The sequence below is a fragment of the Hyperolius riggenbachi genome, chromosome 9 (genome assembly GCF_040937935.1).
Source record: "Hyperolius riggenbachi isolate aHypRig1 chromosome 9, aHypRig1.pri, whole genome shotgun sequence".
Lineage (NCBI taxonomy): Eukaryota > Metazoa > Chordata > Amphibia > Anura > Hyperoliidae > Hyperolius > Hyperolius riggenbachi.
Window position 1 is genome coordinate 257,176,936 of NC_090654.1, and position 72,089 is coordinate 257,249,024.

Genomic DNA, 72,089 nt, shown 5'->3' on the forward strand with positions numbered 1-72,089 from the left:
TTGGGTTAAAAAGTTAATGGGGAATTTAAAAAAAAAATTTACTTTTTATTTTACTGGGACTGTCACTTTAAATTAGTTTTTACTTTTACAATTTTTTTTCTAACTTTATTGAATGATTGTTGCTAGCTAACAGCAACAATCATTCACTTTACCATTCATGTGACTGTGCATGAGCTTGCGCGCGCGCGCACACACGTGAACGAGCGGCGACAGCAGGCATTAATGCAGGACATAGATTCTATGTCCTAGAACACACAGGGGGGGGCTAATTAGGACGTATACTCTACATCCTGAAACTGATCAGTTAAAGGGGCATTACAGCGAAAAATTGTAAAATGTAAAATATGTGCAAACATACAAATAAGAAGTACGTTTTGTCCAGCGTAAAATGAGCCATAAATTACTTTTCTCCTATGTTGCTGTCACTTACAGTATGTAGTAGAGATCTGACAGAATTGATAGGTTTTGGACCAGTCCATCTCTTCATAGGGGATTCTCAGGGATTTATTTATTTTTCAAAAACACTTAGTGAATGGCAGTTGCTCTGTCCAACTGCCAAAAAAACTGTAGCGAGCAGAGAAGCTGGCCAGCATCATTATTTAAATCTTTTTAGGGAATATCTTTACCAAGAATAAAAGCCTTGCTGAGAATCCCCTATGAAGAGATGGACTAGCCCAAAACCTGTCACTTCTGTCAGATTTCTACCACCTACTGTAAGTGACAGCAACATAGGAGAAAAGTAATTTATGGCTCATTTTACTCTGGACAAAACGTACTTATTTGTATATGTTTGCACATATTTTAAATTTTTCGCTGTAGTGCCCCTTTAACCAGTTCGCATTCAGTCGTTTTTCGCTTCATGCATCCGAACAATGTTCACCTCCCATTCATTAGCCTATAACTTTATTACTACTTATCACAATGAACTGATCTATATCTTGTTTTTTCCGCCACCAATTAGGCTTTCTTTGGGGGGTACATTTTACTAAGAGCCACTTTACTGTAAATGCATTTTAACAGAAAGAATAAGAAGAAAACGGAAACAAATCATTATTTCTCACTTTTCGGCAATTATAGTTTTAAAATAATACATGCCTCCATAATTAAAACCCACGTATTGTATATGCCCATTTGTCCCGTTTATTACACCATTTAAATTATGTCCCTATCACAATGTATGGCGACAATATTTTATTTGGAAATAAAAGTGCATTTTTTCCGTTTTGCATTCATCACTATTTACAAGCTTATAATAAAAAAAAAAAAGAAATATTTCATCTTTACATAGATATTTAAAAAGTTTAGACCCTTAGGTAAATATTTGTGTTTTTTTTTTTTTTTTAATTGTAATGTTTTTTTTTTTTTTAATTAAACATTTTATGTGGGTATTTTTGGGAGGGTGGGATTGAAATTGTATTTTTTTTGTAAATATATGTGTATTTTTATTTTTATTTAACATTTAGATGTAGTTTACTTTTTGGCCACAAGATGGCAGCCATGAGTTGTTTACAGTGACGTCACTCTAAGCGTACCACGTACGCTTAGAGCGACATAGGAGGCAGAAGAAGCGTAGCTTCCGAGAGAAGCTGTCGCTTTTTCTGCGGGGGAGAGGAATCAGTGATCGGGCACCGTTGCCCGATTCACTGATTCACTGGCTAACAAACCGCCGGCCGATCGCGCGCGTGCACGCGCGCGATCGGCCGCGTGGACGCGCAGGAGCGCACATGGCTTCCTGGACGTGAGTTTCACGTCCAGGAATGTGAAATAGTTAAAGGGAACCTGTAACGAGTAAAATGATTTAAAGGGGTTCTGTTAGGGGTTTCTGAGGAGAAAAACAGACACTTACCTTGGGCTTCTATCAGCCCCGTGCAGCGGTAATGTCCCACGACGTCCTCCTCCCATCTGCCGTTCTCCGCCGCCGGCCCCGGTCTAAGCAGCATGAGATCCAACTGCGGCTGCGCTACAGTGGCCGCGCACCCACTCGCTTCCGCCTGCGTCATCGGAAGCTTACTGCGCAAGCGCAGTACAAGGCTCCGTTGTACTGCGCCTGCGCAGTAAGCCTCAGATGACGCGAGCGGAGGCACGGCAACGCGCATTATTCGTCTGTGTGACAGACGAATAATAGCCCGGTGCCGGTTGTGGGAAACGGCAGATGGGAGCAGGACGGCGTGGGACATTACCGCTGCACGGGGCTGATAGAAGCCCCAGGTAAGTGGCAGTTTTTCTCCTCAGGAACCCCCACAGAACCCCTTTAAAGTAAACACATGATGTACCTGCAAATGAATATTACATACTAACCTCAATGTCAGTTCCTCTCAAAAACTCACCATTTTCTGCTTACAGTGATCCCTTCCAGTTCTGACAATATTTTGTCAGAACTGAAATATACCAGTTGCTGTCAGTTATATATCAGCAGCTGTCAGTTACAACTGAATGTGCAAGGTAATGTCCATGTTTCCCTTTGGCTCAAGTGGGTGATATTACAGTTTAACAGTGTGCTGACCAGGAAGCTGTTATGGGGTAATGGCCATTTTTAAAATGGAGGACGGAGAATTCCATTGATCACAGTGGACAAACGGGACGCGGGAGAGGAGAAAGAGATTGAGTAGTAGACTACACAGGAGGTAAGCATGACCTGTGTATGGTTATTTTGACTTTTTATTTTCAGTTCAGGTTCTCTTTAAGCAGTAACAGTTGAAACAGTGAAACACTGCAGTTCATCGATTCTTAAACTTAGTGGTGAATCAAAGGAGCCAGCTTTACTCCAGAGCCTGACTCGGGGTAGCTGCTGCAAGGTATGCAGATACAGAGCAGCGTGACGGCATTCCATCTCTCCTCCCCAGGGATCCAGACGCTGCCAGCCATTCTTCTTCCATTCCTTTGAGGCTCTGGATCCCTGAGGCGAGATTGCCTTTTGTCACCATGATGACAAACTGTGAACTCAATACAGGGGCACAGCACCACCCAGAGGACAGAGGGAGAATTGCAGTGCTGGATCCCAGGGATAGGAGAGTATGTGCAGGGCTGCCACAGATCTCACTGCGGTATGATTTTTTTCCCTGCTTATGAAATAAAATTGCACCACTTTTAGACCCTAAAATCTGGAAAATCATCATACTGCCAGGAAGGTTAATAGATTCCCATGCTGGAATCTATAGCAAACTGGTGCACAGTGTGTATGATAGGAATAAATTCCTTCTGAATAGATTTTGGAAAAAGGTGGCCTTACATCAGGCGACTTGGCGGCTGACCGACCATCCGATTCAATCAAAAGTGGATGAAAATTGGCAAGTGCATGCTTGATTGACTATGTGACCAATTTCAGGCCAATATGGATTGCATTAATCGGTCGGACATGCTGCAAGATGTAGGCCTGACTTATACCCGCATACACATCGACAACCACGTGGAGCGCGTGTATGGAGCAAGGAGTGCGCCCAGAGCCAGTGGAGGATAAGCAGCGGCCATGGACAGGTAATGCATAGTGCACTCGGGGGGCACATTATGGGGCAAGCGTCTGCGTCACAAGGCCGATTTCAGCATGAAAATGATTGGGAATCAGCCTGCGGTGTACAGGCGGCCATTAGATCTTTAATCAGATTAAATCAGCAAAATATTTGTCTCTTGGTCGAATCTGCCCATCATCGCTCAATGTATGGCTACCTTAAGTGCAGGCCCCGCATTGCTCTAAACTTCATGCGATCCAAGATTTGTATTTCTCAACCATCAGTGATACTTCCCGCAAGGGGTGTAGAGATTGTTTTTCCATGGTTTATTTAAGACACTAACGTACAGTACAAACTCAGTTGGAGACAAGTCAACCAAAGTGGGACACACGACAAGCTTAAAACAAAACTCATTTCTTCTCTCAATCTCGAATGGTAGTTGCCAAATAAACCCTGGAGGCCCCTCTTATTTAAAAACCGATTGCAGCAAATCAAGAAAAATCAAGAAAAATCCCCCCCCCCAAAAAAAAAAAACAACCTTGAGGGGAAAAAATAAAAAAAGTTTCAAATACTCCATTTTTTCTCAATTGTGAATTTGACAGCGCTGGTTTTTCCCTCTCTGAACCAAAAAAGAAAGCCCATTGAAAGCTCAGCAGATCATTATTTGTCAATAATCAAACCACCCCCTTCCCCCCTCAAAAAAAAAAAATGGATGGAAAAGTCCTGTTTACGGAGAATTCAATCACACACAAAAATATAACAAACTTGTACTGGGAAATGGTCTTCACATTTCAGAATATATATGTATAAAAAAAAATTATATAAGATACTGTTATACAGCAGCTAGGCCAATGTAACAAGCTGGAGGGAATTCCATACTGTTTTATTATTTGCCACAGAGGATGTCCATAGGTAATTTTTTTCTAAAAAAAAAGAGAAAACAAAAACAATTCTTCAAAACTGTCTTAAAGGATAACTGCAGCCACATAAACAAAAAAAGTTACACCCAAACCTCAGAAGTAGGAAGGCTCTGGATCCTATAGAGCCTTCTCAGTCCTCTCTCTGTCTCCTTGTTCCACCACCAAGCCCCCATTCAAATCTCCTGCTAGCCGCGTCTTTGGGTTTCCTGAGAAGGCTGAGGAAGCACTCGGGTCTCGTCTTCGAAAGCAGACCCAAATACTTGCACATGCTTCTGACGAGGCCCCAAAACTTAGAAAGTCTGAATGTTGCTAAGGGGAACCAGCAGTAGAACGAGGGTATGCAGAGAGGACTGGAAGGCTCCAAGGAATCAAGAGCCTTCCCCTCTTAGGTGAGTATATATTTTATTTTTGTGGTGGCGAATATTTTGTCAAAAATTAATGCAAAAGAGTAGAGACCCACCATCTGTAAATAATTTTCTGTGTGAAATTAAATATTAATGAGCTGAATTAATACATTGCATCTATTCCTTTTTTTTGCTAGATCAAGTCCCGCTGAGGAGGATTTAAATTCAAGCAGAAAAAATAAAAATTGAGAGAGCAAATGAAACAAGAAAAAAAAAAAAAAGAACACGGTAAAGAGATTTCTTTAGAACTTTTAACTAACATCTGTTTTAAATAAAATCATACCAATTTACAATAATTTCTTTAAAATTCCTCGATTCTTAAGAAAAAAAAAAAAAAGTGCACTGGAACCAGCATAGATATAATGTTTCCTTTAGCAGCTAAATGATCTGATGATAGCTTACATTTTTTTCAATGCAAAAAGAAGAATGAGGAAGTGAAAATAGACGAGGGGAAATGGCAAAATATAAAAATTTGAAATAATTTACTTCCATGATTTTAAATAAAAAAGCAAAGATGGATTTTTTTTCTTCCCCAAGAGACCATTAATGATATCAAGGTAAGCATGCATTTCACTTCAGTGGGAAGTCAAACCAATACTCCTTTTAACAGGCACTAAAATAGCAGATTGTTAAATTTAACACACACCCAATAACATTGGGATTTTTTCACCCCCATTTGCCAAGGTACCAATAATTAATAATAGAAACCTCAGAGGAAGAATAGAAAAAAAAATATCCAAAATTACTTCCTCATAACTATGGCAAAGTTTGGTATGCAACATTAGCACAATTTTAAATTATCCCTTACATTGGCTGCTGCAATTTTCTCCCCTTCCCAAACCCCCCTCAATGAGAACTCAAGATTACAGTTCTCAAATAGGTTCTTTGATAAAATGTTTTTTGTTTTTTTAATATAACACAGTCAGTAGATTTGCAAATGAATGAATATGCCTTGGCTAGCCACTGGCACCAAATTAAAGTCTTCTTTGATGGTAACGAAAAGGATCCATTTGAATTCAGGACACGCGCCATGCCATAGTGCAACGAATGTGTGCGACACGCAAAATGGGATACTGACGGACAGCTGCGTGGAAGTCCTGAACGAGTGTAGACGTAGGGATTTTGTTCCTCGATGCGTCCGTCCTAGCGCAGCCACAGTTTGAGACGCAGTGCATCAACTCCATTTAAATAGTATCTGAACAGGCGTTTATCTCGCACAAAGCCAAGGTTCTCATAAAGTTTCAAAGCTGACTTATTTGTGATTTCTGTTTCCAGAACAACCTGTTTACAAAAATAGAGGGGAAAAAAAAAAAAAAAAAAAAAAACTTTAGAAAAGGCAGTGTTAAAGAGAACCCTAGGTGGGTACACACGTCAGATAAAAGTCTTTGGAAAATGAAAGATCACAGACCAATTTTACCCCCCTTTCATGTAGTATGAGAGCCATACTCTACACAGTCTATTCTATGGAGCTGAACTCCCCATCAGATAAAATCTTTGCAAGATGCTGCACACACAGATGCTGTACAGACACAAAGGATCAGTATCTGCAAAAGATCTGTTCCTGCAAAAGGCCTTCTCACAGTTTAGGCTCCCTTTAAAGGACACCTGAAGTGAGAGGAATATGGAAGCGGATACATGTATTTCCTTTTAACAATGCAAATTACCTGGATATCATGCTGATCCTCTGCATCTCGAGGTGCCCATACATCAGATGATGTATGGGCAGTTCGAGCAAGAGACAGATCTTTCTCTGATCAAATCTGATAGATTTGTTGGCTGCCCATACACCGCAGGCCAATTTCCGATCCATTACATAGCATGAAATCTCTCGGGAATTGGCCTTGTGACGCTGCATCCAGCACCCTAATGTAAAAGGTAACCCTGGTGCAGTATACTTCACCTGTCCATTGCAGGCTCCGTCCGCATACACGCAGCCCATGTGGTTGCTGGGAGTATGCGTGGGTGCATGTGACGTCAACCACGTGGGACGCATGTATGCAGAGGGACCCCAGAGCCAGCAACGGACAGGTGAAGTACACTGCACCCAGGGTGGGGGTAACAAGTTTACATTAGGGGGACAGCGCTGGGGGTTCTGTCAATTCCGTTCCAATATTTCACGCCTGGTTTCCAGAGCTTGCGGAAATTTGCATACCAACATCCATTTTAATGAAGAAAAAAAAACCCTCGTGAAAAAAAATGGAACCCTGCCTTAGGGTCAGGCTCATCTATATGCCAGGGAGGTAAAAAAACAAAAAACATACATTTGAAACAAGCTTATTGATTTTTGTTTAACAAATGAACAGTAAAAAGATGTACATTTCATATTTCACAAATTCATTTTTTCCACCTAGATACAGAATTGTTTTTGGGGTGCAAATCTAGTTTCCCAGTTCCTGCAGATATGCAGCTGTCAAATGATCCCACGTGGTTTCTCAAGCTGGGTTGACCTATGAAACCTAAATGTGGCATTACTGGGATTGATCCCATTGCAGAACTTTGTCTACCGGTAAATTGCAAGTGATGTGGAATGAATTTTAAGGATACCAGAGCCGAAATAACCCAGAGAAATGGACTGGGTGGGGAGTGGTCAAGCAGGCATATACTGTGACCTGTCCCAGTGTTCTCCCCAGAAATTTTTTTCAGCCGGGTGGCATGAAAAAGTAGCCGGGTGGGGTAAAATGGGCGTGGCCATGACGTGTACTGGAAAATGGGTGGAACCATTACATGGGCGTAGCCAACTGTAATGTAGTGGGTAAGTAGGTCAAGCTGTGGCTAGTGAGGTGGGTGGGTAAGTAGGTCAGGCTAGTGAGGTGTAGGTCAGGCTGGTGGCTAGTGGGGTGGGTGGCTAAGTCGGTCAGGTTGGTGGCTAGTGGGGTGGGAGGGTTACTAGGTCAGGCTAGTGGGGTGGGAGGGTTACTAGGTCAGGCTGGAGGCTAGTGGGGTGGGTAGGTAGGTCAGGCTAGTAGTGGGATGGGTGGGTAAGTAGGTCAGGCTGGTGGCTAGTGGGGTGAGTGGGTGGGTAAGTAGTTCAGGCTAGTGGCGTGGGTGGGTAAGTAGTTCAGGCTGGTGGCTAGTGGGGTGGGTAAGTAGTTTAGGCTGGTGGCTAGTGGGGTGGGTGGGTAAGTAGTTCAGGCTAGTGGGGTGGGTGGGTAATAGTTCAGGCTAGTGGGGTGGGTAAGTAAGTCAGGCTAGTGGGGTGAGTGGGAGGGTAAGTCGGTCAGGCTGGTGGCTAGTGTGGTGGGTGAGTGGTTAGGTAGGCCAGACTAGTGGCTAGTGGGGTGGGTAGGTAGGTCAGGCTAGTGGGGTGGGTAGGTAGGTCAGGCTAGTGGGGTGGGTAGGTAGGTAGGTCAGACTAGTGGTTAGTGGGGTGGGTAGGTAGGTCAGACTAGTGGGGTGGGTAGGTAGGTCAGACTAGTGGCTAGTGGGGTGGGTAGGTAGGTCAGACTAGTGGCTAGTGGGGTGGGTAGGTAGGTCAGACTAGTGGGGTGGGTAGGTAGGTAGGTCAGACTAGTGGTTAGTGGGGTGGGTAGGTAGGTCAGACTAGTGGCTAGTGGGGTGGGTAGGTAGGTCAGACTAGTGGCTAGTGGGGTGGGTAGGTAGGTCAGTCTAGTGGCTAGTGGGGTGGGTAGGTAGGTCAGACTAGTGGGGTGGGTAGGTAGGTCAGACTAGTGGCTAGTGGGGTGGGTAGGTAGGTCAGACTAGTGGCTAGTGGGGTGGGTAGGTAGGTCAGACTAGTGGGGGTGGGTAGGTAGGTCAGACTAGTGGGGGTGGGTAGGTAGGTCAGACTAGTGGGGTGGGTAGGTAGGTCAGTCTAGTGGGGTGGGTAGGTAGGTAGGTCAGACTAGTGGCTAGTGGGGTGGGTAGGTAGGCCCCCCCTCCCTCCCTCTCAGATAGCATGGCAGCAGATCGCTCCTCACATTGATCCTCAGCTGTTCCCCAAAGGTCTCCCCGAGCTCAGTACCTGCTCCGTGCTGTGAGACAGGGCACAGCCCTGCTGATCCCCCGGAGCACACCATCCACCTCTGCCAGCCAGCGCCGCGCTATATCTCATAGCCTGCATATGGAGCAAGACGGATTCATCCGTCAGTGAGCTGCGCACATGCCTCTCTCCACACACGTCCCTGCACAGCTCTCACAGACGTACACGCGGCACACGGCTCTGCAGAAGGCGGCTATCGCTAATGTCACGCCTCTCGTTTGCTAAGCTTATCAAAGCACGAGCTCGCCGGGAAGCGCGAGATCTCAAGTGTAGTGTAGAGGGGAAGCAGCGCATCTGACAGCCGGACGGACACTTGCGGCTCGCGATGACAGGGACACGCAGATCAGCCGGGCAGTAACTTATTTTCTTGGGCTCGGAAACAACGGGGCATGAAGTTTCATCAGCCGGGCGGTAATTAAACTTACCCGGGCGCTCCGCCCGGCTGATTGATCCTGGGGAGAACACTGCCTGTCCTGATGCCTCCTGCTCCCCTCGTTCTCCTTTCTGCCCCCCAGGTAGCCTCTTCTGGGTAGTCTGAATCTGGCAGTACTGCGCAGGCGCTGGCCGGGCTGCGCGCGTCCTACAGCACGTGCCTGTGTGGCAGGGAGCGTTCTGCGCATGACTAACACCTCTGCGCTGGGCAGTCAATGCAAAAAAAATTGGTATATGATAGGATTTGAAAAGCTCTTGCTCATGTAATGCTAATGCCAGCTATGGGCTGGTTTAATGCCAAGTTCTCTTCTCAAGGAATCAACTTAAACCGAACCCGAGGTGAGGGTTATATGAGGGCTGCCATATGCATTTCCTTTTAAGCAATAACCAGTTGCCTGGCTATCCTGATGATTCCAATACTTTTAGCCATAGGCCCTAAACAAGCATGCTGCAGATCAGGCGTTTGACATTGTCAGATCTGACAAGATTAGCTGCATGCTTGTTTCTGGTGTGATTTAGACATTACTGTGGCCAAATAGACCAGCAGGGCAACCAGGCTACTAGTATTGTTAAAAAGGAAATAAATATGCCAGTAGCCATATTCTCCTCAATTCAGTTATCATGACCAGAGCCTTTTTTTCATTATTCCTGATCACCGATTGGCTCACAGTGATCAGGGGGGTCAGGAGCCAATGAAAATGGACTCTTTTGTGCTAGTGTCCCGTGCACAAGGATGGGTGGTGGTAAAATTACACCTCATTAGGCTTAGGTAGCCACACATGCGGCATAGTTTTAACTACACAAAATGTCCCAAACCAGTTAAAAGGTGCCCATTAATGATACGATCTTGATTGTACAATCTTACAACTTCTAATTAAAGACCACCTCCAGCCAGAAAAAGGTCTGAATGGCAATACATATATGTAGTCTATGCACTGTGTAGAGTTACAGTAGATACATATAAAGTTTACATCTGGTACATCATATTGGGTAGAACAGACTCATTTATATCTGTAGCAGCACTTCCTTATTTATCCTAATGCTGAAGATTTGTGTCCTCCCCTCCCTCCCCTGCTTTCTGCCTGCCTGGATCAAATTACTTCTCTTTTCACAGTGTGTAACAGAGAGGAGACAGGAGAACTGCAGCAGCTCGTCTTATGACGGTTTGCTATAATTCTTATTTCAGATGTCTGTCTGCCTGCCTAGATTAGATCACATGGACATGAGGGGTGGAGTTATGACATCAATCCCCCAGCATCCTTTGCACTTATGGTCTGTAAAGTAAAAAAAAAATTCACCCTGGCCCAATGTCACACTGGGGGCAGGGATTTAAAGACCATATGTGCGATTTTATATATCTTGGCTAAATAAAGAAAATAAAACTTAGGTGTAAAGCAAACTGTAATTTATTATTTAGGCACTCTTTAATAAGAGGGACTACCTAAAGTATCCATTCAATGCAAAATGCATAGATTAGGTAAAACTGTACCATGAAGATAGTATCACTAGTAGGCACTAGAGATGATCACAGATATGCAAATGTTTCCAAGTTGATGCAAACTTATGCAAATTTTTATGCACATGTATGCAGTTTGAAAATGGACCAATCAATTTAAATCCAGGTTTAAATTGATTGGTACATTTTTAAGCGGCATATACCATCTTTCCCCGAAAATAAGAGTGTCTTATATTAATTTTTGCACCAAAATATGTGCTAGGGCTTATTTTCAGGGGCTGTCTTATTTCTATGAACACACAAGTTCCTGAGCTGTGTGTCCTCCTGACCTCCCCACTGACACCTTTTCCTCTGCTGGATCCACCTCTTGTGTGTCACTTTTTCCCCCTTTGTACCTTTAGTGTCCCCTGGTGTCCCTCTCTGTACCTGTGTCCTCCTCTATTCCCTGTCCTCCTGTGTCCCATGTCTACTTGCTCACAAGACTATGGGCTCCAGTAATAACACAAGTTTCCTTATTTTTCCCCATTACTGCTGCTAGGGCTTCTTTTCAGGGTAGGGCTTATATTTTGAGTATGCTCAAAATTCCTACTAGGGCTTACTTTCAGGGGATGTCTTAATTTCGGGGAAAGAGGGTATTTGCATAAAAATAAGCATAATTTCAGAAAAATTTGCATCTCATTGATCATCCCTAGAGGGCACTTTAAAGCGGACCTGAACTCAGAACGTCCGCTCTGCTCTAAAAAGGTAAACAGCATAATAACCTTTAAAGAAAAACATTTTTGTTACAGCTGATACAAATCCTGCATTACATCTGCACTGTTTCTACTTAGTGCTTTCATGGAAGCAAACATAGGATTAACATCCTGTGTTTACAAATTAGCTGCTCTGCTATGGCAGAGGAGATTCCTGATCCGACAGATCAAATTAAAACTTGATTAGTCACAAATGAGAAAATAAAGGACTTTGGATGTACACTACATGCATCAAGCACTTTGTTTTTTCCACCAGTTGTTTTGTACAAGGAAATGTAAACCACATAAATGTACTACACACATACTGCCAAGCAAGAGAACCTCCCTGATGTTATTTGTTCTTGATTAACCGACCAGTGGCTAGAGGTTCTGATTGGCTCAACTGAATACCCACTTGGCATCAGGAAAAAGCTGTTAAAGATCTGACAATGTCAGAAACAGCTGATCTGTTGCATGCTTGTTCAGGGTTTATGGCTAAAAGTATTAGAGGTAGAGGATTATCAGGATAGTCAGGCAACTGGTATTGCTTAAAAGGAAATAAATATGGCAGCCTCCATATCCCTCTTGCTTCAGTTGCCCTTTAAGGGAACCCAAGGTGAGAGGCATATGGAGGCTGACATGTTTATTTCCTTGTATACAATGCACATTGCGCAAAAGGTGGATCAGCGCAACACCAGGCCGCCTCCGAATGGCCTCCAATCAGAGATGCGCTGAGCCCCCCCAGGAACTACAAACGCACCTTGAACCCAAACAGAAGCTCTGCATATACACCAAAAGCAAGGCTGTTAAGTGGGAGCAGCTGACCAAAAAACAAATTAAAATAGTACATAGCAAGGAAATGAGCAGCGCTACTTAAAAACAGACAAGTGCCTACCTGCAAAAGAGTGCAAGCCCCACTTGTGGGGTCGAATACACACCGAGCATACACATGACCTGTCTACCAGGATGTTGGTTTCCTGTAACAGCTTGCATGTACTATTTTAATTCGTTTTTGGTCAGCTGCTCCCACTTAACAGCCATGCTTTTGGTGCATATGCAGAGCTTCTGTTTGGGTTCAAGGTGCGTTTGTGGTTCCTGGAGGAAGGGGGGGGCTCAGCGCATCTCTGATTGGAGGCCATTCGGAGGCGGCCTGGTGTTGCGCTGATCCACCTTTTGCGCAATTTTCGATTTTTCAATTTTATTTGGTAGCTCACCAAGGCTATGCATATACATAGGTTAGGATTTAGTTAGTGTTAGGCCCCTCCCATGGAGGATTGACTTCTTCGCAGTGGGAGGGACGAGTGCTTAATAGGTTGCATGCAAGCTGTTACAGGAAACCAACATCCTCCTCCAGTGGTAGACAGGTCATGTGTATGCTCGGTGTGTATTCGACCCCACAAGTGGGGCTTGCACTCTTTTGCAGGTAGGCACTAGTCTGTTTTTAAGTAGCGCTGCTCATTTCCTTGCTATATACAATGCACATTGCCTGGCTGTCCTGCCGATCCTCACACTGCAACAATTTCACGTCGAAATACAGCAGATCTGCTGTGAAATTAACGCAAATGATGACCGATCGATTTCCACCTGAAATCGATCAATTCATTCGATCTGTCCAGGCGGATAATTGAACAGGATCGCCGGCGGGTTGGGAGCGGGTCGTTAGTGGCGTTCAATACAGCAACGACCGACCCAGCAATGCATCACCTGTCAGGCCGGCACGAGTCCCTGGGTCCCTGCAGTCTCTCACTTCTTCCAGCATCTCTCATCGCAGGCTCTGTTTGAATCTTTCGCCGTGGGACACTTTGGCGATCTTCGGAAGCAGTCAGGCTTCTGAAGACTGGCAACTCTGTACTGCCCACGCGTGAGAGACTGTGCTCGCATGTGCGCAGTATGGAGTGGCCCATCTTCAGAAGTCTAAGTGCTTCCATAGACTGCTGAAGTGGGGTGGGGCAGGAGGGGGGGCCTCAACGACGACGCGGAACCCAGGAGGAGAACGGGAAGGCTCTATAGGACCAAGAGCCTTCTCTCTTCTTAGGTGTGTATAGGTTTTAAACTTTAACTACACTTCAGACTCCCTTTAAAAAGGACAGCTAAGTGAGAAGAATATGACTGCCCTATTTATTTCCTTTTAAACAATACTAGTTGCCTGGCAGTCCTGCTAGTCTATTTGGCTGCAGCAGTGTCTGAATCACACCAGAAACAAGCATGCAGCTAATCTTGTTAAGTCTGACAATGTCAGAAACGCCTGATCTGCTGCAGGCTTGTTCAGGGTCTATGGCTAAAATTAGAGGATCAGGACAGGCATTAAAAAAAAGGACCACTCCAGCGAAAAAAGTAGGCAGTTAACCACCCTGGCGTTCTATTGAGATCGCCAGGGCGGCTGCGGGAGGTTTTTTTTTTTAATTAAAAAAAAAAATATTTCATGCAGCCAACTGAAAGTTGGCTGCATGAAAGCCCACTAGAGGGCGCTCCGGAGGCGTTCTTCCGATCGCCTCCGGCAAGCAGAACTAACAAGGAAGGCTGCAATGAGCAGCCTTCCTTGTTTGGCTTTCCTCGTCGCCATGGCGACGAGCGGAGTGACATCATGGACGTCAGCCGCCTCCGATCCAGCCCTTAGCGCTGGCCGGAACTATTTGTTCCGGCTGCGCAGGGCTCGGGCGGCTGGGGGGACCCTCTTTCACCGCTGCTCGCGGCGGATCGCCGCAAAGCGTCGGTGATCAGGCAGCACACGCGGCTGGCATAGTGCCGGCTGCGTGTGCTGCTTTTTATTTCATCAAAATCGGCCCAGCAGGGCCTGAGCGGCACCCTCTGGCGGTAATGGACGAGCTGAGCTCATCCATACCGCTAAGGTGGTTAAAAATCTGACAGAAGTGACAGGTTTTGGACCAATTCATCTCTCTTCATGGGGGGATTCTCAGGGTTTTCTTTGTTCTCAAAAGCATTTCCTGAACACCTCACTATTTTGGCAGTTCGACTTAGCAATTGCCGTTGAGGAAATGCTTTTGTAAACAAAGAAATCCCTGAGAATCCCCCATGAGGAGATGGACTAGTACAAAACCTATACGTTCTGTCAGATTTTAACTGCTTACTTTTTTGTGCTGGAGTGGTTCTTTAACTGAAAAGCGGAATGCTTCTTTAAATACTGTAACTGAAAAGAAAAAAAAAACTGATACCAGACTTACCTCATCACAATCCCCTTCCACCATGGCATAAATAGCTTTCTTTACCAAGTTTGTACCTGGGAATGTAGAAGTTAAAAAAAAAAAAAGTAAATCATCCAGCTTTCACTTAGAATTAAGTGTCTGTAAATGTGACTAAAGAGGGACTGTCTTCATTGGTCTCCCTGTGACCCGAATTGCCCCACTGCGGACCGTCATGAGTGCGGCAGCCAGAACTATCCACTCCTCCCATCACTCCCCTCTGTGAATCCCTCCACTGGCTTCCTATCCAGTCCACAATCAGATTCAAGATACTGTGTCTGGCCTACAAATCTTTCCACAAAACCTGTCCAACCTACATTTCTGATCTTACTCAGAAAGATGGAGATACTGAGAGCCCAATATAGTGTAGTATGTACTGTTAGAGTGGATATGTAAGGTAAGTATGCAGATATACTCACAAACAAGGGTTACCATCCAGGTAACCCACTGTATCAGCAGGTGGGGAGATTAGACCTGTTCCCACTCAGGATTAAGAAGTCGCTCTCTAGTGAGCTTGCTGGTTAGTCTGTGCCTCTCGGATTCACAAGCCCTAACTCCATAGAGCCAAATTAATCCATGCCATGCACTGATGAGGATCAAACAATCCGAAACAGTCTGTATGCATGTTGGATTATTATGGCTCTGTACAAATTAACAAGTTGACACATCATTGCATTCCAGCGGTTCTGGAGGTGTGTTTAGCTTCTAAGGGTACAATGGTTAATTTGCATATATTCAGCAGTGTTGCTCTGGGAGACATCTCAAGCTCACTCCAACCTGAATTATCGCAAATTCTTTCTGTTTTAGGAAAGCTAACTTTTGTTTTTGTTGCTCTCTAGATAGGAAATACAGGGCAACACCCCTCCACCAAGGGTGGACACAGGAACTGTATGACAGACAGAGGCGCCTAAAGAATAAAATTTACTAAAACTGTTAAAATGAGGAGGCAGAGGTGGACTTACAAGCAGACACAAAGAAACTGTTGTACAGATATATTCAAAACAACAGTTGCTACATTTTTTTTTTATTGCCTGATGAAGCAGGATATGCCTGTGAAACACGTTGCACTTTTTGGAGTATACAAATAAACCCTTGTTTTGAATATATACAACACTGTGTGTCTGCTTGGGGGAGGCAACTCCACCTGCATTCTCATTTTAACATTTTTAGTAAAGGTTATTCTTTTGGCGCCTCTGTCTGCATATACAGATCATACTCAGAGGTACACACCTAGATGCTCACTCCGCTCCTCCAATGATCACCACCTGACCGCCCCCACCCGCATCACCGAGTCCCATGCACACTCCAGGACTTCTCAAGTGCTGCTCCAACACAATGGAATGCCCCACCTCCCCCCATTAGGGGTTCCCCTTCCAACATCTTCAAGAAAGCCCTCAAAACTCACCTTTTCATTCTGGCCTGCCTACCCCCACCCCCCCCCCCCTCCCCCAACTAGTGCTCTAAACCTGCAGCTGAACTCTGGTCCCCTACCTTTTGTGTCCCCAGCTCTCTCTCTAGATCAGGGGTGTCAAACTCAAGTACAAAAGTGGGCCGAATTTGAACACTAGGACCTAGCGGCGGGCCAAACAATGTCTGGCCACCTTATAAAGTTCCCTGGTGTCTAATGCCCCCCTACAACTCCTATACAGTTACCTGGTGTCTAGTGGTCATTCTCCCTCTATACAGTTCTAGTATTTAGTGCTTTCCCCCACCTCCCTCATATGGCTTCCTTGGTGATCTAGCATTTCACCTTCAATATACCTTCCCTGGAGGTCTAGAGTGGGCCAAACATAATGAAAGGTGGGGAAACAACTTGAGAGCCAAATTTAATGGCTCTGAGGCCGGAGTTTGACATGTATGCTCTAGATTGTAAGCCTTTGGGCAGGGTCCTCCTCATGTCTCCTACCTGATCACGCACCTCCATTATTGTGCACCCACCCAGCCCCAAGTAGCCTGCAAGGTCCCCCGGGGTTCTCCTGGCTCATCTCCTGGTACTGCTGGTGGCTCCGTTAATCGGCGACTTCAGCCTAATTTTAGTGAGCACCCGGCTGTCATCAGCTCGCCCCCTCATCCTCCTATGCTGGAGGCAGAGTTGTACTGGCCCTGCATTCCCCCTGTCGCTCCCCACCTGGCTACTTTTTCATGCCACCCGGCTGGGAAACATTTCTGAGGAGAACACTGGGTGGCATGTAGCTGAAAATCTAGCATGCCTAACAAGTTTTAAGGGTCATCAAGGGACTCCTGTACAAACACTAGATCATACCTGTCAAACTCCGGTCCTGCGGGCGAAATCTGTCCCTCAGAGCCATTAAAATTTGGACCTCAAGTGGTCTCTCCACTTTGCATTATGTTTGGCCCACTCTAGACCACCAGGGAAGCTACTTTGGAGGTGAAGCCCTAGATCACCAAGGAAGCCATATGGGGAGGTAGGGAAAAAGCACTACACACGCAGTAGCAGAGACCCAATCAGGCTCGGATTTTCCACCTAAGCCCGATCAGGTGAGTGCTACTGCGCAGGCGCAGTGTGGCCACGTGCCTAAGTGCTTTGTGGGTCTCAGTGCTGGAACAGAGGATTCCGCTCCCCCAAGGTAACTATCCCATTACAGCAAAGTCCCCGGCACCAGCGCTTGGCAGTTGTTTGAGCTACCAGCCGAAATAGCACAAACCTCCCCCTGAAATACTTTCCGAGGCTCCCACGATGTCTGGCAGTCTCCCTCTATCTCCCCGCGGGCTCGGAGTGGCTTTCCGGCCTCCCCAGTGCCTGAAGGCCGGAGTGTCAGCTGACCCACATCCAGTCATGTGACACTGGCTTCAGTACACAGATGCCAGAAGCAACTAAGAGCCCGCAAGTAGATAGAGGGAGACTGCCAGACATCGCTGGAGCCTCGGTAAGTAATTTCAAAGTCTGCCAGCACCCACCGGAAGCCCCCCAAAAGAGGTCCCAGTTATCCCTCAGGCAGGCTGGTTATTGGAGACTTCCAGTTGCCTGAATTCTGGATAACGGGGACTTGGCTGTATTTCCGGGTTTACTTTAAGCCAGAGAAGCAAGTGTATTGCACCACCACCTTTCGGTAAATACACCAATATGTAAAACCCCAGAGTCATTGAACATTAGTCATTCCAATTTGCATACCGATTCCTTTCCTTCTGTACTTGGAATCCACTGCTAACATGGCTATATAACCTCTCCGGAACATCTTTTTGTGCAGATCCAGCTTGCAGACAATGGCACCTACACACTCTTCTCCTACCATGGCCTGCAAAACAAAGACAAAACAGGTGGTTGAAATGATCCCGACGAGTCATTTGTGATAAAAACTAGTAGGGTGGACACCGGATGTGGCGACTGGACAACAAGTGTGGGAAACGAGGAAATGGAAGGAGCCCGCCAGTGGCCACCAAAACGGGGAGAACCTGTACCAAAATAACTATTCCGTTTATCGTTTTATATAACTGCAATCAGATCTTATATTAAAGTCAGACAATATCGCCCTATGAGAGCTTTCTGTTGAGGTTGCCTTATGAAAATAATCTTGGAGTTTAATTTGAAGTTTGTGGAATATTATGAATAAACTAGGAAGCAGGGCTGTGGAGTCGGAGTCGTGGAGTCGGGCAATTTTGGGTGCCTGGAGTCGGAGTCGGGAAAAAATGCACCGACTCCTAATGAATTTGTAACTGTAATTAAAATAGAAAATATGATAAAATGTTCTATTTCTCAGATAATAGTCATGAAAAATAATGTATATATACAGTATATATACAGTAATAGCTGTGCTTAGTCCACAAAAATGAAATAAACCAATTAAAATTAGTTACTTGTGCTGCTTCAATAAAGCAGTCCCCGTATTTTTAAGGTCAGATATACAGATCTGATTGTGACTGTATACATGATGTGTACACAGGAATCTCTTATATATGTTACGGCCAGAACCCGAAGTTTGGCCAGAACTAGAAGTGGCCGGCCACTTCGGGTTCTGGCCGGCCAATGCGCGAACTGGCCGCTGCGCTGCGGCCAATGTGAGAAATGAAACAATTCCTGTAAGGTTAATGTGATGTTGTGGCCGCAGCGCAGCGGGCAAAATGTATCACATATCTTTACTTTATTCAATGGCATTAAGCCGCCCGGCTTTTTCCTCTGCCTCTCTCCCCTCCCCCCCCCCCCCCCCCCGCCTCTCTCTCCCCTTCTCTTATGGGCAGCCGGGCGGGGGACACGCGTGTCCAGGAGAGTCGTTCCTCGCGGCAGGAGAGCAGAGCGGGGAGGCTGCAGACATCGCTTCTGCCAGCACCCACTCTGCAAGAACGGCAGGATTCCCCTGCCGCGACGAACGACTCCGGAGGGACACGCGTGTCCCCGCCCGGCTGTGCCAATAAGAGAAGGAGAGAGAGAGGCGGGGGGGGGAGGAGAGAGAGGCGGGGGGGGAGGAGAGAGAGGCAGAGGAAAAAGTAAAGATGTGTGATACATTTTGCCCGCTGCGCTGCGGCCACAACATCACATTAAACCTTACAGGAATTGTTTCATTTCTCACATTGGCCGCAGCGCAGCGGCCAGTTCGCGCATTGGCCGGCCAGAACCCGAAGTGGCCGGCCACTTCTAGTTCTGGCCAAACTTCGGGTTCTGGCCGTAACATATATACTAAATAACATCTATGCTGTAAGAATAAAGCCTGATGTGTAGCTGTGTCACTAATAGAGATGGTCAACGAGATGGAAATAATTCTGCACTGATGCTGATTTATGCAAATGTATGCACTCCCTTTGCTGATGAAATCAAATAATTTGAAATGTTATTAAAATTTGGTTTGGTGACTACAAATTAAAGGGTAACTGAGACGGATGAAAAGTAAAGTTTTATACATACCTGGGGCTTCCTCCAGCCCCCTTCAGGCTAATCAGTCCCTCGCTGTCCTCCACCACCCGGATCTTCTGCTATGAGTCCTGGTAATTCAGCCAGTCAGCGCTGTCCGGCCGCATGCCGCTCCCACAGCCAGGAACATTCTGCACCTGCGCAATAGTGCTGCACAGGTGTAGTATGCTCCTGGCGGCGGAGTGTGTGCATGCGCACTATGCCTGACTGGCTCAAGTACCTGGATTCATAGCAGAAGATCCAGGTGGTGGAGGAGGACAACGAGGGACTGATTATCCTGAAGGTGGCTGGAGGAAGCCCCAGGTATGTATAAAACTTTAATTTCATCTGTCTCAGGTTTACTTTGTTACACAGTAGTACTATACTCTACATATGCACTCCCCACAGAGCTGCAGGGAATCCACTGAGAATGCTGTGCACATTGAACACAAAGGTGTTGTCTGTTTACAATCTCCTCATTCCCCTGCAGAGTACCTGCACATCATTCTTACATGTACCCACTCTTACATTGCCTAGGGCCTGATAGATTTTCTTTGTTCCGATTTGTACCTTTTACAAGTACTCTTACCAAGGACTAGTTTTAGTCTAAAGGGAATAAATATAATAGTCTACATATCCTTCTCACTTCAGTTGTCTTGTAAAATTCCTAAGCGTTGGCAGTTAAGAGACGAATTTCATGTTACATACTTTTAATCAACAAAATTGTAATATGCAAATTAGAGGAGTCGGAGTCGTGGAGTCGGTGGAATCCTAAACTGAGGAGTCGGAGTCGGTGGATTTTTGGACCGACTCCACAGCCCTGCTAGGAAGGGCCCCTTTCCTAAGGGCCCTTTTCCACCTGCAGTCGCTAGCGTTCACGCTGAACGCTAGCGATTGCTGAATCGCAAAACCGGCGATTCCGACGTTTTGCGGCTTCGATTTTGCTATGCACTGCATAGCAAAATCGCGGCAAATATCGCTCCGCCGCGCGTTCGGGTAAAAAACGAATCGCGGTAGTGGAAATGACCTACCGCGATTCCTATGTTAAAAAGCAAACCGTAGCGATTGTAAAATCGCTAGCGGTTTGCGACTTTGCGATTCAGCCAGCGCAAACGCGCTGGTGGAAAAGGGCCCTAAAGGTAAGAAGTTTGCAGGTCACACGAGCAATCCTCAAGACACACCCGCTGCCAGCAGGGCCAAACAGAAGCAGAGTGCAACACAGTCTGGTACACACCAATTTGGATTGGCCAATCACTTGCCAATTTTAGCACCATATTGTGGTATTCGAGCTTACCTACACAATCTGCTCATAGTATTCAGAATCTGTTGGCTCTCATACCACATGGAGGTGGAAATGTTGGCCATTCATTGGCCAATCAAAATTAAAAGCATGTCTAAAGGTGCCCATACACTCGTCAGATTGGCAGCAGATAGATAAGAAATGCATCTGATGATCTATCTGATGCGTTTTTAGAACATTTTTTACCAGGATAGAATTCCAATAGATTTCAGTTTGAAATCTATTGAAATTCGATCTGATGGCATTTTTTTTGCCATCAGATTTCCATTAAGGCCAATGCAAACTGAAAAGCAATCTCATCAGATCGACCTAAATTTTGCATCCTGCCTGGTCGATGGAAATCCATCGAAATCGGCCATCGATCGGTCGATTGGCCAACCGATTTGCAAACGATCAATCGATCGGTCGGCCAGAAAATCGGCTGAGTGTATGGGCCCCTTTAGGCTTTACCAGAGCAGCTTGATTCACAAATCCCTCCATAGCAAATACTGAATTCAGGGACTGGCCTATCCAATCCAGAAGCCTGTTCAGCTGATCACAGATACCGTATAAACTCAAAATGTAGCCAATACACCTTAAAAACGGGCCTGAACTCTGAAGTTCCTCTTTGGTCTAAAAGATAAGCACCAGCATAATAACCTTTAAAGAGAATCTGAAATGAAAATGAATTCTGAAAATATGATATAATGAATTGTATGTGTAGAACAGCTAAGAAATACAACATTAGTAGCAAAAAAAAAAAAAAAATTGTCTCATTGTTTCAAGTACAGGTAGAGCTAAAAACTTCAGTCATCTATGCAAAAGAGCTGCTCTGAGCTCTCCGACCAAGCTTGGGTTGGCTACAGTGCTGTTTTCAGAAGCACTAATCTAAACCTGTCTCTAACAGTTTGTTTAACCTCCTTGCCGGTTAATCCGAGCTCAGCTCGCGGTAACCTGCGCAGAAGGAATTCTCAGGCCCCACTGGGCCGATTTTCACAATTTTGCATATTTCGATCACCGCTGCTCGCTGCTACTCCCCTCCAGACCCCTTGCGCATCCTGGCCAATCAATGCCAGGCAGCGCTGAGGGGTGGATCGGGATTCCCTCTGACGTCCCAACGTCATCCCACCCCATTGCCATGGCGACGGGGGAAGCCCAGCAGGAAATCCCTTCTGAACGGGATTTCCTGCTTTCAGAGAGCGCCGGCGGCGATCGGGTTAGGTAGGGGGATGCCGCTTGTCAGCAGCTATCATGTAGCGAGCCCTGGGCTCGCTACATGATTTAAAAAAAAAACCCTTGCTGACACAATTGGACCGGCAAGGGGGTTAAAGAGGAACTCCAGTGAAAATAATGTCATTAAAAAAGTGCTTAATTTTTTACAAGAATTATGTATAAATGATTTAGTCAGTGTTTGCCCATTGTAAAATCTTTCCTCTCCCCGATTTACATTCATCACATGGTGATATTTTTACTGCTGGCAGGTAATGTCCGTGACAGGATATGCTGCTTGCTTTTTTGGCAGTTGGACCCAGCTGTAAACCGTAAAACAGCTGTTATTTCCCACAATGCAATGAGGTTCACAGACAGGAAACTGCCAGAACCATGGTCCTCAGTTTCTTGTGGGAGGGGTTTCACCGCAATATCAGCCATACAGCGCCCCCTGATGATCCATTTGAGAAAAGGGAATAGATTTCTCATGTAAAAAGGAGAATCAGCTACTGATTGGGATGAAGTTCAATTCTTGGTCACGGTTTCTCTTTAAGGTTTTACTGTAGGAAAGTTCAAAGGGTAATTAGCGCTGATCTGCTTCTTAGTTTAAAATACAGTGTAGTTTGAAACTGCAAATATTAGAGAATGAGGCAATGTTATAAAAATAAAGCTATATAACTGAAAATAAAAACATGAGACTTTTCTTTGCTACTTAAAGAGACTCCGTAACAAAAATTGCATCCTGTTTTTTATCATCCTACAAGTTCCAAAAGCTATTCTAATGTGTTCTGGCTTACTGCAGCACATTCTACTATCACCATCTCTGTAATAAATCAACTTATCTCTCTCTTGTCAGACTTGTCAGCCTGTCTGGAAGGCTGCCAAGTTCTTCAGTGTTGTGGTTCTGTGATGCATCTCCCCCCTCCAGTCCCCTCTCTGCACTATTTAGATTAGGGCAGCTTCTCTCTTCTCTCTTATCTTTTACAAGCTGGATAAATCCTCCTCTGAGCTGGCTGGGCTTTCACATACTGAGGAATTACATATGGGGAGAGCTGTCTGCACTCTGCAGGAAGAAACAGCCTGACACTTCAGTGGAAGATAGCTGCAGGGGGAAAGAAACACACAAATGATCTCTTGAGATTCAAAAGGAAGGCTGTATACAGCCTGATTGTGTATGGATGTATTTTCTATGTGTGAACATACTGTTCATCAACCTACTTCCTGTTTTGGTGGCCATTTTGTTTGTTTATAAACAAACTTTTTAAAACTGTTTTTAACCACTTTTAATGCGGCGAGGAGCGGCGAAATTGTGACAGAGGGTAATAGGAGATGTCCCCTAACACACTGATATGTTTACTTTTGTGCGATTTTAACAATACAGATTCTCTTTAAGTTCTATGAATAACCCGTACTACACATACAATTCATTAGATCACATTTGTTACTGCTAATACAAATCAGTGTCTACTTCCTGCTTTCATGGAAGCAGACATAGGGTTAACATCCAGTGTTTACAAATTAGCTGCTCTGCCGTGGCAGTCATCTGACACAGCTGAGAGATCAAATTACACTTGTGATTCGTCACAGATGAGGGGGAATTAGACAGGCTAAACTCTCTAAATACATACAGGGTGCATTTCTCTAGGTTTTCCTTCAGTCCTGTGCAAGAGTTCAGGTCCACTTTAACTGCCCCTCTCCCCACACACACAGTATGGTGTCAGTTTCCTGTTGGTGCTCTGCCTCCCCCCTCAGTGTGACAAGACACTGCTCTCCATCTGGCAGCCAGTAACAGTGTAATATGATAGCTGGTGTCCTTACTCTATGCTGCATAAAAGCGCCACACCCACCCGCAGCAGCAGTGTCACTGAAGGACACCTGTTGTATGTGGAATGTGGTGGGTAAAGACAAGAGGCGCTCATGTATAGTCATGTCTACTCGCACACCATCTGAACAGGCCTCAGGAACAAGCTCAAAACAGTATCTCACTACGGCTACATTCACAGTTGTGGCTGACCGCACTGCAATGTGCCACCTATACGTCGTTCGCTGCGGGTGCGTTGTGGTGTAACATCTGGCATTGTAATGCACTGCCTGCATTGTGTTACTGCAAAACGCTTGCGTTAATAGTGACAGTGAAGCATGTATTTCATTACTGGTTGAACTCGATGGACATAGGTCTTTTTTCAACCATAATAACTATGTGACGCAAAGTGCTCTGTTGAGTTCCTGCTGTTGCAAGGCACACAAGCTGTATTCCTAGATAAAATGCAAGGCCCTATAATAAAATAGAGCTAGCCGTCAAGCTGGGTACCCCCCATGCAATGCTTACTTCTTAAGGTGGCCATATATCAGACTTGGCACCCAACTGACCATCCGATTTGATTATAATAGAATCGGATGAAAATCCGTGCCGCCAAGTGCACACCGGATCGACAATGCGACCAAATACAGGCTGAAAATGAATCCAACTAGTCAATTGCCTATATACAGTTATATACTGGATACCACATACAATACAGCACTAGTGTCTGTTCATACATAGCACCAGTGGCAGTATATGATTTTTATTTGGTGTGCGTTGGAAGAGAGGTAGTCTTATACGGCGAGTATATCTCAAACTATATTTTAACTGGAAAAGTTGGGGGCTGTCTTATACACCCAGTCTTCTATGGTAATTCATAGGTATCCCATACGGTACATAGAAATATTGTGATTATAATACAGTGGTGCTGTTTCTTCGCTTCATTTTTGGAGGAAAAGAAAACGTTTTCTCAATTATTAGGGAGATCTTTGCGCACCGCAAGATTTATGGTGCAGATCCCTTCCTGTTTTTGCATTGCAAACTGAACATAGGTTGAAATTCAGCCAAACAAATGCAGGAGCCGCAGCAACTCCAAGCTGCATTCAATCCCAGAATATCTGAATCTTATCACCCATTTCTGGGCTCAGCCGTCGCTGAGCAAAAGGGTTTCTGAGTAGTACCGCATATATAGACCTTTATCAACATAGGTGTTTGCCAAGGCCGACTTGTCAAGTACGGTATATACTTATTAAGATAACTACCTACTCCATAATGGGTGTATAAATTCCTTTCAAGCAGTCCTTTATGCACTTAAAGCAGGCCTGAACTCAGAAATGCCTCTCTGCTCTAAAAGCATAATAACCTATAAAGAAAAACATTTCTTTACAGCTGATACAAATCCTGCAATGAATCTGCATTGTGTCTACTTCCTGCTTTCATGGAGGCAGACCGTGTTAACCAGGGCTGTGGAGTCTGTACAAAAATCATCCGACTCCAACTCAGACTCCTCAGTTTATGAAACCTCCGACTCCCAACTCTGACTCCAGGTACCCAAAATTGCTCCGAATCAGATTCCACAGCCCTCGGGTTAAAATCCTGCATTTACAAGTTAGCTGCTCTGCCAAGGCAGCCAGCCAACACAGCTGAGAGATCATATTAGTTTTGATTAGTCATAAGGGGGAATTAGACAAGCTAAACTCCATACAGCACTGGAACGACTCGCAGGAGGATGGGGGGGGGGGGGGGGGGGGGAGTATAATTATCCAGATGCGTCCCTGTTTGGGGCACTTTTTTTGCTACAGGTACACTATAAAGTGCTTTTTTTAGGTTGTTATAGGAATCATTGAAAGCATGTGGAATACTGGATGCACTGTGTTTGACTGCAGTTGTAAAACTACATGGAATATGCTGGACCTGGGAGAAAGAGACACAACCATACAAGTAAACCGCCAGAGCTCGTTTAGGATCGGGGAATCTGCTGACAGCTAATCACTTGACTATCAGCTTTGATTTGTCATCCGCCACTTCCCAGGTGGCGGAGATTTGAATGCTCTACCCATTCCTATTTAGGATGAGTCAGAGGCAGCTTAAGGAATAACAACTTAGGTGCAGCACCGAGTAGTGAACTGGTGATGTCACTGCTGGTTTTTAGCGCTGTAAAAAGTAATGTCTCCCAGCCAACAGCATGCCCTAAACTTTTTAAAAGAATTGTGCAATACTAGCCAGGAAAATGACATCAGTCTTTAAACACAGATTTATACTGATACAAAACAGACAACGCAAACTTACATTCCCAGCAGCCAATGCAACACACCTAGCAGAAGAGCAAGGGAGGGAACAGACCTGTCAAAGCGGACCTGAACTCAGAACTTCCTCTCTGCTCTAAAAGATGGGAAACAGCATAATGACCTTTACAGAAAAACATTTCTTTGTAGATTTATTGCAGGACTTGTATCAGCCGTAAGGGCTTGTTCCCACTAGAGGCGTTCTTGGGGGGATTTTTCAAGCGCAGGCGATTTGTTCAAACCGCCCTAAAAGCATTTACACAATGCTTTCCAATGAGATAGTTCTCATTGGGGCGTTCCGTTTGCTTGCCGCTGACAAAAGCGTTGCATGCACCATTTTTAGGGCGATTTGCCCTGAATGAAAAGTAAAGTGAAATCACAGGAAGGGATTTAAATAATTGCTCTGCTAAAGCGCTTATAACACGCAGAGCAATTTGAAATAAATAAAGAAAATCGCTCTGAGCGGGCGAGAGCGTAATGCAATGTGAATGAGGCATAACAGTGTGTACTTCCTGCTATCACGGCAGAAAAAAATTAACATCCTGTGTTTACAAATTAGCAGCTCTGCCAAGGACTGTAGAGATACCTGCGCTGACGCAGCTGGGAGATCAAATTACAGTTGAGATCATTCACCGACGAAGGAGGAAATGAAACAGGCTAAACTCTCTAAATGCATACAGGAAGCATTCCTCTATATTTTCCTTCTGCCCAGTGCAAGAGTTCAGGTCCACTTTAAATCCTGTTCTATACAACATGGGTCAAAAGAGGATATGCAAACCGGACCAAGTCACTGCATCATGGAGAGCCAGTGACATCCCACCAGGTCTATACACTACTACTGAAACCTCTGCTCTCCTGTATCCAGGTCAGGGTACAGCCAGAGAAATAAGGTACAGTAGAATCCCTTTATAGTACATTTCAAGGGACCTGGCCAAGTAGTTTACTATGTCAGAATTCATCATACATTGTATGTTTATACAGTCACATGGTCAGGATCTGGGAACAGAGTTTACTATAGCCAGAGGTTTACTATATCAAGATTATACTGTATCTTCAACTCAACATGTGGAGATTCCTAGGCATTTACAAAAACAGGCAATTCACTTCAGCCAACAGTATAGTTAGCTGAAATGAACAGAGCAGCAGGGTGGCATAGATGTTAGAATGCTCACCTTGCAGCACTGGGTCCCCAGGTTTGAATCCCAGCCAGGGCACTATCTGCACGGAGTTTGTATGTTCTCCCCGAGTCTGTGTGGGTTTCCTCCGGGCACTCACTCCAAAAACATACAGATAGGTTAATTGGCTTGCCCCTGAATTGGCCCTAGACTACAATACATACACTACACGATACACACAGACATGACTATGGTAGGGATTAGACCAGGCATGGGCAAACTTGGCCCTCCAGCTGTTAAAGAGAACCCGAGGCGGGGTTCTCACAACAAAATCCCCATACAGAGGCTGGCTCTGCCTATCGAGCCCAGCCTCTGTTGCTAATCAGATCCCCCATAAATCCCCCCTGCGCTCAGCCAGACCCCATAAATCTCAGCCGCGCTGCCGACACACGCAGCGTGTCAGCAGCGGCTGTGTTTAGCTTCCTAAGAGTCAGGCAGTCTCCGCTCTCCCCCGCCTCCTGTATCGCTCCGGTCCCCGCCCACGTCCCTTCCCTCCATGCTGATTGGAGGGAAGAGACGCAGGTGGGGACCGGAGCTCTGCAGGAGGCGGGGGGAGCGCCGAGACTGACGTTAGGAAGGTAAACCCAGCCGCACAGCGCGGCAGTGATTTATGGGGTCTGGCTGAGTGCAGAGTGGATTTAGGGGGGGGATCTGATTAGCAACAGAGGCTGGGCTCGATAGGCAGAGCCAGCCTCTGTATGGGGATTTTGTTGTGAGAACTAGAGATGTTGCGAACTGTTCGCTCGGCGAACATCTCTGGGGCTTTTACTACTTCCGGGTCGCTCTGACCCGGAGTAGTACGCCTGCGCTGCCCGGCGAAGCGCGTCCTAGATCGCGCTCCTGTTGCCGGGCACTCTCTGCGCATGTGCGTGACGTCGTTCTTTCGTCAATTAAAAGATCGTTCGTCGTTGACAACGAACGATCGTTGTCGCATGTGTGTACGTAGCATAGGACTCACCAGATCGGGGACACTTTGGCACAGTTAAAGCGTAACCAAGAGCCCCTGTCACTGTTTTCCTGTTGTGTGCTGCAGCCCCTCTGTATGTTACATGTTATAAATAAAGCTATATAAAGTGAAAAAATATGAATTTTCATTGCTACTAATGTTCTGTCAATTATCCGTGCTACAATTCATTATATCATACCGTAAGTTTATTTTGGCTTCAATGTGTTAAAAGAAGAAAAATTGATACAGCTGATACAAATCGTACAATAAATCTGCAGTGTGTCTACCTTCTGCTTTCACGGAAGCAGACATAGGGTTAACATCCTGTGTTTACAAATTAGCTGCTCTGCTGAGGCAGCCAGCTGAGAGATCAAATTACAGTGGTGATTAGTCGCAGATGAGGAAGGGGATTAGACAGGCTAAACTCTCTAAATACATACAGGGTGCAAGAGCTCAGATCCACTTTAATGCCTTATGAAATGTACGTTCCACGCTAGAGGCGGACCAGAGGACATCCCTCAAAACCTTGGCCAGCTGAGCCTGGTGGATCGACAGATATTGTTCTGGCCCTTCACCCCCCGCCCTGTGCCCTCTGTCGGCCCTCTTCCCCCTGCATAGCAAAAGGAACACCTCCTTAGCCTGGAGGCTAGAGACGCATGCTTACAGGCAACATCCACTTCATAGGAGGCAAGCAGTGTACAGTACCAGTATAGTCAATGTGGAGTTAACATGTACTTACACTCATCTGTTTACTTTATATTTAGTTTGGTAGGCCTGGGAATGTGCTGTTTATATTTAGTATATTCTCTCTCAATTAATCTGACTTCAGTAAAGGTGGTGGAGTATAAATGGCAGCAGAAGGGCTAAGCTATGCAAGTGATTCTCATCTTCTTTCACCCAGCAATTTAGCAAAGATGCTACGGCAACAATAATAAACAAACCACAAAACCTGCTTCTTCAGAGGCAACCAGTAACCTCTGAAGAAGCAGGTTTTGTCCTGTGAAACGACGTTAGGCATTTCACTTTGTATGTCATGCGGTTTGGGGATGCATTAAAGGTTTACTAAGCATACTGCTGCTGCTGGTGCCCGGATACTTTCTGTTCTAAAGTTTATGGATTACGACTCTAAATTGTCTGGAGGCACAGCTGGAGTGACCTGTTACCCCCTACCTGTCTACAGTCCTAGCATCTTGTGCCAATCTACATTACTCTTTTCTTGGGATTTAACAAACAGGACTGGCAGAAATCGTAACTTGTTTCGCAGCACAAGACTAACTTTTTCTATAAGAAAATTCCTTATTTCCTGTTCTAGCAGCAGTGGTCAGAGTGCACGAAAGCTAGAGATAGGGGCCGAGACAGAGCCAGAGTGGGGACCCATACACCGCGCACGGGGCCAGGACACAGTGTGCATGGGGGTTGGGACAGAGTGCACAGGGATCAGAAGGGGGCCAGGACACTTAGCGCAGGGGTCCTGAAGGGGGTGGGGACACAGTGTGCACGGGGGCCAGGAAAGAGTGCAGAGGACCAGAAGGGGGCTGGAACACAGAGCGCACGCGGCCAACCAGAAGGTGGCTGGGACACGGGGACATTCTATAGCAGAACCAGACACTGGCCTGCCACCTAGCAACACTTCTGTAGACAACTTGGCCCTGAACTGTCACTCGGGGACTTGAGCCCCGATCCCTGTGGGTGACCATAATTATGCGTGTGTATGCATCTTTGACTGTACCAGCACTGGGCAGAATATTTGCACTGGGCAGAATGCTTAATTAGATGCAGCACTATTAGGATCCTATTTCTTGCAACTGCCAATAATGCGAATGCAGATTAGCTCTAATTATGGAGATAGTGCTTGGCACGTAGAACGCAGAATGCGCTGAAAAGTATTTTAGGAAAGGCAATTTGATTGCAAGGAAATGTGGAAAAACTGATGCTCTATTACCTAAACATCAGCGCCGCTTCCATTAGCGCACAGCTTCATAGGCACGCTGCAAGGATGCAGTGTTCAGAGTTACATTTTTTTGGCCAATTAATTTTCCTAGGAGTGATAAACAGATGGCCCATCAATCTGGAAGGAAGCAACCGCTTACTTCTGCCAAAATACTAATAATCCGTCAATTAAAGCAATAATGTGGAGGTTCACAATGCCATAAATCAGGGGTGCGCATAGCATACTATGCAGCCTTACCGCCTCAAAACTGCAGTTTGTACTACCCAAAATCAGGTCCACTTAAAAAAGAAAAACAGAACTCTTGCACAAGAAAACAGAGAAATGCACCCAGTATGTAGAGTTTAGCCTTTCTAATTCCCCCTCATCTGTGACCAATCACAACTGTAATGTAACGTAATCTCAGCTGCATCAGCTGGCTGCCTCGGCAGAGCAGCTTATCTGTAAACACAAGATGTTAACCCTACATCTGCTTCTGTGAAAGCAGGAAATGGACACTGCAGATTTATTGCAGGATTTGTATCAGCTGTAGAAAAAGGTTTTTCTTTCTTTCAAGAGAGATAGATAGATATTAGACCAGAGAGGAAGTTCTCCGTTCAGGTCAGCTTTAAGAACAACCACACCTTCATACGTCGGCCATGCCTCTACCCTCACCCTGCTGCATCATAGCCCTGCCTCTATTCCAACAAAGATGCCAGGCATTAGGTAGTCCAACTCTAGGGATCTCAGCATATGGCACATGTCACCCTCCGGGGTGATTCAGCAGACGTAAATTGAAAAACTTTTGAGATACGAAATTGTATTTATGGTAATGGCAAATAGACCCTTTCTGGAGTTTCATATCTATATTCAATTCAAAGTGTATCAGAAACCTTATGCCTGGCATACACGGCTCGACTGCAGGCTTATCGAGCCGCTGATGGCTCAATTGATAATATCCGACAGGTCCGATGACCTGCCGGATGGATTCCCCGCTCGATCCCCACCGACGGACAATAGCGGAGAATCGAGCGGCTGATAAAGAGCGCCGGGGGGGCGAGCGGGAATCGATCTGCTCGGACACGCAGCGGGAGTCGATCCGGCGGCTAATCGGCCGCCGGATCGACTAGTGTAGAACCCGAAGAATTGATACTTACACGGGGCTTCCTCCAGCGCCATAAGTACGCCTGAGTCCCTCGATGTCCACCTGCAGTCCCCAGGTGAGTAACAATTCTTTTGGTTCTAAGGTCTCTGGTTTGCTTTAAGGTCTGAAATTGTAAGGGTGCGTACAAACGTGTACACATACACTAGACCAATTAGGCGACAGTTTGGGGACATGTCCTGTTGGTATGGAGAGGGGAGGAGGGACACCAGGCACAGTGCAAAACAGAGCAGCTTCTGGAGGAAGGGGTAAGAAGTACAACAATGCTGAGGAGATTTACACTTCACGTGTTCTGATTAATCTGGTAGGACAGAGATTCTGGGAACAATCACTGTACAAACACTGCTCACAACGTGCTCTGTTCTATTGAGAGAGGAAGGAGGACATGAGAGAAGTACTCCATTGCAGACACTGGTCATTAGTGATACATCACTCTAGGATATTAAAGTGTACCTGATGTGAATTTTGAAGATGAAATTAGACATTTGCCTCAGTAGTACGAAGCCTTCCGAATAGTCCAGAGGCTTCCCCTAGACTCCTAGCAATCCACCGTTCCAGCGCTAGGTACCTCTAAACACATTAGACTGAAGCTTCTTGAATATAGCTCTCGAGGTGGCGCTCCCGACGTGCGCGAGTGCATCCTTCCTAGGCATGCACAAGTACTGTGCGCACATGCCCAATAGAATAAAGCCACTCGTGTATGACTTTTTCCTCTGTGCACACTTTTTCTGTCGTTGTTCTGGGCATGTGCAGACCGTTCTCAGGCATGCCCAATACAGATGTGTGTGACCATGGCCGGGAGTGCTACCAAAGGAAGAGTCCTGCTCAGCAGCAGTTGGCTTGAGAAGGATCTTGGGAGCCTTTGGACCATCACAAAAGCCTTTCTACTATTAAGGCAAGTATCAGAACCCCCCCCCCCCCCAAAAAAAGAAAATTACACTAAATCTCCCCATAAGTAAGGTTCTTAACACCAGGGCTGTGGAATCAGTTTCCTTAAACAGAGGAGTCGGATGATTTTTGTACCAAATCCACAGCCCTGGTAAGCTTTAGACTAAGGAGTCAAGAGTCATTTTTGGTACCTGGAGCCAGAGGTTTCATAAACTGAGGAGTCGGAGTCAAAGTTGGGGTCGGATTATTTTTTTTGTACCGATTCCACAGCCCTGCTTAACACTGTATGCCATTGGTGGACTGGGGGTTAGGGGGAATGCCATTGGTTGCCTACAAAAGGTACCATAGCTCATGTAAACCTCCCATTCCTGTGAAGTTGCCATCTCATGCCCAGCTGGCTGCATTTCAAAGAACCCACCTCTGGAGCCCACTCCTGGCAGCAATGCATGCAGGGAGCTGTAGTAGTATGTACATTTCCCTGGAGGGAGATTTACACACATCTACAGACTACAGCTCCCTGTACGCATTGCAGCCTTCAGCTCCCAGCATGCACTGCAGCCAGGAGTTCCAGAGGTGAGTTCTGTAGTTTCTCAAGTTACATGAGTTATCTGTGCCGTAGGGAATGCTGGGAGTTGCAGTTCCCTAGCAGCAATGCAATTGGAGCAAATTCTGTAGGGCATGTTGGAAGCTGTAGTCCTGCAGCAGTCATACAAAAAACACAGTATAACAAAGCTGGATGAATCCCATGAACACCGTAGCCAAAGCTCATTAGAAAATAACAGCTAGCACCATAGCATTTAAACATCCAACTTATCTACAGCTGACTCCTAAATTGCATACTAATTTGTCAACTTCCACAGCATAGCATGTTGGGAAAGGTAGTCCTAAGGCAGTAGGGCATGTGAGAAGTTAGGTTACACTTGCAGTCACATGTGATATAAAGATGCAGGAGGGCATGTTGGGAGGTGTCATCTTCCAAGCAGTCAAATAGCTGGTATAAGTGCAGTATTGTATGCTGAAAGATGTAGTATTCCAGCAGTCACGACAAGTGTGTGTGTGTGTGGGGGGGGGGGGGGGGTTGCTATGAGTAATCCCCTAACTGGTTTAGTGGCAGTAGATCATGCTGGGAGCTGTAGTCTATGAACAGAAACAGGTCAGGTAAAGAGGAGGTAGGGCATTCTGAGAGACACAGTGCCCCAGAACAAAGTATAGGTGCATTATGAGAGGCTAGGAGTTATAGTAATAACATACCCTGTATAACGGCCGCTAAGCATACTGGTCATAGCCCCAGGACAGCATAGTTTTACTTAAAGGGAACCTGAAGAGAAAGGAATATTGGGGCTGCAATAGTCAATTTAACAATACCAGTTGCCAAGCAGTCCTGATGATCCTCTGCCTCTAATACTTTTAGCCATACCCTGAACAAGCATGCAGATAATAGGTTTCTAACAAGATAAGCTAGATACTTGGTTCGGGTGTGTGATTCAGACACTACTGCAGTCAAAGATCAACAAGACAGCCAGGCAACTGGTACAGTAGATGCAGTATATTTTAAAATAAATATTGCAGGCTCCATATACCCCTCGCTTCAGGTTCCCTTTAAGCATGCTAGAAGCTGTGGTCCCTTATCAGTCACATGAGAGATGTAGCAGTCCCCAATCACCCAGCTGTCACATGACTGTTGAAGAGCCTGCCTTGGTATTCTAGGAGGTGAAGTGCCCCAGCAGACCACTGGCAGGTGGTGGTGAGGTAAAGCATATGCTAAGAGCAGTAATCCCCAGCACTCCTGGAGGTGGGAGGGCATGCTGGATGCTATAGTCCACCAGGAGTCACTTGCCAGATATAGAAGGCAGTAGGGCATTGTGGTAGGTGGCCCCCTGCAGGCAACCCAACAGTAGAACATGCTTGGAGTAGTAGTCTCCCACTAGTGAAATAACAGGTACAAAGTAGGGAATAATGTGTACTAAAGTCCCCTTTCAAACAGGTGCAGCAAGGAATGCTGGGACCTGCAGTATGGTCCCAATATGGTACACCAGGATCTACAGTCCCCCAGTAGCTACAGGACTGGCATGGTTACAGTTAGGCATGCTAGGAGCTGCAGTGCTCCAGCAGACACCTATAGCTGCAGTGAGCCATACTGAGAAATACAGGGCCATATGCAATTAACTTTTTCACCTTAGTTTTCACTTAGGACATCTTCAAATTAAAATAACTTTCCAGCACTTTCAACTAAAAAAGTAAATAAAAAAAGGACTATCAATATTACTTTGATCATTTTCTTGCTTTCTGATGGCGGGTTTAAAATGCATTGTACTGACAAATTTAAAAATATCACCCAGGAGAAAACTAGAGAAAAAGTTAATTGCATATGGGCCACAATCTCTCAGCAGTCACATGACACGTAGAGTGGAGCATTCTGGGAAGTGGAGTCCCCAGGCAGACACATGGCAGGGAGTGCTGACAGCAGACGTCCCTGTCAGGGCACGCTGGGAGCTGTAGTTCTCCTGACACAGAAGCAGCAAGGAACGCTGGGAGCTGTAGTCCTGGCACGCTGGGAGCTGTAGTCCAGGCGCAGCAGGGCACGCTGGGAGATGTAGTCCAGGCGCAGCAGACTCACCAGGAAGCAGAGCTGCGGCCAGTTGTGGATGAAGTAGCGGTAGGTGTAGATGGAGTAGGGCTCGGACAGGTCCCGGGTGATGAGTCTCATGATGTCGGGCATCTGCAGCTCGGACTGGTAGCGCACGTAGCGGATGTCGTGCACAGTGCAGGCGGCCAGCAGGGGGGGCAGCGCCTCCTCGCCCAGCCCGTTGGGGGCGGCAGTCCGTTGCTCGGGCCGCGAGCTGTGCAGGCTCTTGAGGTGCCGCAGGTCGGGGTTGATGAGGCCGTTGAGCTGGCGGTGGCGGCTCTTGGAGGTGTCCGGCGTGCGTCGGCCTCCCCGACCTTCCTCCTCTTCTTCCTCCTCCTCTCCGCCGCTGTCTTCCTGCTGCTCCCCCGGCACCGCCACTGCTGCTGTGTCCGCCATCCTGAGCAGAGACCAGCGGGCGCCCTACTGACCCGCCCTCATCACCGGCCCCGCACACCACCCGCCGTACAGCGCCGGCACACCGACTTCCGCCTGCCTTTTACCCCACTTCCGGCAGCGCGGCCCTAGCTCACTCCCTCCTCAGTATCCCGGCAACGCGAGAGCTCGCCTGGGGGATGCCGGGAGTTGTAGTGAGGGGGCGGGGTCATGTTTTGTGCTCGTGTGCTGTCTATTCCAGTGTTTCTCAACATTTTATTGGAATGTACCCCTTTGAAAACCCTGTACTTACCAAGTACCCCCTAGTATAGTAAACCTTATCACAAGTACCCCTTGACAAATATATATTTAATCGTAGTACATTATAATTGGTTCTAAATCATTTCCAAGCATTTACTATAGCTTTTAATTAGCTAAAACACCTAATTTGGTGTTGCTTAAATAAGATTTATCAGTTTCTAAAACTCTAAATGTGTTATTCTTGGTTAAGTATATCAAGCCTGAGTACCCCCTGGAACCATCAGAAGTACCCCCTGGGGTACGCGTACCACACGTTGAGAACCTAGGGTCTATTCAATGTGACGGGCGAAGGCGACAAGGCGTGTAACTATGAGTTTGGAAGTTTGGAAGCTGACTTCTTTCTTCTTTCAACTGGAGAGAGAGAGTGAAGGCTATGATTGGTTGCTCGTGGCAACCACCTTTCCCTACAGCAGGCTTTCCTCAACCAGGGTCCGCTTGAGTACTGTGCAAGGGTTCTTTGGCATTTTTCCCTATGGTGGGGGGTTGGAAATATGATAGGAAGCACACTATAAGGGGCCAATAACAGTAGAAGCGCTTTTCGGAGCGTTTTGCAATTGATTAGCGTTTTTGAAAATCACTCCCATTCACCTTCATTAAAATTGAGGAAAAATCGCTGTGATTTTGCGATCACGTACGTGGCGATTTTTAACGCAATTTTAATGAAAGTGAATGGGAGCAATTTTAAAAACCGTTAATTGATAAACACTCAGAAAAGTGCTTCTAGTGTAAATGGGCCCTTTCAGGGGTTACTGTAAAAAGCATTACGTTCAGAATAATAACGAGCACATTAATAAAAAGCACCGGAATAAGGTGACATTATAATAAAGGGCACTGTGATAGGGATAGTGACATAAACAGCAGCCTGCAAAAAAAATTCAGGAGTTCCTTGAGGTCCAAAATGTATTTGCAGGGTTCCTCCAGGGTTAAAAGGTTGAGAAAGGCTGCCTTACAGTGTATAATATTTTGCATCCAGTTGCATTAATTTATACGTATAGCTATCTGAAATTCAGCAAAAACTCGGTATACAGAGGCGCCAGAGTAGAGTAAAACGTTTTAAAAACCGCTTAAAAGGAGAGGGGGATGTTAAGGTGGACTCACCTCCCTCTTACAAAAAAAGAAAACTCACTTGAGTCTCAATAAAATAGAATTGTCAAGTAATTTATTCAACTCCACAAATGCAACGCGTTTCGCGGGCGTGACCCCGCTTCCTCAGGCAAAAATGGGAGCACAACTGGAATAAAAATAAAATATACACAAAATAACTACCCACAGAATTGCAACAATTGGCGCAGCAGATAATTGGTAGAGAACACATAAAATAATTGCTACATAAAGCATTGCTACAAAAAAAAAAAAAAAAAAACATTTTCCGCCCACATAAACACAGGGCTATGCAAACAAGCTTAGATGTCAGAAATCAAATAGCTAAGGCTTAATGCTATTTGATTTCTGACATCTAAGCTTGTTTGCATAGCCCTGTGTTTATGTGGGCGGAAAATGTTTTTCTTTTTTTTTTTTTTGTAGCAATGCTTGATGTAGCAATTATTTTATGTGTTCTCTACCAATTATCTGCTGCGCCAATTGTTGCAATTCTGTGGGTAGTTATTTTGTGTATATTTTGTTTTTATTCCAGTTGTGCTCCCATTTTTGCCTGAGGAAGCGGAGTCACGCCCGCGAAACGTGTTGCATTTGTGGAGTTGAATAAATTACTTGACAATTCTATTTTATTGAGACTCAAGTGAGTTTTCTTTTTTTGTAAGAGGGAGGTGAGTCCACCTTAACATCCCCCTCTCCTTTTAAGCGGTTTTTAAAACGTTTTACTCTACTCTGGCGCCTCTGTATACCGAGTTTTTGCTGATCTTCTAGTCCACCCTGGGTGGAGGGGTGCATCCCCATCTACTATCTACAGAGAGCGACTTCTTAACCTGAGTGGGGTCAGGTCCTAATGCTCCCCACCTGCATTTAAAGTGGTTGCCTATTGGTAACCCATGTTTGTGAGTATATATATATACATAAAATTGTATTGAACTCTTCATTTTACCTGACAATACTGCACCATATTGGGCTCTCGATTCTCTTCTTGTTTTTAAGCAAGCTATCTGAAATTGCAACCTAACCATTGACTTCAATGTATTTGCATCAGAAAATGAAAACCAACCCTAACCCTATTCTCACACAGAACCCTTTTCTACCCCCTCAAGGGAACAAAGAACCCCCCTGGTGGGCAACTAATAACCCCATGGAGGGAAGTAATAACCCCTCTACGTTACTGTGCAACTAATAACCCCTCTGGAAGGAAGTAGACACCAGCGGTGGCAAATAATGACAGCCGGGTGAAGGGAAAGAAGGTGCGCATGCGTAGTTAAGCACGGTCCGTACACTGCACACGCGTTGAATATTACAGGTCGCAATGTCCTTCATCACACCACCATACCATCATAGAAATAGGAAACTTTCAACTATGGAGTACCCGAGACCTTGTGTCAGTGGCGTAGCTGGAGGGGTGCAGATATGGCAAATTCCATGGGCCCCCGCAGCACCATGCCTGCCCCCATGCTGCACGGCTACAACTGTGCAGCCACTTGTGTCTCCCGTTCCCTGCTGCCTTTCTGTCACTCAGACCTAAGATGAGCGGCAGCCAGAGAGAGACAGAAGGGTGCACACTACCGACGGACACGAATGCAGAAGTGAAGTCATTGGTCACTTCTGCAATGGGGGGAGGGCAGTTATAGTAAACTACGCCCACACTGTTCAGCCAATCGCAAGGCTTTGTGTTGTAGAGGGTGCTGTGATTGGGCAGCTGTTCCCTATGAGGTTTCCTGCTGGGTCCTCTAAATTGGACTAGCGCTGAGGGAAGGCTCTGAATACAGTAGAGTCTCGGTAATTCGGCAGCAACGGGGATCGTCTGATGATAAATGTGCTTTCTGGTTGCTTGAGACTCAATGTTAAAAATAGGCCTAGCTAATACAGTACCCCATTCTTTATACCTACCATGAACTTTGTATTAAATGTTAAAATACAGTAATTTAAAGTATATTAACCTTGGGAGAGCCATGAAACCCAGTGTTTATGTACAGCAGAGACTACGAAAAGCCTAAGACATTTTTCTTCCCCACTGTGAGTACTGCCGGCAATTTTCTCTGGTTAGTTGAGACTGCTAGTTAGTTCTGGATAACTGGGACTCTACTGTAGTGTAAAGCTTTCCCAGTCCAACCTGTATTGAGCCATCCCTCGTTGAAGTTCTGCCATCAGCTGTGCCTTCGCTATGCCATGCAGACCAATCTGATCCGGTGTGCTACGCATGATGTTGGCACTGACAGGCTGACCACTCACCCCTTCAACCTCTGCAGCAATGCTGCCAGCACTCCTATGTCTATTTCAGTTAGACAACCACTTGATATGATGCTGAGGTTGTGCACTCAGCTCCTTTGCTTGATCATGGCAAGGCCTGTTCTAAGTGCATCCTGTCCTGTTACACCGGTGTATAGTCTTGGCCACTGTGCTGCACCTCAGTTTTAGGGTGTTTCAATCTTCTCATAGCCTAGGCCAGTGATCTGCAAACTTGGCTCTCCAGCTGTTAAGGAACTACAAGTCCCACAATGCATTTGCCTTTATGAATCATGAATGTGGCCGTCAGACTCCCGCAATGCTTTGTGGGACTTGTAGTTCCACTGGAGAGCCAAGTTTGCAGATCACTGGCCTAGGCCATGTTTATGCAGAGCAACAGTTGTTTTTTTTTAGGATCCTCAGAGTTCTCTGCCACAAGAAGCCATGTTGAACTTCCAGTGACCAGTATGAGAGAGTGTGAGAGGGATAACACCAAATGTAAAGCAGGCCATGCACTAGTTGATTCGACTGTCAATATACAGCAGATTAGATCACTGTGCTCGAATTTGCCTTGAAATCGGTAACACAAATGTTGCCCAATCGATCAGTACCTTAGCAACGCACGTGTTAACCCGGTAATGCGTGTGGTGCTAACGTGTTAATGTGCGGTGTTCTTGCATTGTTGGTACCAGTAAATAGAGGAGGTAGTGGTGGACTTACCTCCTCCAAGTAGACACACAACGACTGTAGTAAAGACAGTAAATATATTTTATTGATGAACTCCAAATATGCAATGCGTTTCGCAGGTTCGACCCCGCCCCATCAGGCAATAACAACGGAGCAATAGCATATGTGGTCAGTACAGAGGTGCCTAGCTCTTCTACTGACCACATATGCTATTGCTCCTTTGTTATTGCCTGATGAAGCGGGATCAAACCTGCGAAACGAGTTGCATATTTGAAGTTCATAAATAAAATATATTGACTGTCTTTACTACAGTCGTTGTGTGTCTACTTGGAGGAGGTAAGTCCACCACTACCTCCTCTATTTACCAAGAATTTGTTTTTTTAAGCTCATATAGCTTCCTTTTATCCTTTTGGCGCCTCTGTTCTCTTGCATAATATTGAGTCCACTCTGGGTGGAGGATTGAACCCCCTTTTTCTCATCTACAGAGAGCGACTTCTTATTACTGAGTGGGGTCAGGAACATCTCCCCACCTGCTTTTACAGTGGTTGCCTAATGGTAACCCTGGTTTGTGAGTATTAATATTTACCGGTACTCTATCTAGTAACCATTTACCAGTACATATTACACTATTGGGGCTCTTGGTGTTCCTTGTTTTTATTGGTACCATTATAGGTCCTGTGCACTGCCTGTGAATGGAAACATTACTGGCGTACAGTGCATGAGGCCCTATATAACTAATACATAGTCTAAAGCCCAATTTTCTAATTTTCAGTGTTTCAATTGAATCAGTCTTCTAATCAATTGAATTAGTGAGTCGAGACCTTTAGAACCACCTCTGCAGCAGTACAAGGCCAACTAGTGTGCCCCCCTAGGCCTCCCCACATTGTTGCATAGTAAAAGGAAATCTTAAAGGGGCCCATACACTTACCGATATTCCCGCCGATATACAGCCGATTCGATCACTGTGATCGAATCGGCTGTGAAATCGTTGCACAAACGCTGACCGAACGATCGATTTCCTTCCGAAATCGATCGTTCCCGTGGATTCCCGTCATTCCTGTCCGTGCGGAAGATTTCGCTCGATCGCCGGCGGGTCGGGAGTGCGCCGATAGCGTCGTTCGAATGCCCGATGACCGACGCTAGCAGCAATACATTACCTGATCTGGCCGGCGCGTATTCCCGCTGTCACTGCTGCTTCTTCTCCGCGCTGGGCTCCGAGTCCGGCAGGCTTCACTTCTTCCTCTCCTGGCAAGAAGTTTAAACAGTAGAGCAACCTCTACTGTTTAAACTTCCCGGACAGGAAGTACAGTGAAGCTGGAGCCCAGAGCGGAGAAGAAGACAGAGGAGACCGGGGGACTCGCGCCGGCCGGATCAGGTAATGCAGGAGCGGCAGCTTCACAGATGGTGAATCGATTTCATGCTGAAATCGATTCACAATCTGTTTGCAGTAAGGGCAGCCATACGATCCCTCTCTGATCAGATTCGATCAGAGAGGTATCTATCTGTTGGTCGATCTGATGGCAAATCAACCAGGTAATGGCCACCTTAAAGAGACACTGAAGCGAAAAAAAAAATATGATATTGTGAATTGGTTGTGTACTATGAATAATTACTAGAAGATTAGCAGCAAAGAAAATATTCTCATATTTTTATTTTCAGGTATATAGTGTTTCTTCTAACATTGCATCATTCTATAATATGTGCAGATTACACAACACTCAGCATTCAAAATGATTCTTTCAGAGCAGTCTGTGAACCAATGACCTTTCCTCTGGCAGAGAAAAAGTAAATTGTTCACTTACAGTTGAGATAATAAAAGTCAGAAAACAGCCCTCTCCACGTCTTTGAAAGTCGTAGAGCTTAACCTCCTTGGCGGTATGAAAAATACCGCCAGGAGGGAGCGCAGCAGTTTTAAAAAAAATTTTTTTTTTTTTAATCATGTAGCGAGCCGAGGGCTCGCTACATGATAGCCGCTGCTAAGCGGCATCCCCCCGCCCGCTTCGATCGCCTTCGGCGATCTCCGATCAGGAAATCCCGTTCATAGAACGGGATTTCCTGGAGGGCTTCCCCCGTCGCCATGGCGACGGGGCGGGATGACGTCACCGACGTCACTGACGTCGGGACGTCATTGGGAGTCCCGGGCCACCCCTCGGCGCTGCCTGGCACTGATTGGCCAGGCAGCGCTGGGGTCTGGGGGGGGGGGGGGGGGCCGCGCCGCAGCAGATAGCGGCGATCGGGCAGGGGCCGGCGGCGATCAGAGTGCTGGCTAGCACTTTGCTAGCTGCGTCCAGCAAAAAAAAAATTATGTAAATCGGCCCAGCAGGGCCTGAGCGGCACCCTCCGGCGGCTTACCCCGTGTCACACACGGGGTTACCGCCAAGGAGGTTAATGGCTTTTTTGCATAAAGATAACAACTAGAGTTTATTAACTCTTCCTGTACTGGAAATAATTAGACTGATGTATCTGATCTTAATGTTTTGATTCTTAGCTGTACTACACATACAAATCATAATATCATAATTTTTTCTTTCGCTTCAGTGTGTCTTTAAGTCTTAAAAAAAGCAGTTTACCTTTCCTGGGGCTTCTTGCAGCCCCCGGCAGTCATCCTGTGCCTGCGCTGTCCTTTTGACCCTCCAGCCAGCAGTGGCGACCCCTCAAAGCTGGCCGGCCACGCACCTCCTCATCGCATCCCCGTGCCACGCAGCGCACAGGCACAGAGCCATGGCGTCGTTTTAAAACAAAAATGCCAGGGTCCATTCTGAGAGGGAGATGCATTGATCACCTGCTTGGATGGATAATGTCAGGATAGGTGAGTATTTTGCCCCGTGACCACCCATCCTCAATCATGCAGACAGAACCTGCCATTACAGGCTCTATCCATTACACTTTAGGTACTCTTTGAAGGAAACCTGAGACTGAGGGAAATAAAAAATGTATACATACCTGGGGCTTCCTCCAGCCCCCTTCAGGCTGATTGGTCCATCACTGTCTTCCCAGGCCGCCTGGATCCTCTGCTAAGAGGCCCAGTAATTCTGCCAGTCGGGGTGTACTGTGCATGCGCGTCCTGACTGCGCGCGCCTCATCATGCACCCATCACCGGGAGAGTTCTGTGCCTGCGCAGACACAGAGTGCTCCCAGCTACGGGAAGTGTGCAGCCGGACTGCGCCTCCGCTGACTGGCAGAATTACTGGGACCTATAGGGGAGAATCCAGGTGGCCTGGCAAGATGGGGAGGGACTGATTAGCCTGAAGGGGACTGGAGGAAGACCCAGGTAATGTATACATTTTTTCTTTTACTCGTCTCAAGTCCACTTTAAATGGAACCTTAACTCAACTGTAAAAAACAAGAGTTTCACTTACCTGGGGCTTCTACCAGCCCCCTGCAGGCGTCCTGTGCCCTCAACGTCCTGGAACGATGCTCCAGTCCCCTGCAGCAGCTTAGTTTTGTTTTCGGCACTGCTCTTGCGCTTCTGTGGCCGCATTCTCGCTCTTGCTGACGGTCCCATCCTGCGCATGCGCAGTCTGAGATTTCTCTTCCTGCACATGTGCGGGATGGTGACGTCACAGCAAGAGCAAGGATGCACCGCGCAGGCACAGTGGCTCGGCAACTGGCCAGTCACCGAAACTTAGCCTATGCAGGAGACCGAAGCATCATTCCAGGATGTCATGGGCACAGGACGGCTGCAGGGGGCTGGTAGAAGCCCCCGGTAAGTGAAACTTTTTTTTACAGTTCCTTTAAGGAACAATAGATTGTGAGTTATTTTAGTGTAATGAGTTGTTTTATGAACTCTTTCAAGCGCCATGGCCACGTGTGGCTGATATTAGTGCACAGTATTTTGCTGTAGGTGTGTATTAAATACCATCCATAGTTGTATTCAGCTGAACAGATGTTTTTATTCATATCTTATTTATGGAGATCACAGCGCAGGGGAGGTAATATGATAGCTTAGTTATCTGCTTTTGGTGTAAAAGCCAGCCCTGCATAGATTCATCCTGATGCGCAGACTATTTCTATTGAAGTGTCTAATAGCAGATGGTAATTTTGTGGGGAGGTTGCGATTACAAATATGGCTTCATGCTCTGACATGTGCTTGCATTACTTCTCCAGCAGCTTGGTGTCACATGCTGGAATCCTCTTTCATCGGTCATCATGTGCAGTTGGGTACTGACAGCTGCAAAGCGCAAAACTACAATTCCCTGCATGCTTTGGTTATGACATCACATGGCTCTCTACTGCCTCCATGTGGCAAACTGGAGAGTGACAGCAAATTAGATTTGTGTACCTCCATGGGAGTTCATAATGTTCTTTATAGTCTATGTATATAAGCGCACACACACCTGGTTTTCTTTTTTTTATATGCAGTGCTGCCCCTAATTATTCATACCCCTGGCAAATTTTGACTTAGTTACTTTTATTCAACCAGCAAGTCATTTATTGACGGAAATGACATCGTTGTCTCCCAAAAGATAATAAGACGATGTACAAGAGGCACTATTTGAGTAAAAGAGGCACCCTGGTGTGTGATAAAAGCATTTAAGAACAGTTTAAAAACGACAAGGAAATGAGGTAGCTTACCTCAATGACGAAAAAATCTTTGTTGTAACAAAAGAGTTTTATTATTAGTGATAGCACAGGCAGCGCGTTTCGCGGGTCTAAGCCCACTTCCTCAGGCCAATAACAGTGCCAAACTAAATGAACAGTCCAGCATAGGGAGCCTCCCTATGCTGGACTGTTCATTTAGTTTGGCACTGTTATTGGTCTTGGGGTTGGGCATCGGTAGAGGGAGGGTTCTGTGTTAACAGTAGGGTCAGGTCAGTGGTTCTTAAACGCAGTGGCAACTGAAAGCTTTGGGATGTCTACTTTCCAAAATGGGGTCATTTGTGGGGTGTGTTTACAGTCCTGGCATTTTGGGGGGTGCTAAATTGTAAGCACCCCTGTAAAGGCTAAAGGTGCTCATAGGACTTTGGGCCCCTTAGCGCAGTTAGGCTGCAAAAAAGTGTCACACATGTGGTATCGCCGTACTCAGGAGAAATAGTATAATGTGTTTTAAGGTGTATTTTTACACATACCCATGATGGGTGGGAGAAATATCTCTGTAAATGAGATTTTTTTGATTTTTTTACACACAATTGTCCATTTACAGAGATGTTGTGATTTCATCTACAGGTATGTTGAATTGTAAACAGCCCATAATGTTTATGCCTTGTAATGAAAAGTTTAAATGAACTAGCTTTTGTTGAGTATACCACTGTTATACAGTATTAATGGTTGGGGTCCATATGCCTCTCTCTCTCTCCATTGGTGGAACAGTTCCTCAGAGCCACTTCAAAGAATACAAATATTGTCTACAAAATGAAAATATGCCAGCACTTTATCTGTGTAAATTGTGTTATCTGAAAACATCCTCCTCTCCACATCCATGAGATAAATTGGAAAAAGGGGGTGTTACTTCTGAACCCATACTTCTACACTATAGTTGGACATAATATAATAGTCATCCAAAAATCTAAAGACGTTCCTGTAATAAATACATGATCGTAATCAAATATTTAGATGTTCAGTCATCCAACATCACATCCTCTACTCTTTGGAACACCAGGGAATCCAACCAATACAAATCAATTCCCATAAGATATTCTCACTGGGGAACCCATACTCATACCTTATAGTTGTACTTAATAGTCATCTATAAAAGTTTCTGCATAGAATAAGCTTCAAGCAATCCGATAAAAAAATCAACCTTCTGATTGGGTAAATGGGTTTCCTAAACTTGGATTCGATATGCTGCAAACCACTTACACGAGAAACTGTTGTAAACATACTTCTTTGGAATCTTTGGGTTGGGTATCAAGTCTAGTTAACAAGCAGTCAGTGTCTATGAAACATATTTTCACTCCATGTACCTTTTCCTACAAACAAGAATCATCATACCGTATCTGGCCAATGGATAATGCACCAATCCACTCCCAGCAAGATTGGTCTAGGTTTTTCTTAATTCTTGTGAATTTTAGCCAATAAATACAGGATCAGTACTCATCATAATCAAATATTTAGAAGTTTGACCATCTAACATCAAATCTTCTACTCTTTGGGCCACCAGGAAATCCCCCCTCTGTTTCATCTCAAATGTTGGGTCCACCAAGACTCTCATGAAACTGAATTATTGCAAACAACTTCTGTTTTAAAAAGGCACATTTAAATATTTAAATGGGAAGCCTCCCCGTGGCATTGGGAAGCCTCCCCGTGGCGCTCCTGGATAGTGCTAATGTAGCATGGACTAATTCCAGCAGGGCAACCGCTTTGCAGTATTGGTTTTAACCCTGCAAACTTTGGCATGCAAAAGCAAATGCTTATTTGCATGAGCTATGTCTCGTGAGTAGCCAATTAGGCCGAACTTGCAAAGCCAGATTTGTCAGGTGTTACTTGGTTTGATGCACACATACATTCTCTATAAAGTGTAGTGTTTTTCATTTCTATCCCCCTTTGGAGGCGGGTGGTGGATGGCTTGTTCTTGGAGGTGAGAGCCCTGGAGCGAGCTGTCTGCGCCTGCAGTGTAATATTATTAAAAACTAGTAGACCCAGCCCGTTAAAAAACGGACTCTAGGTCTACGGCCGCTGCCGCCAGTGCGCATGCACACAAATACAGGACTGTAACGATTGCGGAATCGTCTCCGTGGTCAGCGCACCAGACGTGCGCTGACGCGGCGGATTTCCTCCACAAGCGTATTATTGCGGACACCCAGGCTAGGTGCTATGCACCCGCAGAGGGCAATTCCCACCGGCAGATGGCGCTGTGGAGTGCAGGCGAACACAGCCGCTGCACAGCCACAGATGCCAAATGGGAATTGTACAGATCCGGGACAAGGTACAATCAGGCAGGGCTGGATAGCCCACAGGGAACAGAGCAAAAGGACAGAACCAATGTGTGCCCACCAAATTAGTCGCCACCCAGCGACGGCGAACACACAACGGCGGAAACGAAGTAGGAAACGCAATCGCAAGAATGGCGATTGCCAATAGCGACACAAGACTGAGCAGGACAGAGCACAAGGGTAGCAAAGGCACAGCAAATCATACAAAGAGAAAGATAAAGAAAATAACAAATGCTAGCTGAACGCGAACACCGCACTCATTCGCAACAGTGCACGCGTTCGTGCGCGGTCTCCGCGTGTTACGCACAACAGAGACAAGCACGCCTAACTAACCAAAGACAGACAAACACGAAACAGAGAATGCGAGCGCTTGCTTAACGGTTACCTCACCGAGCCTACAGCAAGCGTTTTGAATCAGACAAGACAGACACACGAAAACAGGGACAAGCGAGAGATAGGATCCACAGCACTAGCGAAAAGTGGCTAGCGCGATCCAAGTACAGAGTAGCAGAACAGAAGGATCCCCAGCGCTAGCGAAAAGTGGCTAGCGCGATCCCAGAAGACAGAACAGAAGGATCCCCAGCGCTAGCGAAAAGTGGCTAGCGCGATCCCAGGAGACAGAACAGAAGGATCCCCAGCACTAGCGCTAGGGCGAGTGCGATCCAAACACACGGCAGACAGAACAGATGAGGTAGGCAGAAACAACCGCTGTTTCAACCTACACTCCAGACTCAATCAGAAGGATCCACAGCCGCTAGGGCTTGTACGATCCAAACACAAGACAGACGGAACAGGCAAAACAGATAATACAACCTGACTGGACTAGAAGGGGAGCCTAAAGCAACCCCCAGGAATTAACTATACTAGATAGCAATGGCTGACACTCCAGCAGTGTCCATCAGGAACAGACCATGGAAGGGAAATGTCCAGCAAAGCATTCTGGGAGCAGAATGCTTTTATAGTGCCAGTCATCAAAAGAAGGCAGGTAACGGATTTGCATGACTAATGTATGCAAATTCCTCAGCAACACAAGCTGCAGAACTGACAGAAAGTCTCTCTTAAAGAGACCTGCAGAATGCAGACGTGAACAGTGATCAAAACGCTGCCTGTCTGCACAGGCAGCTGAGCAGATTCTCACAAGGACATTTTTAAAGGGACCCTCCCTGAGCAGTGGTTAAAAAACAAAATCTACACTTACCTGGGGCTTCCTCCAGCCCTCTGTAGCCCGCAAGGTCCCCCAGCATCCTCTTCGACTCTTCCTTGGTCCTGCTGGCGGCTCCAGTAATCCAGCAACTGACGGGGGACCTCCCTGGCTATGGGGGTCTGGAGGAACCCACAGGTGAGTCCATATTTTTTTTTTTTTACTGCTCAGGGTCCCTTTAAGCGTTTACAAGCATTCAAAGCATCACTGTCTATAGCTCCTGGTAGATGGCTCAGTGAAGCTGGCCTTCTACAATGAGCACAACTGAAAAATCCATCATATCTGGTCAGTGCTATGTTTATGCCCATTTGTGCTGCAATAAATAAGGTTACTGCTGCTTTCATTTTGAAGATAAAGTACTTAATTTCTCCAAAACAATAACATCACCAAGCCCCTGTACAACAACCTACAGACATACAAAAGTTCACTCAGCCTTTGCAATGTTGTAGGGAGGCTGAGTGACCTTTTGACCTTTATAAAAACTTGAATATCTCAAAAACTGAGGTGGAAAAGTCTTTAAAATGTACCTGAAGGAAAAAAAAGTGCCCCCGGGGGGTATTTACCTCAGGAGGGGTATACATACTGTGCATAGACATATGACTATGATAGGGATTAGATTGTGAGCCCCTTTGAGGGACAGTTAAGTGACAAGACGATATAATCTGTACAGCGCTGCAAACGATGTTGGTGCTAAATAAATAAATATTAAATGATAATACTAAAAGGTGTACTTTAATATCAGAATTGGTTGTACGTATATATATAACAAACACAAGAGGGCAGTGCTGTATCACATTTCAACAATCAAACAGCCAAATCCTGATAATATGAACAAAAAAATCTCAAAACACAGTGCATGCCAACTTTGGTGTAAGGACACAATACACATAATCTGATTAAATTAATATAGCAAAACAAGAGTTGATTCCTGTCCAGAGTAATTTATATATGTATAAAATATAACTTTTATTCTCATATTTAAAAATCCATATTCATTTATATCATAAATGAGGTAGGTTCCAATCTCTCGATCAGACATTTGACTATTAAGTCCAAAATAAATTCTGATCAACCTACTCCTCAGACAGATTGCTTATGTGCTATACAAATTCCCCCCACCACAAATCCAACATGTTGCGGCTCCCTAAATTGGAGCCGTCGTCAGGGAATAAAGTGCTCAGTGCTAGGGTGCTAAGTGCATAATATCATTAATCACAATCACCACATATGAAAAATAAAAAATGAGAGCTGTGCTCTATCATCAATGATTGACTGAGCTAGAGAGCACAGCTCTCATTTTTTATTTTTCATATGTGGTGATTGTGATTAATGATATTATGCACTTAGCACCCTAGCACTGAGCACTTTATTCCCTGACGATGGCTCCAATTTAGGGAGCCGAAACATGTTGGATTTGTGGTGGGGGGAATTTGTATAGCACATAAGCAATCTGTCTGAGGAGTAGGTTGATCAGAATTTATTTTGGACTGATGTCTGATCGAGAGATTGGAACCTACCTCATTTATGAAATAAATACATATGGATTTTTAAATATGAGAATAAAAGTTATATTTTATACATATATAAATTACTCTGGACAGGAATCAACTCTTGTTTTGCTTTGGTGTAAGGAGCCATTCGAAAATAATAAATAATGTAGTTGTCTTCACTTTCCACAAGAGGTTACCTCTGGCCATTTAAAAGTGGAGTGGAGCAGCTGATCATTATTATTACTATTTATTGTATTTATAGAGCACCAACATATTACTCAGTGCTGGACAATAAATAGGGTTACAGACTGATGAATAGAGTGACAGACAACACTAGGTAATAAGAAAACAAAGTACACAAATACAAGTAGACAAGGTACACAAATATAAGGTCATGCGATGGTTATAGAAACCAGATTATTCAAGTCCCCAAGAGGGGAGACCCTGCCAAAGGCTTACAGTGTAAAGGGAGGGGTCGGGGCACACTAGGTAGGGGGTGCAAATAGGTGACAAACAATGAGCATTGGGGTATAGATGTTGAGGGGGAGGGGCAGTAGGCTATTCTTGAAAAGTCAGTTTTGAGGACTTGTTTGATGGAGGGGGCCAGCCTGATGGGCGGTGGAAGGGAGTTCCAGAGATTGGGGTCTGTGATGTCACCCTCCAGTTCCTGTTCCCTTTGCCACAGTTTACCATTCAGCCTCAGACACTGAGGGAATTCTGAAGGCATTCAGCACTGCAGGCAAAGTAACCTTTTAGATTGGTTGGTGAGTCCACACACAATACAATTTTGATTGTACGGACAATCGATACAATCTGCGATCTCATATAGAGATCGGTTTGCTGCCACCAATTCGTATTAGCATGCGAATACGCAAATTTTACTCTAGCTAGCCCTGTAGGAAAAAGGGTTAATCCAACAACCTTTCTAGAGATAGCAAAATATAACAATATCAATAAAACAGTTATGGTAACATTCTCGCAGGGAACGATACACGGGACTCTGCAAAGCTATTAAAGAACAATTTTTAATCGTTTATTTTATAATTAAATAATGCAAGAAATGAATACAGGAAATGAACAGATTTATATAGTAAAATAATTGGAATAAAAGTGATAACTATAGTCTGAGCAGTAGTATTACCATGTCCTTGTGGAATTGTAAGTCCAAACAGATAGAAAGTTCTGTGTGTAATTAGTCCATTGATAAAAGCCCAAATCCTTGATGGTAAAATGGATAGGCACACAGGGGCTCTTGGACAGCCTGTGTGTCCAGCAATTTAACCCTCTCTCCGCTGGAGGGTGGAGATGGTAACAAGAGATGGGCAGCCTCTGCCGCATGATCCAGTTCCAACCCGTCATCAGAGGCAGAAAGAGATATGAAATATCTGAAGTTATTATATCAGTGCATCAGTTAATCCGATCATGCCGAAAATGCGACCTGCATGTTCCCTGCATTCTCTGATATTCCCAGAGACTAAATACATATTAGTTATGACATTTTATTTCAGAGAAAACCATATCTCTGAGACCTAAGGTGGTATTCAAACTTTTTTGACTTAAACACCTTGAGATTGGGTCCAGCACCCCAAATTTTGATATGGCTGGCATCTATGGGAAGGCTATTAAAGGAATACTATCGATACCCAAGTGTTCTAAAATGACAGTGTGCAAATAATGTCTAAGTAGCTGTGTAAACATTTTCCTACTTTTCATGTTAAAGAGACTCTGTAACATTAAAAAGATCCCCTGGGGGGTACTCACCTCGGGTGGGGGAAGCCTCCGGATCCTAATGAGGCTTCCCACGCCATCCTCTGTCCCACGGGGGGTCTCGCTGCAGCCCTCCGAACAGCCGGCGACTGTGCCGACTGTCAGTTCAATATTTACATTTGCTGGCTCCAGCGGGGGCGCTGTGGCGGCTTTCCGTTCCGAACTACACGGAAATACCCGATCTCATTCGGGTCCGCTCTACTGCGCAGGCGCAGGAAACTTGCGCCTGCGCAGTAGAGCAGATCCGACGGCGATCGGGTATTTCCGTGTAGTTCGGAGCCGACAGCCGTCAGAGCGCCTGCGCTGGAGCCAGGAAGGTAAATATTGACGTCACCGCTGCACGGACTCCACGGAGGGCTGCAGCGAGACCCCTGACAGATGGAGGACGGCGTGGGAAGCCTCATTAGGATCTGGAGGCTTCCCCCACCCGAGGTGAGTACCCCCCAGGGGATCTTTTCATGTTACAGATCCTCTTTAAATATCAGAGGCAAAAGCTGTAATTTATTGAGGGTAGGATTTAGCTGTATTGGGACAAATCAATTGCAGAAGGGGTGTCTGTGCTTCAATGCACAGCCAGTGTTGCATATCAGACTACAGAAAGCAAATATCAAACATATCAAACTCTGAAAGCAAAAACAGTATGAAAAGCTGTGACCATTTGTTACATTTCCTCTGCTCTCTTCAGACAGGTCAGTCAGAAACACAGGAGCTGCAGCTGTTAGGAGCTCTCTTCTCTGTCACACACAGAGCTACACATAGAGTTAACTGATCAAGTGTGGGGGGAATTTCCCCTCTCCTCATCATGGCTCAGTCAGCCGTCAGTCAGTTTTGGCGTCAGTAAACTTTGAATGTATTTTGCTAACAGTAAACAAAGAAGTTGCTACTAAAATGTATACACCAGTACTTAGCAGCACTTCCCAAACAATTCCTGTGTCAATTGAAAAAAATATGTGAATCGATAGTATTCCTTTAAGGTTGATTAATATAGTGAAATGGATAGTATTTATTCCAAGGTAATTATAAGGCATTCTCCCTCTCAGAATACATGGAGGAATGTAGCTTTGGTCTGCTAGGAATTTATAAGGGGATCTGGAATTTTCTGGCTCCTGGCCTTTCCGTATCTATATCGTTTGAAAAGTATCAAAGAATGGGTTGGCTGGAGAGAAGAAATAATGGTTTTATGGCGGGTCTGCTTTCCTGACTAGCTATTAGTGTCCCTATGAAGTAGGAACAAGAAATATGAGTGAATCTGCTGGATAGTTTATTGCACTCTCTCTAGGGAAGAATAAACCAACAATGCTACCTTTGGAAGAAGGTCTGGTTCTTGACAAAACACTAATTTTTTAAACCAGGCTGAGACCTAAAGGGATACTCCGAATCATGCCTGGTGTGCGCTATTTCATACGGTGGCGCAGGTGAATCGGTCACAGTGCCCGCTCTAGAGAAGTCCTGCAGTCAGGCATGGAGTGGGGAATGCACAGGGCAGCCAGACACAGTTTATTGGAGGATCGGAGAGGATGGCTCGGTATATATCAGAGCAGAGCGACTAACATGACCAACCAGGTTTCAGCTGTTGTTGATAATGAAGGATTGATTGGTATAGTTTTCTATGCACTGGATATGATAAATGCCTTGTCTTGCTGTGACAATTCCTCTTTTCAAAATCTGCTCATATGACTTGAAGGAGTCAGCAGCAACCTCTGTGATTCTGGCTGGTACTGATGGCTCTGATTCATCACCAGCACACTGTTGCATGGTCAGCTGTCTGTGAAAACTGCAGCTTGCATCTCTGGAGTCTGTGCTGTGGAAAGAGTGACTGTTGAAGAGGTTCCTGAACAGATACTTCTTTTTTTTTTCCACCAACCAGCTAACCCAGGGCCGGATTTGTAGCCCCAGGTCAGTATAAATACATTAGTACATCACATCTCAGGTACAGGTGAAATTCGAAAAATTAAAATATATATCATACAAATGTCCATTTATTTCAGTAATTCAACTTAAAAGGTGAAACCAATATATGAAATAGGAACCCTATGAAATACAAAATTGCCTGTGATTTACACATATATAAAAGCAATATCAGAAAGCTAAACTAGGGTTTGCTGCAGTGGTGTAACTAAGGAGCTTAGGGCCCCAGTGCAAGTTTTACAGGGGGCCCCAAGCACTATACTATTATGAAGCGCCAAAACCTACCAAGGACAGCTGCAGTATCAGAGAGGTATATTTAGAGTAAGGAAACAGTTTAAGGATTACCACTAGGCAATGCACATATAGAGGTGTTCATTACCAGCATAGCACCAATGAAAAGCTAATAAGATGGATGAAGGAGGGCTCGTCTAGCCCAGGTGCCCCAGTGCGCAGGTGCCCCAGTGCGGTCACAACCTCTGCATCCCCTATTGCTATGCTACAGGTTTTCTGTCTATCCCTGCAATGTATAATGCTAAAGCGAAGGGACAGTTTTTTCTCGGAGTCTCTCTTCAAAGGACAACTAAAGTAAGAAGACAAGACAAATAACATTTATATTGCGCTTTTCTCCTGGTGGACTCAAAGCGCCAGAGCTGCAGCCACTAGGACGCGCTCTATAGGCAGTAGCAGTGTTAGGGAGACTGGCCTAAGGTCTCCTACTGAATAGGTGCTGGCTTACTGAACAGGCAGAGTCAAGATTCGACCACTGGTCTCCTGTGTCAGACAAAGGCACAGCCCTTAACCAATACATGAAGGCTGCCATATTTATTCCATTTTAACCACTCTGTGACTGCCTAGCGCAAGATGATCTCGTGAGAAGCGAGATTTGCAAGGAACAAGCGCTCACACCAGTGTGTTCCCTGCACTGCATGCATCGGGGGACAGCGATCAGCCTGCCAGCCTGCGATCGGAGCTGGCAGGCTGTTAACCACAATAAAAATGCTCAAAAACATGTGTACAGTGCTGCGATCTAATAACAATTAAAAAAAAAATCACAGCAGAAAACAAACAGCAGCAAAAGAAAGCTCTATTAGTGAGAAGAATAGGAGGTAAAATTCATTTGGGTGCTAAGTTGTATGACCGAGCAATAAACTGATAAAGTTGTGAAGTGCTGAATTGTAAACAATGGCCTGGTCACTAGGGGTGGTATAAACCTCTGGTCCTCAATAGGTTAAACAATGCCAGTTGCCTGACAGTCCTGCTGATCTATTTGGCTGCAGTAGCGTCTGAATCACACCATAAACAAGCATTCAGCTAATCTTGTCAGATCTGAAAATAATGCCAGAAACACCTGATCTGCTGCATGCTTGTTCAGGGTCTATGGCTGAATGTATTGGAAGCAGAGGATCAGCTGGACAGCCGGGCAACTGGTATTGTTTAAAAGGAAATAAATATGGCAGCCTCCGAATCCCTCTCGCAGGGCCGAGGCAGAGGCAAGAGAGGCTCCAGCCTCAGGGCGCAGTATAGGAGAGGGCGCATAACTCAGTCAGCTATCATTCCCCTATTGTGTTTGAAGCAAAGAAAAATAAGAAAAAGGGGACACATGACAGTGACTGCAAACCAGATACCTAGAGATTAAGATGTTGGGGGCACTGGGGCGCCTCTTACTTTAATAGCAATCAGTGTGTGAAGGCTGGTGTGGGAGGGATGGGGGTGCACTGTGGTGTCTCAGCCTTGGGCGCTGGAGGACCTTGTCCCGGCTCTGCCCTCTCACTTCAGTTTAGCCAGCACAATCTATAGCTGGGATAACGAGTTAACACGTAAAGTCAGATTGTGTATCTTGGTAAATTTACACTGCTGCTAATGCGTTCTTTCTTATCTCCAGACGTAGCAGCTGACAGCTACACGGTTAACACTAATCGATGGAGCGGTGTGCAGGCTGGCGCAGCGTATTCCTGCGAAAACAGGATACAGGGGATGGTAGGAAGCCAGGTAGGCTGTAAATACATCCGTACCCCATACTAGAAACAATGAGATTACAAATACACCTACCACCTTCAATTACCGCCAGTGCAACAATTACAAGGTTGTTACTCCTACATGCAGCCTGCTGGGAAAATGAGAGCAAAGTACTCCATTAGCCTAATGAAGAGCGTGTGAGGAAGCGCAAAGTAACATTTTATCTGTATTAGCACCCGCGGAGCAGGGAGGGCGAGGTAAGGAGGAACAATTAAACCTCTCCCCCTCCCAGGTAAACCCCTCTGACTTTTCAACCATTTTCCCTGATGAGAAAATGAAAGAGAAAAACATTAAAAGTTTGTGTTGTGTTGAATAGTCGACTCCCTTACAGCGGTTTACCTTCAGTAACAGAGGAAAATAGAGAATAAAGTAGAAGGTAGAGAATATATCGGTGCAATCTCTGTGCGGCAGTGGTGGTGTGTCACATAGTGGACAGGATTCTTACATTGTAGGCTTGAGGTTTTTCTCAGGAGTGGTTCTTCCCTGAAGCAACGCGAAAGCTTCAGGGCGGCAACAATTAGAAGGTGGCAAGAGGCAGCTCTTCCTCACCCCAAATAACCACCTCCTCGCACTCCCGGTCTCCCCCTCCCTAAATGCGCGGCACCTGCTCTCAGCATTCCAGCAATGGGATCTCCATCCGGCCATCCAGTGTCATGTATCCATGGCTACAGCGGTGCCTCATGTGACCTGTTACGTGCTGCCGGGTCACATGAGGTGCCACTGTAGGCCGAGAGGAAGCAGGACTTCACATGTGGCTGATGACCCCATCGCTAACCTGCTGAGAGCAGGTGAGTGATGCGGCGCTGCTGCAGCACATACCCGGCATCCTGGGGATCAGATGCTGCGGACCAGCAGGCAGGAGATGCTTTCTTGAAGGAAGCAGAGGCAGCAAAGCATAGTGCAAGTACTTACAATACACAGCCCAATATGTCTCTCCAGTCTGATCTGGCTTTGCAGTGCACGCAAACATGTTGAGAAGGGAGGGGGGAGGAACCTCACAATGTATTGCTTCCGGTGGCAAAAAGTCTAGAACTGGCCCTGGTTTCTCCAAGTAAATTCTCAGGATGCCAAGAGGGGATACAGTGGTAACTGTTCTTAAAAAAATTGGCCATACAAGATTAGGATATATTAGTACTCCTACAACCAAATAAAGTTTACAGAAACTCTTAAAAGGTGAGTTTGGTGAAGCAGACTTAAAAAAGTTAGATACTCAGCTATAGAGAGGGAAGGCTCTGGATCCCATAGAGCATTCCTGATCCTCTTCTCGTGCTGTCAGTCCACTGCTCTCCCCCGTTAAAATTCTGCACGTTTGAGACTGCTTGGAGGGCTTCGGAAGCACTCACATCCCCAAGTAGAGATGGCCCGAACTGTTCGCAGCGAACAGGCCATGGGGAATGACCTCGGGGTTATTTCTGCATTTGTCATATTACGCATTACTGCACAAATGCTTTCCCGTTGGCCACGCGTCCTTGATCGTGCACCTGCAGTCAGGCGTGCTCTGCGTGACGTTGTGCGCATGCGCAGAGCACTCCCGGCTGCAGGCGCGCAATCAAGGATGCGTGGCCACCGAGAAAGCGTTTGCGCAGTAATGCGTAATATGACGAATGCAGAAATTACCCTGAGGTCATTCCCCATGGCCTGTTCGCTGCGAACAGTTCGGCGAGCTGTTTGCGACATCACTATTCCCAAGTGCTTCCGAGGACAAGTGCAATCTGTACTGCGCATGCGCAAGCCCATACTATGGCGTGCACAATACGGACCCGCTTGTTTTCAGGAAGTTCTTGGGGACTCCCAAAGGCATATTCAACCAAGTTGGTCAAAGAACTTTACCAGGTCTGGCAGTGGAACAAGGGGACAGAGAAAGCAGGGACCTAACTACAGGGGAGCAGCCCCTGCCACTGCAGGGGGCCCAGAGCTGTAAGGGCGCCCCAAATATTACTTCACTCTCTCTGATAAAGGGGTCCATCCTTCAGATCAGGTGTTTTTGTGGCCATACTTGTCATAGGTTTGAAGATTATGATGTCTACACTTGCTTTATGACCCTTGTGAGATGGGCCCCCAGGCTGTGAGCGCCACCAGAGGTAGGCAAGGGAAGCGGTGTGAATATTGGGGGGGGGGGGGGGGGGGGCTCATCAAAGTTTTCTTGGGGGACCCCATGATTTGTAGTTACGCGCCTGGGAGAGAGGATCGGGAAGGCTTTATAGGACCCAGAGACTTCCATCTTCATACTGTAGTTTTACTTTGAAAGTAAGTCTCTGGTCAAAGAAACATGGAGTCTGATCTGGCGCTGATGCCCTTCAGGACCTAGCCACTGCTGGGCTCCATGTGCTTCTTTTTTTCATGTTGCACCACAGTCGATAGGCACCCTGGGGAGGGTATCCGTGTGCTAAGCTGATATGGCGCTGTAGTCCAGCAGCTCCCAAAACATCGGTTGAAGAGATCAGCAGCACCACGTGGATGTATTCAAGCTCTTTATTGCATAAAGATAGCGCCCAGGGACAGCGACAGACGCTGTTTCGGAGACAAGCTCCTTCCTCAAGCTGTATAGGCTCACTCAAAAGAGATAACAAACACAGAGGCATTTATATACAGTTTCAGTAGGGTCACATGGACCAATCAGATAACATCACAATACAAAAAAGCATAAGTATCCAATCACAGGGCAAAGAATAATGAGAGGACCTGATGGGAAACAGATATGTAAATCAGCAGCCGTTATCACAGCATGATTTGAAAAGTGTCATAACCCCAATGGCCAATCAGCACTTACCAAGTCAGGAGGACCTGATGGGAAACCACAGCAATGTCATAACGCTCCTCCCAATCTCCCAGGGGGCAATGCGAGAAGCGTACTGCTGAAAAACGGAACGAATGACGTCATCCGTTTCCATGTGTAAAAGCGTCCTAGCAATGCGTAAAAACGTACGCATAAGATTCTCAATATCTTAGGTCCTCCTGACTTGGTAAGTGCTGATTGGCCAATGGGGTTATGACACTTTTCAAATCATGCTGTGATAACGGCTGCTGATTTACATATCTGTTTCCCATCAGGTCCTCTCATTATGCTTTGCCCTGTGATTGGATACTTATGCTTTTTTGTATTGTGATGTTATCTGATTGGTCCATGTGACCCTACTGAAACTGTATATAAATGCCTTTGTGTTTGTTATCTCTTTTGAGTGAGCCTATACAGCTTGAGGAAGGAGCTTGTCTCCGAAACAGCGCCTTCTTTTTTTTATTACATCGGAGTGCCGAACTCTGCCACACCCAAACTACCTCAGTACAGAAGTGAACAGAACCAGAACTCCACCAAACACCGGGTTCCAAGATCACGGTATGCTGCAGTTCATCTAAGTTCATCAACACCTGGGGACCTTAGTGTGGTGGATTTCGGTGCCGGCGCTCTTCATGAGTATTTAGCTGATTTAGAGGTTTTATGTACAGTATTTATTTTCTTATTTTGTATTTGGGGGTTAGGGTTAGATGCTATGGGCATTGGTAAGACATGGAAGGTGGGTAGTATTTTAATTAATGGTGAAGTGGTGTGTGTTGTGTGTGTGTGTGTGTGGGGGGGGGGGGGGGTGTCTGTCTGTCGAAGTATATGGAGGCTGCCATATTTATTTCCTTTTAAACTATGTTAGTGGCCTGGCATTCCTTCTCGCTTCAGGTTCTCTTTAAGCTGCGGAGGTTCAGGTTAATCCTTAGGTCTTGAAGAAGGAAAGGCATTTTACATTGTGATAAGGAGTGTAGGCTCATGGGCCACAATTACGACTGGGCCTATGTCTATGAAGGGGCCCATGCAGGGCCCGAAATGCAATCGTGCTAGAGAGGTGACCCACTTGCCCATCTGGTGGGAAACACATGGCTATCAGGATTAAACAAGGCTACCTATACCTAATACTACAATATGTAGGCCATATAGGGCTACCTGAAACAACTATCTCAAGGGAACATGTGGCTACCTAATGTTACTATCTGATTACCTCCCATGGCTACCAAATACTGGTATCCGGAGACACAATCCTTACCTAATATTGCTGTCTGGAGACACATGTGATGTAATACAGTAGAATCCATTTACCAGTACAGTAAACTCCAAGGGACCAGGAAAAGTAGTTTATTATGTCAGAAGTTTATTATATCAGAAATTGTCTTAAATCAGAAATCACAAAAATGGCAAATGAGATCACAGGTGAAAATACACTGAAGAGATAAACAGTTGTATCTATCCTCCTCCTCCTGAAAATTACTTTTTAACCCATTGTCTCTTGTCTCTTCTCAATGACATCCATTGTCTCTTTTGTCTCTTCTCAATGACACTTTCACTGAAGTATGCCAGAGCTCAAATCTATGAACTATTAAAGTGGACCCAAATTAAAAATACAAGATTTCAGAAATAAAATCTATTTTCTAAATTATAATAATAAATAGCAGCCTTTTTTCAGCTGCATGATGACAAATATAAAATATTTTACATTTATTGGAGGAACTCCTCCTCCTCCCTTCCATTCATATTGTCGGGACAGAATCTGGCAAACTGGTGGAGTAGAAGGTGTCCGGCAAAGGAGGAATTGCTAATGGCTGCCACCTGTATAACCCTAGTCATGAAAAGTGATGGGTGAAAAGCATGTACTGAAATGCTCATAGGCTTGAATCAGTGTTTATTTATCTTTGTACGTGTCAGAGTGGTGCAACTAAATATTTTGAATTAAAAAAATGTTTGGTTTGGGTCCACTTTAAACCTTTTTAGCTTTTTCCTGTTCTCAGAAGCCATTTAGAATCAGAATCAGATTTATTTACTGACAGGAATAGGTTTTATGGCTCTAATTATGTATCAGTGAGGGTTATGCTACAGTCCGAGTTGTCCGACCCAGTCCTGACCCGAACAGAAACACTTGCATACCTGATGTTTAACACTTTCAGGCAGAATGAAAAAAGGAACACAGCATTGTGTTTTGTGTGCTTGGCACTGTACATACACATATCTAACTCATCATGTCACATGTCACCTGGGTTGTCCTTTAATTACTGCATCTTAATTCAGTTAATAATTGGGAGTAATTTTTTTATTTTCAATGCTTCAGCAAGCAAGCACAGACAGTGTCTACGCTAGATCAAAATGCTCAATATGGAGGAATTTGGATGCAATTATCACACGATACCTTGCACAGCAAGCATAGGTCTCACCAGTTAATGCAGATACAGTTCTTATTGTGTGCTCCTCTGTCCACATTTCTGTGTAGCCTGGATTATAGTGTAGTGTTGCAGCCATGCACAAGCAAGTCACAGATGAAAGGCAATTCAATCAACAATCAGGCAGCGGTAAACAGGAAGTATAGGTCTCACCAGCTGGTGCTTTTGAGGTAATCCATGCAGGCCCAGAGTAGTGTGCAGATAGCGAACAGGCTACAAGTGGCTGCCAGCCCGCCCACCAACCACAGCTCATGAGTCTCTGAATGATGTATGACACATGCGCCCACCCACTTTCCACTATAGCCGGGTACAGAATACCGTAGGGGTCAAAACAGGTTTACAATAACAGAAGATCTATTATATCAGACCTTACTATACCAGGTGTTACTCCCATATTACTATACCCAGGGCCGGATTTACCACACAGGAGCCTTTAGGCACAAATGGCCTGGCACCTTAGCAGGCCCGTTTCTAGGGCCGTGCGGCCCGTGCCGTCGCCCGGGGCGCTGTTGGGAGGTGGACGCTGAAATGGAGGGGGGAGCCAGAGCCGCTGGGAGGGCAGCCCTCCCTCTCCCTCCCTCTCCTGGGCCGCCCTCCGTGCTCCCCCCTCAGATGCAGAGCGCAGCAGCAGCCAGGGAGGAAGTGCTGTAAACAACATACCTCCCTGCGTTCCAAGCGCTGCTCTCTCGCCGCCGGTCTCTTCCTCTCTGCCGCCTATACGATGATGCACACGCTGGTTCCTGTTAGCCGGAACCAGCGTGTGCATCATCGTATAGGCGGCAGAGAGGAAAAGACGGGCGGCAAGAGAGCAGCGCTTGGAACGCAGAGAGGTATGTTGTTTACAGCACTTCCTCCCTGGCTGCTGCTGCTGCTGCGCTCTGCATCTGAGGGGGGAGCACGGAGGGCGGCCCAGGAGAGGGAGGGAGAGGTCGGGCTGCCCTCCCTCCGGCTCCCCCCTCCATTATGGGGGACAGCTACCTATCTAACCTACCCTGGGGGGCACCTACCTAATCTAACCTACGCTGGGGGGCACCTACCTAATCTAACCTACGCTGGGGGGCACCTACCTAATCTAACCTACGCTGGGGGGCACCTACCTATCTAACCTATACTGGGGGGCACCTACCTAATCTAACCTATACTGGGGGGCACCTACCTATCTAACCTACACTGGGGGGCACCTACCTAATCTAACCTATGCTGGGGGGCACCAACCTAATCTAACCTATACTGGGGGGCAGCTACCTAATCTAACCTATACTGGGGGGCACCTACCTAATCTAACCTACACTGGGGGGCACCTACCTAATCTAAGATACACTGGGGGGCACCTACCTAATCTAACCTACACTGGGGGGCACCTACTTAATCTAACCTACACTGGGGGGCACCTACTTAATCTAACCTACACTGGGGGGCACCTTCTTAATCTAGCCTACACTGGGGGGCACCTACTTAATCTAACCTACGCTGGGGGGCAGCTACCTAATCTAACCTACACTGGGGGGCAGCTACCTAATCTAACCTATGCTGGGGGGCAGCTACCTAATCTAACCTATACTGGGGGGCACCTACCTAATCTAACCTACACTGGGGGGCACCTACCTAATCTAACCTACACTGGGGGGCACCTACTTAATCTAACCTACACTGGGGGCACCTACTTAATCTAGCCTATACTGGGGGGCAGCTACCTAATCTAACCTATACCGGGGGGCAGCTACCTAATCTAACCTATACTGGGGGGCACCTACCTAATCTAACCTATACTGGGGGCAGCTACCCATCTAACCTATACTGGGGGGCACCTACCTATCTAACCTATGCTGGGGGCAACTATTCTGGCTACCTATATTAGAGGCACCCACCTAGCTAACCTGTACTGGGGCACCTACCTATCTAACTTATACCGGGGGCGCCTGCCTATCTAACCTATACTGGGGGCAACTATACTGGCTACCTATACTGGAGGCACCTACCTGGCTAACCTATAGCGCGGGCAACTATACTGGCTACCTATACTGGGGTACCTATTCTTGGCTACCTATACTGGGGGGACCTATACTAAGTGCAACTAGACCTGGCTAACCTATACTGCGGGCACCCATACCTTGCTTGGGGGTGGGCGCAATTTTTGCACACTCGCCCTGGGTGCATTTTAGCCTAGAAACTGCACTGCACCTTAGACTTTGCCCTCCATGAGCCTACAAACCCCCACCAAACCACACCACAAGTGTGCTGGCTGGCTCAGATGTCACTCCTCCCTTACTTTTTTTTGCCCGTCATAGGTAGCTACAGGTGTCCCTTAGTATAAGGTAGCCAGAAGTACCCACAATATTAAGTAGCTAGTCGTGCCCCCAAATATTAGGTAGCTAGAAGAGCCTCAGTATTAAAGGAAAACTATCGATTAACATGTTTTTTTTTCAATTGAGATAGGAAATGTTTGAGAAGTGCTGCTAAGTACTGGTGTATACATTTGAATCTGTATCTCTTTGTTTACTGTTATCTAATTCCTTTCACACCTTTCGGAGGCAATCTTCTCTAATCTGATGGCAGAATAAGCCATGAGGGGAGGGGGGAAATCCCTCACAGTGCAGCTGTTAACGCTGTGTTTGCTGAGAGCTCAGTCAGAGACAGGCAGAACTTTCTCTCACAGAGAGCAGAGGAAATGTATCTTATGTGCAACATAAACATTTGTAATTGTGTGTGTGAAACCCAACAAGCTTTTGTTTTCACATAACTGCTTCAATATTACACTGTTCTTAGCATGTCAGACAGCAGAGATTCATACCTTTGCAAATGAGACATTCCAAACATAGATAAAATCTACACACAATGAATTACAGCTTTTGGCTATGATATTTAACATGAAAAGTAGGAAAATGTTTACACAGCTACTTAGACATTTTTTGTACAATGTCCTCAATTCACTAACCTTAACTCCTATCTTTAATAAATCTTCTGAGCTGTTTTACAGTTATCACCATGGTGATATAATTGTGATAACTGTAAAACAGCTCAGAAGAGTTATTAAAGACAGGAGTTAAGGTTAGTGAATTGAGGCCATTGTCATTTTAGAAAACTTGGGTATTGATAGTGTTCCTTTCAGTAGCTAGAGGTGCCCCTGACTCATCAGTGGAATGCCGAGAGTAGGGTGGGTCATTGCTCATTTACATTCTTATCAGGACTTTGCATAGGGAAGGAGGTAGGCACGCAGGTTGGGGAGTGAGCCGCCTTTCCATCATCAGTCGCCCGTAGGCACATGCCTACAGTGCCTTATGGCAAATCCGGCCTTGATTATACGCAGAGTTCTATACTATCCATGTTTACTACAATAAAAATTCTCTGGAAGTAAAAAAAGAACCACCCTTTGTTTACTAAACCCCCAACGGAAACAAATAGCTCCGGGGGCTCCACATTGAAAATTTCACATTACACTTCACCCCTGTGGGTTCGTCTGGCCGACTTCTCCAACCCATAATTTTTTGATATTTTTTTTTTCTAATTTCAATGAATTTTCAACAGCCTACAGTCTGACTGCCTTTCCTCTATAAGTCAGAAGATTATTATTATTATTATTATTATTAGGGAAACTGGGGGCACGGCAATTTATTTTTTACCTTACTGGTTAAATTAACATTTATTTCTTGGGTTGCCGGGAAGTATACGTTATTTTACCCACTGTGCGCTCAAAGTCGTCTTGTCATAGCAACAGCATGCCAGCGGGGAAAAAGCTTTTTGACAAATAGGCAAATACGTGTCTTTTGTGAATTAAAAGGTGTAATTATATCAGCTACAATACGTTCTGGAGTAATGAGCTAAAAATAAGCGAACTGGAAATGTTAGAAAATATTGTAAATTAAAAAGTACAAAATACCGTGTCATTTAACACGGGCGCAAGCACAGACACAAAAGACGTGGCGCGAACCGCGCTTTAATTTTTCCCTCTCTTTTGTGCCTTGGTGGTGGTTACCTTTATTAAGTGCTAATAATTCAAGACAAAAGCCAAACAAAGGGAGAGATTTCCTTGTTGGAGAGGGAAGCTGAATAGCCCTTATTACAATGGAGTGTAATAACAGAGCCCTAATGTTCAATTGTCTGTGGGGCTTATACGGAAATTTGGTTATAAATGTGTAAAAATGGGAGCTGGATCAATATTGCCACGTAATAGCATTTCAAGAAGCACTAAGATAATAGGTGCTCCAATCACTCAAATGTCAATCCGGAGTTTATAGTGAACTTGAATTGAGTAAATGTATTTAAAATATACACATTATGTACTTGCAAATGAATATGATCTACTCAGAGCCAAAAAGCCTTAGGGCCCTTTTCCCCTATATCAGTTGCTGTCAGTTATAACTGAAAGAACAACTGATGTTCAAGGTAATGTCCATGTTTCTGTATGGCTCAAGTGGGCAATATTACAGTTTAATGGAGGGCTGACCTGGAAGCTGTTACGGGGTCATCACCATTTTTAAAATGAAGGATGGAGAATTCCATCGATCACAGAGGACAAACAGAACACAGGAGAGGAGAAAGAGATTGATAAGCAGACTACGATTGATAAGCAGAGTACACGGGAGGTAATTATGATGTGTGTATGTTAATTTTGACTTTTATTTATCAGTTCAGGTTTGCTTTAAAGAGAACTCGACCTGAAGTTCGGGTTTAGAACCAGACGCTTCCCTCTCATTAGGTAAGTTTGTGATTTTGTACCCTTGGCTCGGTTACACTATAACTACTTACTGCACTAGGTGCAGTATAATCACGCCCTGGGAAACTTCATTTGAAGTCCCAGGGCTGCAAAAGTTAGTCAATGCGAGCGGCCGGCCACCGCTCGCTCTTGCGTATGCAGCGGTGCTCGCTGCCGTTACCGCCGGTTAGTGGGGACATGAACACAGTCCCCATTCATAAATCTGAGCCCCAGAGTCAATGAACGCTGGCATCTATTAGACGCCGGCGTCATTGTCTCTCCGGGCTGGTACACTGCCACGCACTATTTCCGATTCACATACTTAGGTAGGCGAATCGGAAATAATGACTGAGGACATCTTGTGGCCAAATAGTAAAACTACATCACAACATATTTTATTTAATAAAAATACATACACTTACATCTAAAATTAACTATTTCCCTCCCACACTCCCCCATAGTACCCAAACATTATATATATATATATATATATATATATATATATATATAAAGAGTTTTCTTTATTTTCATGACTATGAACATTGTAGATTCACACTGAAGGCATCCAAACTATGAATTTACACATGTTAAAGTATAGTACATAACCAAAAAGTGTGAAATAACGGAAAATATGTCATATTCTAGTTCTTCAAAGTAGCCACCTTTTGCTTTGATTACTGCTTTGCACACTCTTGGCATGCTCTTGATGAGCTTCAAGAGGTAGTCACCTTAAATGGTCTTCCAACAGTCTTGAAGGAGTTTCCAGAGATGCTTAGCACCTGTTGGCCTTTTTGCCTTCACTTTGTGGTCCAGCTCACCCCAAACCATCTCGATTGGGTTCAGGTCTGGTGACTGTGGAGGCCAGGTCATCTGGCACAGCACCCCATCACTCTCCTTTCTGGTCAAATAGCACTTACATAGCCTGGAGGTGTATTTGGGGTCCTTGTCCTATTGAAAAATAAATGATGGTCCAACTAAACGCAAAACGGATGGAATAGCATGCCGCTGCAAGATGCTGTGGTAGCCATGCTGGTTCAGTATGCCTTCAATTTTGAATAAGTCCCCAACAGTGTCACCAGCAAAGCACCCCCACACCATCACACCTCCTCCTCCTCCATGCTTCACAGTGGGAACCAGGCATGTAGAGACCATCCGTTCACCTTTTCTACGTCGCACAAAGACACGGTGGTTGGAACCAAAAATCTCAAATTTGGACTCATCAGACCAAAGCACAGATTTCCACTGGTCTAATGTCCATTCCTTGTGTTCTTTAGCCCAAACAAGTCTCTTCTGCTTGTTGCCTGTCTTTAGCAGTGGTTTCCTAGCAGATATTCTACCATGAAGGCCTGATTCACACAGTCTCCTCCTAACAGTTGTCTGCTGCTAGAACTCTGTGTGGCATTGACTTGGTCTCTAATCTGAGCTGCTGTTAACCTGTGATTTCTGAGGCTGGTGACTTGGATGAACGTATCCTCCGCAGCAGAGGTGACTCTTGGTCTTCCTTTCCTGGGGCGGTCCGCATGTGAGCTAGTTTCTTTGTAGCGTTTTATGGTTTTTGAGACTGCACTTGGGGACACTTTCAAAGTTTTCCCAATTTTTCGGACTGACTGACCTTCATTTGTTAAAGTAATGATGGCCACTCCTTTTTCTTTACTTAGCTGCTTTTTTCTTGCCATAATACAAATTCTAATAGTCTATTCAGTAGGACTATCAGCTGTGTATCCACCTGACTTCTCCACAACGCAACTGATGGTCCCATCCCCATTTATAAGCCAAGAAATGCCACTTATTAAACCTAACAGGGCACACCTGTAAAGTGAAAACCATTTAAGGTGACTACCTCTTGAAGCTCATCAAGAGAATGCCAAGAGTGTGCAAAGCAGTAATCAAAGCAAAAGGTGGGTACTTAGATGAACCTAGAATATGACATATTTTCAGTTGTTTCACACTTTTTGGTTATGTACTATACTTTAACATGTGTAAATTCATAGTTTGGATGCCTTCAGTGTGAATCTACAATGTTCATAGTCATGAAAATAAAGAAAACTCTTTGAATGAGAAGGTGTTTCCAAACGTTTGGTCTGTACTGTATATATATATATATATATATATATATATATATATATATATATATATATATATATATATATATATATATATATATATATATATATATATATATATATACACACAGTATATATATATATATATATATATATATATTACATAAAAATAAATAAATACATAAATAGTTGCCTTAGGGACTGAACTTTTTTTTTAATATTTATGTCAAGGGGTGTATAACTGTTATTTTTTAATTTGTGAAAATGCACGCACCTTTATTTCCTAATAAAATATTGGCGCCATACATTGTACTAGGGAAAAATTTAACCGGGACAAATGGGCAAATAAAATGTGTGGGTTTTATCCACAGTAGAACATTTATTCTAACATTTTATTTTAACACTATAATGGCCGAAAACTGATAAATAATTTTTTCCATTTTTTCTTATTATTCCATTTAAAATGTGTTTAGAATACAATCATTCTTAGCATAATGTACCTCCCAAAGAAAGCCTGATTGGTGGCGAAAAAAACAAGATATAGATCATGTCGTTGTGATTAGTTGTGATTAAGTTATTGGCGAATGAATGAGCGCTGACAGATGAAGATTGCTTCGGTCCTAAAGGGAAACAAAAACCCTCAGTGGTCAAATGGTTGAGCTACCAGAGGGTTCAACCTCCACCACAGATCGATAGCGATATGATATATCCAAAAGCAACCTCAATGCATCACTACTCTAATAAGCGTCTTCAACCAGTGCTTTGAAGCCTACAGCCACCCAGCACGGAGAAACAAATTTCACAAGTAGCCACCACCACAATCAATCAATAGACAGGTATCAGGACAAATCGAGACGCAAATACTTTATTTCTTCAAATAAATAAACCATTAACCTCCTGAGCGTTACGCCACTCAGGAGGTTTTGTTACTTTTTGCCCGATTTTTAAATAAATGTTGCTAAATGGCTATAAACCCTCTGGCTAGCACTAGGCTAGAAGTCTCCGGCACCTTCTGATCCCCGCCGCTCCCCCGTTTATACATTACCCAGCCTGGATCCAGCGATCGGCGCATCCTCCCCGGACAGCTCTAGTCTTCACTATGGGGAGGATCGCAGATGACGTCATGATGTCACCGACGTCATGCGCAAACCCAATCCTCCCCATAGAGAGACCGGAGCTGTGCCGAGAGGCTGCGCAATCGCTGGATCCAGGGGGGTAATGTATAGACGGGGGATCGGGGGGTGATCGTGGGGGATCCGGGGGTGCAGGACACTCTTACTAGCTAGTCTAGTGCTGGCTAGAGGATTTACAGCCATTTAGCACATTTATTTATTTATGGGGGACTCCTGGGGCCACAGATAGGTATGCCCGACAGTGTCGGGCATACCGCTAAGGAGGTTAAAAACAAAACTCACATTGTACACAGGACCCCTTTGTATATAAGCACATTCAATAACAGACAGTCATGAAATTGTAATGTAATTGCCCACTCTCCAACCCTACCGGTTTCGCCTCTCCAGTATCACTAGTGGCATATCTAGAATAGGATTAAGGTAAAATGGGGCCTTAGGTGAGAAAGCAGTCTTTTCCCCCCGCTGATGGTCTCCTGGCTTTTTTAGTAAGATTTGGTGGGGGCTAGCATCAACCAGGCCTCTAGACTCTCTCCAGGCCATAGGCAACTGCCTAGGTTTGCCTCGTGGATGATCCGGCTCTGGGTATATCGGTATACCCCTGGCAGCGTTGCAATAGCGGTATATTAGTTTAAAGAATAAACGTGATTGTGCCTCCCTTTGCAATTACATGGTACAGTATCTGTCTTTTTCTTGATTTTAGTGAACTTTTACTCATTGCATAATTGTGTTCCTTTCCTAATGTTTATAGGGCATTTCTCAAGCCAAATACTTTTTTTTTGTCTTAATACTCTAATTCCCTATAAACTAAAGAAGCCACGCCCACAGGTTTTCAGAGAGCCTTGGCAATAGCAAGCGCTCATGGGAGCTCAGTCTGGGCAGGAGGAGGTGTTACTAGCCATTGATTTCAGAGGCAGAGGGGAGGAGGGAGGAGGAGAGGGGATTAGGCTGATGGCTCAAGATACAGATAAGCCTGCCTCTGTGTAATGTTTACAAACAACATGGCTGCTGTCATTGTACCACAGGAAGAAATAATCATATTCTATTAAAGCTGTTTTCAGCTAGATTTGCTGTGTAAACTATATAAACTTTAGATAAGATATATAGACAAGTTACTTGTTATAGTTAGTTTTTCATCTCGGAACCGGCAGAGCCAGGCAATGTGCATTGTTTAAAAGGAAATACTGTAAATATCTCAGACTTCATATACCTCTCGCTTTAGGTTCCCTTTAATAGTGCTTTTGATTAATTAAAATGACCGTAACTTGTAGGATCGACCTGATGGGTAGTGTTGGGCGAACACCTGGATGTTCGGGATCGCGAACGTTCGCCGAACATGGCCGCGATGTTCGGGTGTTTGCGCCGAACTCCGAACATAATGGAAGTCAATGGGGACCCGAACTTTCGTGCTTTGTAAAGCCTCCTTACATGCTACATACCCCAAATTTACAGGGTATGTGCACCTTGGGAGTGGGTACAAGAGGAAAAAAAAAATAGCAAAAAGAGCTTATAGTTTTTGAGAAAATCGATTTTAAAGTTTCAAAGGGAAAACTGTCTTTTAAATGCGGGAAATGTTTGTTTTCTTTGCACAGGTAGCATGCATTTTGCCGCCATGCAGTCATAAATGTAATAAAGATAAGAGGTTCCATAAACAGGGACCGGCAACGCTACACCAGCAGCAGCGCACGTGATGGAACAGGAGAAGGCGCAGGAGGAGAAGGCCACGCTTTGAAACACAACAACCCAGGCCTTGCATGAGGACAAGAAGAAGCGTGCGGATAGCATGCTTTTTGCCGCCATGCAGTCATAAATGTAATAAAGATAAGAGGTTCCATAAACAGGGACCGGCAACGCTAACCCAGCAGCAGCACACGTGATGGAACAGGAGGAGGCGCAGGAGGAGAAGGCCACGCTTTCAGACACAACAACCCAGGCCTTGCATGAGGACAAGAAGCGTGCGGATAGCATGCTTTTTGCCGCCATGCAGTCACAAATGTAATAAAGATAAGAGGTTCAATAAACAGGGACCGGCAACTGGTTATTTGGCAGTTGTGTGCGTGGTGTCGCTGCCGGTTGTGTCTGCTTTGTGCCCACTGGCTCCTTGTAACTGGCTGAGGACTCGGACCTCGTGCGTGATGTGCTGGTACTGCTTAACCCACTGCTGGACGCTTGAGAGGTCATCCAATTAATTATCTGGTCCTGTTCTTTTGGATTTGTGAGGGTTGATTTCCTGGACAACATGGGCGGTATTGAGTGGGTTTTCTTCGGTGCTCCACTGTGGCCTGTACGTGAACCGTCAGGGGGAACACCTCTTCTCTTGCCCCTCCCTCTTTCACAGGATTTCTTCTTCATTTCACTTATCCATAAAAGTACACGCTGACTGGCAGCAGTACAGTGGCAGTACAGAAATGCTATACAGTGGCGGGTGAGCGGTGTACTACTATTCCCAGCAGCGACACAGAGCACAATGCTATACAGTGGTGGGTGAGCGGTGTACTACTGTTCCCAGCAGACACACAGAGTGGCAGTAAACACAATGCTATATAGTGTGGGTGAGCGGTGTACTACTATTCCCAGCAGCGACACAGAGCACAATGCTATACAGGGTGAGCGGTGTACTACTGTTCCCAGCAGAGACACAGAGTGGCAGTAAACACAATGCTATATAGTGTGGCTGAGCGGTGTACTACTATTCCCAGTAGCGACACAGAGCACAATGCTATACAGGGTGAGCGGTGTACTACTATTCCCAGCAGACACACAGAGTGGCAGTAAACACAATGCTATATAGTCTGGGTGAGCGGTGTACTACTATTCCCAGCAGCGACACAGAGCACAATGCTATACAGGGTGAGCGGTGTACTACTGTTCCCAGCAGACACACAGAGTGGCAGTAAACTCAATGCTATATAGTGTGGGTGAGCGGTGTACTACTATTCCCAGCAGCGACACAGAGCACAATGCTATACAGGGTGAGCGGTGTACTACTGTTCCCAGCAGACACACAGAGTGGCAGTAAACTCAATGCTATATAGTGTGGGTGAGTGGTGTACTACTATTCCCAGCAGCGACACAGAGCACAATGCTATACAGGGTGAGCGGTGTACTACTGTTCCCAGCAGACACACAGAGTGGCAGTAAACTCAATGCTATATAGTGTGGGTGAGCGGTGTACTACTATTCCCAGCAGCGACACAGAGCACAATGCTATACAGGGTGAGCGGTGTACTACTGTTCCCAGCAGACACACAGAGTGGCAGTAAACTCAATGCTATATAGTGTGGGTGAGCGGTGTACTACTATTCCCAGCAGCGACACAGAGCACAATGCTATACAGGGTGAGCGGTGTACTACTGTTCCCAGCAGACACACAGAGTGGCAGTAAACTCAATGCTATATAGTGTGGGTGAGCGGTGTACTACTATTCCCAGCAGCGACACAGAGCACAATGCTATACAGGGTGAGCGGTGTACTACTGTTCCCAGCAGACACACAGAGTGGCAGTAAACTCAATGCTATATAGTGTGGGTGAGCGGTGTACTACTATTCCCAGCAGCGACACAGAGCACAATGCTATACAGGGTGAGCGGTGTACTACTGTTCCCAGCAGACACACAGAGTGGCAGTAAACACAATGCTATATAGTGTGGGTGAGCGGTGTACTACTATTCCCAGCAGCGACACAGAGCACAATGCTATACAGGGTGAGCAGTGTACTACTGTTCCCAGCAGACACACAGAGTGGCAGTAAACTCAATGCTATATAGTGTGGGTGAGCGGTGTACTACTATTCCCAGCAGCGACACAGAGCACAATGCTATACAGGGTGAGCGGTGTACTACTGTTCCCAGCAGACACACAGAGTGGCAGTAAACACAATTCTATATAGTGTGGCTGAGCGGTGTACTACTGTTCCCAGCAGACACACAGAGTGGCAGTAAACTCAATGCTATATAGTGTGGGTGAGCGGTGTACTACTATTCCCAGCAGCGACACAGAGCCCAATGCTATATAGGGTGAGAGGTGCACTACTGTTCCCAGATGACACACAGAGTGGCAGTAAACACAATGCTATATAGTGTGGCTGAGCGGTGTACTACTATTCCCAGCAGACACACAGAGTGGCAGTAAACACAATGCTATATAGTGTGGGTGAGCGGTGTACTACTATTCCCAGCAGCGACACAGAGCACAATGCTATACAGGGTGAGCGGTGTACTACTGTTCCCAGCAGACACACAGAGTGGCAGTAACACAATGCTATATATTGTGGCTGAGCGGTGTACTACTATTCCCAGCAGACACACAGAGTGGCAGTAAACACAATGCTATATAGTGTG

General features: G+C 45.5%; 1 protein-coding gene across 1 annotated transcript; it reads right to left on the reverse strand.

Annotated features, from left to right (window-relative positions):
- Positions 1-3,757: 3,757 nt before the first annotated feature.
- Positions 3,758-35,237, reverse strand: NAA30 (N-alpha-acetyltransferase 30, NatC catalytic subunit). Its single transcript, XM_068254373.1, has 4 exons — positions 34,701-35,237; positions 17,702-17,825; positions 14,551-14,606; positions 3,758-6,051 (listed from the first exon to the last, which is right to left on the reverse strand). Exons 1-4 carry the CDS (start codon positions 35,103-35,105, stop codon positions 5,914-5,916), a joined length of 723 nt encoding a protein of 240 aa, XP_068110474.1. The 5' UTR covers positions 35,106-35,237; the 3' UTR covers positions 3,758-5,913.
- Between the last annotated feature and the right edge of the window lie 36,852 nt (positions 35,238-72,089).

Coding starts and splice junctions, on each gene's coding strand:
- NAA30 (XM_068254373.1), bottom strand. CDS start 35,105: ATGGCGGACACAGCAGCAGTGGCGGTGCCGGGGGAGCAGCAGGAAGAC. Junction 17,826..34,700: donor GGCCGCAGCTCTGCTTCCTG/GTGAGTCTGCTG, acceptor TTTGTTTTGCAG/GCCATGGTAGGAGAAGAGTG. Junction 14,607..17,701: donor GTACAGAAGGAAAGGAATCG/GTATGCAAATTG, acceptor CTACATTCCCAG/GTACAAACTTGGTAAAGAAA.